Below are 52,211 nucleotides of genomic sequence, written 5' to 3' on the forward strand. Positions count from 1 at the left end.
GGGGCATTAACCATGTTCTTACGCACAATATAATTGTAATTTTTAATGGGCTGATTCATCAATGTCATGCTCATAACTGTGCCAGAACTGCAACAGGGAACTGCTTTTTTTATTTCCTAATCCTTACTATCGCCATTTTTTCCTCTACTTCTTATGTATGTTTGGAACACTCTTGTGACGCGCTATTCCCGGGGTGCCTTGACAGTTGAAGCAGACTTTGTGCTGTTGAAGCTAGAGAGGTGAGCAGAGTAAGCCTGATTCCCTGTTACAAGGGCTTCTCCGTTGACATCCACCCCTTCGCGCTCATATAACCTTATGTAGTTGTGAGAGCCGTAAAACCTCTACTAAAACAAAGGCATAAAAAATTTACTACCTGTATTAATACAGTTTTAAAAACAAAACAAAGCAAATAATAAAAGAAAAACCCAAATCACCTTTCCTTTGCAGTTTACATGGAAAAAAATGAAGCCAATCGGACTTGACAATTTGACGAAACTAAGGAAAATTTAAACTGCAAGGTGCGGAAATATGAAGCATGACAAAACGGGTGTCGAAGTTGAGTAATGCGTACTTCAAACTCAAACCTTGGCGCTCATATGACCTTATGCAGTTGCGAGCGCCGTAAAACCTCTACTAAAACTAAAACTAAACTCAAACCCACTTCAGAAATAAATCGAAATAAATTCTTGAATTACTTGAATCTAGAACTGGGGTCTTAGGAAGACGGGATGCTTCATGCTTCCTCGCCCCTCTTCATGAAGGTCCATTTCAGTGTGGGCAGGCTGATTGTCTCCTTCATCAGCTGGTTGTTGTAGCGTCTGATGGGGTCACGCAGCCTGCTCTTCCTACCTTCACCACGCTGCACTCCTTTTGCAATCACAACCTCCTTTGTGAAGGAGTTCTCGTCACGGCTGCTGGCTGGGTTTTCTCGGACAAGAGCTACTACTACAGTCGAAGGGTCAAGGGTAAGCACTCCTTCTATTCGTATGTTTGTGGAGTCTGCTAGCTTATCTCTGCTCTTTCATTTCCCTTGACTCCGGCTTGTCCTGGGCAAACAATCCACTGCAAGCGTCTGACTTTGCTGTCTTGGATTGTCTTAAACCAATCTGCATAGAGGCTGCCGGCCAAGATCTTATCCAGAGTTCTCCTTGAGTCTGTAACAAAGGTAGCCTGCTCGTATCCATTAGTGCAAAGCCATTTCAGAGCCTCAGTGATGGCATTGATCTCGATGTACATGCTTGAAATAAAGAATAAAATTGAATAAATGAATTACATATGGCAGAGGAGTAAAGTTATTTATTTTTACATAAAATGAAACAGACCCCCCCCCCCAACTTTTATAGGCAAGAAGAAAAAACACACGAAAAAATTCCTCTGGAGGTCCCTTCTTTTCCTTTCGGACTTATTCGCTTGGAATAGCCCAATGCGACTTTCATCTAAATTTGATTGGCGCTGTTACATTTGATTTTTTTTCCTTCCATGAAATTCTTAGGTCTCCCTACACACCACACATATATAAGTAAAAAGACATGAATAGTAAGAAAGAAAAATCAGACCCACTGATGCGTTATTTTATACCACAATAGCAACTAACCCCTACGCCCCTTCTCTCACACACAACACCGAAGCAGTGTTGAACAGTGAACGGTGCGCGGTGCGCCGCTCTTACCATTTATTTGTTTCGAGTTAATACTCAAGAAGAGCGCATAGTTTTTAGTGTTATCGAAACCGCTTGTAAGTATACTCTCTAACTCCTGTCAAATCTTGCTTCTATTCTTTAATTTTTACAAATTGAGCCATCAAATTTGTACTTAAATACTCTATATAACACATAATACTATACATATTAATTTGGTAAATCTAAAATAGATAAATACACTAGAAATATATCTCGGTTTGCCTCGCTATGGCGGCGCCAATCGTGTAACAACATCACGTGATCAACTTATTCTCTCTGTAACACACTAAAAATTCAGGTAGGTGAGACCTGACGAAATATTCTTTGTTCTAGGGTTTGTGAGTATTTTGTGATTTTCCGATTATTTATTTTTCGTAAATGTGTTCTCTAGTGATAACTTGTTTAACATAATAGATGTTAGTCCTTTTTTGGTTTCATTTGCCCTTGAATATTGATGTTGAAATTGGTGTTGTGAATAAGAGAACAAATTTGCGATGGAAAAATTCCAGCATGGCGTCACATGTTTGACTCAACTTGTCAGAGCACAGCAAACGTTTCCTGCGCGCAGCGAGCGCGTTCCGAAGAGTTCTAGATCTAGAGCATAGATTTTCATTTACAGTGAGCCCCAAAATAAAGTACGAATAAAGTGAACCGATTGTTGTGAAGGTGTACGAAAAGTTATTGAGTGATTGAAAAGGAATTGTAATTTTCAATATTTTGTAGGGTGGCTCGTTACCAAGGTCCGTCCGATGCAAGGCCGTTGTTGCAACACATGATATATTATTGTATTTTGTGAACTAAAAGAGCAAAAGCTCATGTATCTGTAGGTGCTGAAGAATGTGCAGCTGATACATTGGTTCTTCATTAAATTTTGTTCTGTCCTTTGATTTTGTTAAGGTATTCTAGATTAGGTCCTTGTCCAGATCTTCATTGAGAGAATGAATACTGTAATGCTACTGTCTAATTATCCAACTGCAATCTGTCACTGTCAAGTGTTCTATGCTGGGCTTCAGACTCTCATCAGACAGGGAAGGGTAAAGTAAAAAAAAAAGTATTTTTGTATGCATGTAATAGGAGGATCATACCATATGGAGATAGAATCTACAGATCACTACTTGAATTGGGTCAAGTCAAATGTAACATGCTACGCATGGAAGCCTGATCCTTGACCCTACAACAGCCTGGTTGATGAAACTACTGACTCAACTGACTCCGATATGTCCGCTAAATCCCTAGAATAATTAATCTTTTCTAGTAAATAATGGTAAATTGTGACAGAGTGACGCTGTGACAACTAATGCGGCGTTAATTGTGACAGAGTGAACACGGAGCTCTTTTTCGTTGATGATTAGAATCTAACATCATCTAGATCTACCATTTCCGCTTCACTTCCCAGCATTGGGTCCTAGTCGAATCTCAATCTCCGCCTGACAAGGAAGGCTTTCTAGATCTAGATCTAGTGCAGGCATTCAAATCTTACGACGAATTTGACAAAGCTTTTGCTAGTAAATTGAAAGATGAAAAATTTTTTTGCAATTAGGAAGAAATCATCTGAAACGGTTGAGAAGGCGAACTTAAAGTGTGTGGCAAAACTCCGCAAAGACTTTCTGTACTGTCGAGTTGACTTTATCTGTGGAAGGGCCTTATCTGTAGCCTACACATTTGATTATCTAGATCTGACCGGTGTTTATTTTTCTCGAGAACACTAGGAAACACCTGAAAACACTAGGAATCACTCGAAATCCCTTCAACAGAGATGCCAACCAGTACGATTTTACGTATTTTAGTACGATTTTTTGCCGAAAATACGCGAATACGACTTTTCATGAAAAAATACGCATCGTGGAATGCGAAAAATACGAGATTCAGCTTGGGCAAGTAAACCTAATTTAAACCTAAAGTCCCATCTTTTGTCAAAATAGTATCAGTAACGCAGAACTGGAATATTCGAAAACCAAGTCCGATAAGGTCAGTAAGTTCATTTTGCCGGTCGCGATCGTGATATTATATTCGTTCAGCTTTTCCCGGTCCGTACAGTACGTTTCACTTTCACGCGAATAGGCAGCTATGGCGGCAGGCGGAAGCGTATGTGACACCGAGGCTTAATCGGGAAAAATCAAGATCTGCTTTAGTTTCCACCAAGTAGTTTGCCAGCAGTTGTCTGATAACGCAACATTTGTGACCAGCAGGTTGTGCAGTATAAACGCAATGTCGCCGTGCAAATAAAATTTAACCAATGCTCGGACTCGCCTCTGTGCTGTCACGTGTGGAAAAAAAAGCGTCGTCCGATTTTTAGATTGTCTGGCTGGCCATCGTGACCGGTCAATGAACCTTCACATCATAAATAAATGCGGCATCGTGTGAGCAAAGATTGCTTTGGTGGGAGTAACGGTCTTGCCAAGTATAGGACCATGGAATAGGGGAGGAGATTATTGATTTTTTGGGGTTTAAGATACTATGGGGGAGGGTGTGAAGGCAACACCAGAGGACAAAAACTTGGAAGCGCATTTCAGAATTTTGATTAGAGCTTTCTGCAAAGCGCAAGTTGGTGCAAGCCGTGTGCAGAATTGGGACCCTTCATACTTTGCAAGTCTGTGTTATTGAAATAATGTGTTCTCGTTTCATTGGATGGGTGATAGTAAATTATACCTACAGTGTATATTGTAGCTTTCTGTTCAAGACTGGTAGATTTTCAGTGTCACTGCATCTTGCCATACCACAGTTGTTACAACTCTCACAGTGTACGGGCCTACGTGAGCCATTCAAGTTATTACTTTTCTCTGAGTTTGAGCGATGATTTGAGTCTGTCAGTTCATAATATGGATCATGATGATCATGACACCCAGACTGGTTCTTGATAGTCGAAATTTTTGTTTTAGGTCCTTCCAAACTTTCAAAGCAGGATTTATTTTTTACATTATAATGAGAGGAAAATATTACAGGTATAATAGACTGAAATATTTAAGTCAAACAAGACCCCAGTACGACACTGAACACTAACATGTTGTTGACTGGATACATGTATATTGTACGCATGTGTACTCCCTTTTTCGAGCTGGTGAGCTAGTAATTTTTTTCAGGAAATATTGCTGGACACCTTGAACATTTTACTATTACTAGTCGGTCGGTCGTGGGGAATACACATTTTCCCCTGAAAATACACATTTTCAAATTTCCCAATACTCATTTCGGTTTTCTGTGGTTGGCATCTCTGCTTCGATAATTTGTGAATTTGGCGAAGTGTCTTGTTATTATTGCTCGTGGGTGTCCCCTGTATCTCCGGGTACCCGCCCATCTCTCTCTGTCACGTCACGCCATTTGGAAATGCTATCCTCGACCGGTCCAGAAATACTGAGATTCTAGCATCAAAGTGTATACAGACCCGGTAACCGGGAACAAACTCTTTTGTGATTTTGGAAAGTTTCAGCACCCAGACCCGGTAGTGTGTGTGTGAGAGAGAGAGAGGTGTGCGAGCAAAATGTATATGACATGCCCCAGTTGGCAGGAGGGAACAAGAGAAAGATAGAGTGGGAAGGAAGTGGCTATCCTCACCCGGGATGAGAATAGAAATACGATCGACCTCTCACCCCGGGTGAGACTTGCCACCGTAGGCTATTCTCATCCGGTGTGAAACAAGACTTGTTTTTCCTAATTTCGAAATACTTTCTATCGATGTGGATGATCAAAAATGGATAAAGGCAAAGAAAAGATTACGTTATAGCACAAAAATAAGCTAATTTGATCGTCTACAAAGATGCTATGGCTATTTCACTTTTCGAATCGAGCCGAACTACGGGGTTCGCCATTTTGTTTTGCCCGGAAGTTCTCGCAAGATCTCCTCCCCTCTTCTCTCTCTCTCTGTCTCTTTCTGAATACTGTCTATCGGTGTGGACGATCAAATTGACCAAAACAAAGTTAAAAAATGATGTTAAAACACAAAAGTTAATTAATTTGGTCGTCTACAAAGATGCTACGGCTATTTAACTTTTCGAATCGAGCCGAAATAGGCGGGTCGCCATTTTGTTTTGCCCGGAAGTTCTCGCGCTACTCCTCTCTCTCTCTCTCTCCACTGCCCACAGACAAAATTGTACGCTTTTAGTAGGCTAACAGTAGTATTGGAGTATTTGTTCACAGCACAGAATTCTACAATTTTTCTGTTATCACAGTGTAGAATTCTGTGGTTTAGGGTGAAAGCAAAATTGGTTGGCCTAGATCTAGATCTAGGCTATAACAGTGAACGCACACCGGGTGAGAATAGCCAAAAGACTCGCCTGCGCTATTCTCACCCTGGGTGAGAATAGAGGTGGCCGAGTGGGAAAATAGGTGGGAAGAAAGAAAGACAGAGACAATGAAAAAGAGAAGGCGAGTGATACACAGAGGAGAGAGAGAGAGGGTGGGGTGACTGCTCGATTGAAATTATGACATTGTTATTTTCTTCAAATTGTGATTCCTCCAACTCCAAAACAGAGGAAAAACAATCGTTTATCGAAAAGACATCCGCAATCTTCATTTAGATCTAGATCTAGGCTAGCCTCGAAACTAGATCAATGATTTATGACTGTCTGTCTAGATCTAGATCTAGACCTAGGCCATAGATCTAGAAGAGCCTTGGTCTACCCTGAGCCAAGAGGGCGCTGAAACTTTCCAAAATCACAAAAGAGTTCCCCTACCGGGTCTGTATACTTTCTGACTTTGTTCCCGGTTACCGGATCTGTATACACTATACACTCCCTTCTACTTCTAGCATAGCCTAATCTTTGATTCTAGGCTGCCTTCTGATACTAAATTGATGATTTCATCCAAAGGTACGAAGGTGATTTCGGTTGATTCCTAGTGTTTTCGAGTGTTTTCGAGAACAATAAACACCCGATCTGACAGCGCAAATATTGAGGCAATAATATAATTATAATTAGATCTACAACAAAACATCAGCAGCTTACAACAGCAACAAAAACCACTAGGGGCAACAACAAGAAAAGAGCTGTGACTGTCTTTGTTTGTTAGTTTGGTTTGTGTGTGTGTTTCAGAGAGTGCGTGTGTTTTTGTTTTTGTTTTAACTTCTTTTTTGTCACAGACTCGCTCTGTCGGAATTAACGCCACATTAATTGTGACAGTCACTGTGTCGCAATTAACGCTACCTTAAATAATATGTAGATGGTCTGAATAGGATTAGGCCTAAATCTAAAATGATTTATTTCTAGATCTAGAATCTAGATTTAGATCAAAGTCTTATTTTTGGCTTGCCAGAATCTAACAAGACAAGGATTTTTTTGATATGCCCTAGCCTTTGACTGTTGATAGTTATTTCCTGAAATGCAAAATAGGTTACTGGCAAAGTCGAGCAGTCTTGTTTTCTTGCAGTAGATCTATCTTTAGAAAGTATTTTCAAATGAAGTGTAGTCCAGGAATGTTGCCCCAACCACAATTGAAGTATTTGAGTATTCAGACATCTAACCATCTCTAGCTCTAGAAATTGAATTCGATTTTTTAAAAAATGCTTCTTCCCAGTTCTTGCAGAATGAAAGATGACGCCGAACTCTGGCAAATAACCCAACAAATCTCGAGAACAGAAAGCGTTAGGAGAAATAGAGGTCAAGTTTATTTTCCCGAGCTTTCGGAGAAATAGTCACTTCAAATGAGTTCCCCTTTTTTTCTTTGCTTTTCAGAATTACTCTGTACATAATTTTGTACATAGGCACCCTGTGTTGTAAAGTATGAGTGGATCAGTTGGCACCATGCGTGCTGGCTCGAACAGACACACTGGACCAAAAGACAAGATGATTAAGAATGAAAGGAATAACTCACAACAGCAGCAGCAGCAACAACAAACTTTATCAAAGAATGAAGGACAATCAAACAAAATTCAGCCAACACAGGATCAGATTCGTTTGGCTCAAATGATGAGCACCAATCAGACAGATGCCAATCCTGATACTGTGAAAGAGGTAAGATCATCTTTGTGGTTTTTCATTTTGTAGCTATCTTTTCCGCTGGAAGAATTTATTTAAAGAAGACTTTTGTATCATATTTAGTCTTCACAACACAGGCCTGCCTTTTTCTTTTGCCCCTCTTTAAAGCAGAGATTCTCCCTCAGAATGCATTAACAAAGCAATTTTGTCCTTGGTTTTACTGTAGTAAGCTTCTTTTGGTTTTTGTGAGACAATTGATTTTAGTCTCTGACATATGGCTTGTGTTTGGTGTTCGGAAAAAAGAATAAGTTCCTTGTAATACTGTAAGGCATAAGGAAGATATTTTTTATAGCAAATAGCACTATTAAAATTTGGATTTCACTGTATCAGTTGATATTTATGATTTGAACAATTTTTCTCCATTCTCTTTTTGTGGATAATCAGATTTATTCATATGAATGACTTGAGAATTTAGAAATGCTTTATCCACAGTTGAAGCGACTTAATATTTATTGCTGTCTTCTTTTTCTCCAGTTGATGGCAATGACAGGAAAGAGTGAAGATGTGGTTGTCATTGCACTTCACGACGCAGAACATGATGCAGACAGAGCGGTCATGATGCTCCTGGAGGGAGGGGAAGAACAGGTAAGCTATGATCTGCTCATCTCGCAATTTTTAGTAACTGTTTTATTGATGATTAGTCTTTGGATTTGAAAGATGGAGAAGCCAAGTCATCGATTTCTTCTGCAATGTGAGATCTACACTTGGGGTGAGGGGGGGGGGGGGGGGGAGAGAGATAAATGACATTGACCTTAGTCTATTTTGATAACATATTGAACCAAGCCTTTGGTCCCAGTACTAGTTTGAAGCTCACAGTAATTTGATGAAACCTATTTTTTGTGAAATATTTTTGTACTGTATACCCTACAAACCCTTTGAAAATGTAATAAACCTTTAATATTAATGTTTTTTAAAACCTTGCTGTGGTGTTTGTTTCCCTCCCCCTTCTTTCAAACATTTTGTACTATCTTAAAGGGGGGCTGAGAAAAAAACCCATAGAAACTTTCACTCACATAACTTTACTACAAGATTGTCCTTAATAACATTAGGTCTGTTTGAAATAAATACAGTCGAACCTGCCCTGACGGCCACCTGTACAAACGGCCACTTTCTGATTCCCCCCTTGCGTTTTTTCCTATATAATTTAACCGTGTAAAACGGGCACCTGTCCGCCGCGGCCACCATACTTTAACACACAACCCCTATCTCACTAAGCAATAACACCTGTCTTAGACGGCCACCTTATTTCAACACACAACCCCTATCTCACTAAGCAATAACACCTGTCTTAGACGGCCACCTTATTTCAACACACAACCCCTATCTCACTAAGCAATAACACCTGTCTTAGACGGCCACCTTAGTGACTCCATTACGTTTTGTCATTAATTGTGCATTGACCCCTGGCGTTGTGGGCGAGCCGTCATAATTCAATCACCTGTCGTTGTTGGGTAGTCCCTCCAACCGATCATGTTGCGTAGGCCCCTCCCACTGTTGACCAATTGGTACCAATTTCCAGCTGCTGGTGAGGGAAGCGTGTGATCCCGCAAAACCCATAAGCCCCGCCTAGAACTCATACACAAATGTAAGTGAGATGAGTGGTCACTGTTTACCCAGTCGGTAACAAAGTAACAATGGACGTCAACATGGACTTGTGACAGAAGCGTCGCTCGTTCTTCGAGTAGTGGCGACCCATATGTTTGTTTTACCATAGTACTCGGTCCTCCTTGTCTGACACATTTAGTTTTATTGTCACCCTTGCACAAAGTCAGCAACAAAATAAAAATAACAAACAAAATACAAACCAACAACAAAAACAACAGTTATGCGGCTACTTTCGATTGGGAATGGGGTTTGTTTTCTTTATCTTGATCCAGTCCTGCCTAAGACGGCCACCTGTCTTATACGGCCAGTTTTCTCCTTGACAATGGGTGGCCATCTTATGCAGATTTGACTGTATATGCAGTCTTTGAGCTACACTTGCTGCATTTGTATTTCTTGTGTGGAAACAGATTAATTGAGGCTGGAAAATGTTTTGTGCTCCATCATGATTTTGATATCTAAGGCAGGCTGCTTCTACACTTGCTGAATGGGCTACAGCGTCTGCAGAAATACTCAATAAAATAAACCTTCCCTTGTGCCTTGAAGAATTCAAACTTTTTTGTGTGTGCAATGGGAAGAGCCTAACCATTCCACTGTAGGTGCTTGTATTTACATGGGGATGAAGATAAAAGTATGTATACCAATGTTTAAAATGATGCCTTTACAGTAGTCTAATTATCTTGGTACTGCTATGAGAAATCCTGATGCCCAGCTAGACAATATTGATTCTTGCCTTTCTTTGCAAGTTGGGCTTTTAATCCTTTGCATTTGATTTGGTTGCAGTTAATGTAGGATACCGGTGAACTCATTATTAATGTTACAAGGGGAAGTTGAGTCATCAATGACGTGGGATGCTGTTTCTTTTTCAGCAAGGGGAGTGGCGTGAGCAAGGTGGAAAGCGCAAGAAGAAGGCTGCGTCTCAGAAGGATGGGTCCAACCACCTTGGTGATGACCACTATGACAGCCGCAACAAAGACAGAGGAGACAGAGATGACCGAGACCGGGATGGGGGGAGTGATCGCCAAGATCTTCCCCCAAGGAGAGGTAGACGTAACGGAGGACCCCCTCCTCGTCTTGCTAGAGGTCGAGGAAGAGAGAGGGGCAATTTTGGTGATCGGGACAACAACAGAGATCGCAATAATGCCGAAGACTGGGACAACGATCGCGGTGATGACAAGAGAGATCGGAGTGGTGGTGACCGGGGAAGGTCAAGAGGAAGAGGAGGTCAGTTGTCTCCCAGTAAAAGTTTTGTTTTGCAATAATTCAGAGTGAAACTTTTTTTTTTTCCCCAGCTTTTAACTGAATAGTATTGACAGGTTAATAATTTTCTGACTGCGTTTGTTACTTTCTTGATTTAGATGGTTCATGGCAAAGCCAGGCTTAAAATATTCGACTTCTACTTAAATGTGTGTACAAATCTTTGTTTGCTTTATTCAGTTGTACCCCTCATTGTAGTCTTACTTCCAGTTAACTCAAGATGATTGAAAACTCTTTTGAAGGCTACTCTTAATTTTTTTTTTTTGGTAGTGTTATTGTCTTCAACAATAGAAATGTAGCAAATATTGTCCTTAGGTTTTGCTTTTTTTTGTGTTCGTAAGGACGTTTCTGTTCTGCAGCACTCTGGAAAAGTGGTGATTAGTAACATCAACATTTTTATTTTGTCTCACAGGTTTTGGTGGTCGCAGAACTGGTGGTGGGGGCCGTGGTGGACGCTTTAACAACAGTGGAGACAGAGATAACAGGTATATTTTTTGCCTTATACAGTCAGGATGGGTCTCTTTTAATTAATGTGCTAACGGGATGTTCTCAAAAGAGCAGGCAGTGACATCTATCACATGCTGTGGGCATTATTTGTGTGCTGTCCTGTACACAGAGGGTTAAAGCAAAAATAGTTCAGACAGAATTTGTAGTTAGAAAGCAACAAAATGCATTTGTCAGCAGCTAATGCGGCATACTAATTAATACATAGATTGATTGGAATGTTTCTAAGATAGTCAAACAAGTTGTAGTATACTTGTGTTCGATCACATTTTAAATAGAATGCTGTCTCTTTCACTTTCTAAATGACCCTTATAGCACAAATTTTGCTGCTTGATCTTTATTAAAATTATCACTTTGTGGTACTGGGAAGATAAAGGTGTTGTGGAGATCAGTCCAATAGAAAGCATTTAGTTTCTGAAATTGTTTTGTTTTCAGGATACATCAGTCTTTTTGCCCTTGAGCAAAGCAGTTTGCAATCAGTCTAGCTTATTCATAAGAAAATCATCTGGGTGTGGAAACCTTTTCATTAAGTGTACATTTTATTACTTGTGTATGTTTTTAATTCAAAGAATATAATATATAAGAACAAAATTGGTGACCTGAATTGGTTTTGCTATGCATGTGCCGGACTGTATATAGCTCCAGTGTGTGTTCATCATTAACAGTCTTTGTTGTGGGTAATTTTATCAACAAAAATGTGTGGCTTTTGTTGATTTGAAAATGATAAGAAAAACAAGCTTAGCCATCAAACAATGATTTTATGCTCATTGAGTATGAACGAATCTTTTTTTTATATAGGAGCTACAACCGTGTGCCTAGATTTGAGAAGATGAACAACAGTCAGCCTTTGGATGGACCTGAGATTGACACATGGACTAATGAAACTGCTGAAACAAACACGAGCAAAGATACTGGTATGTATTAAAATTTTATATTCAGTACTTCCTGTAGTAAACATGTTTTTTTTTTCCTGTTCAGCTTCTCTATTAAATGTATGCTAGCTACTTTCTTTAGGTGATGGGTTGGTTCCTGCAAGAAGAGAAATTGTCTTGTTATTTGTTATACGGGTCATATTGATCAAGAATTGTCTATTGAAGGTTGAAAAATAGTTCTGCAAATATAGTTTCAAGAAATGTGCTTTGTAGTTTTTACATATTCGTGAACATTTTTCTTTTGCAGACTGGGACAACTGGAACGAGTCTTGGGTGAATGAAGAGGACCAATGGACTGGAACGGTAAGTTGATTTGTAATATCTGCTTTTGTTTTTAGAGGTCTTGCTTAGAATCTGTACTTTGCTGTTTCGGTCTGATTCTGCCTTTTCTGTTTTTGTTTAGGTCAATGACGACATGAGTGATGGTGAAGAGTTAAATTTATCTTGAGATTAAATATGGTGGAATTTATCGGTATTCACTTTTAAAAAAAAATCTCCCATCAGAATGGCTGTCAGGGGGAAATGTACATGGACTCACCTGCCTTAGACTAATCTTAAATGAATTTCAGTATGTTGAGGACCTGAGGAGTAGTCCAGATTCGAATGGTGGCGTTTAACAATTTTTAAAAATGTGTGTAATATTTTGTTTTCTATACAGATTAAAAATTTTCTGATTTTAAAAAAGATTTTTTGGTGCTTTTTCAGCTGGAGGAGACAAAGGTGTTTACCCCGTCTCAAATGAAGATTGCAGAACCAGATCCTGTGATAAGTGAGCCCCCAAGCTCTCTCGGACAAAGGTGAGCAACTGAGAATCTGTCGTTTTTGTGCAAAATGTTTTTCTTGAACACTCTTTTTGCTGCAACACAGATAGGAATTTTTATGCAATTTTATTTTAAGTTATACCGATAGGATTGCATTTTTGTTTCAGTGCTTTTTTCCCCCATAAAAGTAATTTTGAGTTGAAGGTGGTCTTCTTTACATTCATAGGATTTCGCCTTTGTGTCGACTCTACAAGACTTTTTACGTGTCGACTCTACAAGACTTTTTACAATGTTGCATCTCAGTTAAGACCATTTCGATCATATTCATCTTGACTGAACAAATTCTTTTCCAGGCTGGATGTTGGAAGTCTCTTTAGTGAATCTGCAAAGTTTTCGAAGGCACCCGACTATAGCAAACCTAGTGGAGATGCTTACATCAACCAGTTCAAACAAGCTGCAACTGAGTCGATCAAGAACACCATTGGGGTGAGTTTCTTAATCTGTTGGAGATACAATCCTTCCAGAATATTTGAAGTTCAGATTCTTAGAACATGGCTGTCTTTTCTTGGGGATTTCTTGCAAGAAGCTCCACAATGTTTTGTTTTGTAGAAGAATCAGGTTAGGATTTCCTTTCTTTTAATCCCATTTTATATATCGCATGATTATTATTGCTGTCGAGATGCTGTTTGCAATAAGTTAAAAGTTTCCCGGCAGTTTAATGGTTTTCTTTGTGTCACCATTAGAAGTGGTCATTTAGGGTAGGCTGCTGGTTTACAGAATTGATAAGTTTGTTATGTTAAAGTGGGTGTTGTGTATGTGTAATGATTTTTTTTTTTGGGAGTGTTTGTTGTGTAAAGTGAATTATTACTGATACTCCACTTCTTTCCGTGTGTTGTTTTTTTTTCCATTTCAATTGATCAAGTTAATGACATTTGTTCATTCTTCTTCATATCCTCCTTGCAGATTGGAAGCTCATCCAGAACACCCCAGTCTATGAGTTCGATGGCCATGCCCCAGCAGTCTGCGACAAACTCGCTCGGTCTGTCATCTCTTACCCAAAGTTCGAGCCAGGTTCAGGACGGAGTGACCAGTGTCCTCTCCTCGCTATCTCAGCAACAGGGGCAGCAGGTGGCTTCCATGTCTCAGACAATGAGCCAGCTTTCCCAGTTCTCACAGTCTCAGATGGGCATGGGTTCAGGCCAGCAGAGCCAGGTCTCGGGAATGGCACCACAGCCAGCTCAGTTGCCTGGGCTTGGTGGTCAGCAGCAGGTTTGTTTTTTTTCCTGTCTTTGCAAGTGTTTTTAATTTAAGGTGCTTGTGAAAACAAGTCTTACAAGGTTTCTCGCCGTTAGTCCTAGATGATTCTGGTACTTAAGGCTAATAAAGCCTCTTTTGTCATTGCATTAGTGTTGAATACCTGAAGAAAGATTGTCCAACAAATTGGCATCAGTTTACCTCGATATGAATGTTTGGCTTCATGTTTATTTATAATACGCTAGTAGTTTTCATTTGTACAATGAAAATGTCTGTTCTATGTACACAGGCAAGTAGGGATCAAGCCCCACCATCTCAGTCCAGGATACCATCTGTTGTTCAACAACAACAACAACAGCAGCAGCAGCAGAATTTGGCGCAGTCCGGCTTGAATAACAATTTGCAGCAGCGTCCAAAACCCCAAAGATCAAAGCTGCCCCCTCCCTCAAAGGTAAAAACAAGCGTTATTGTGATTTCTCTGGCTGTTTTATATTGAAGTTTGAAATTTTTTGCGTTGAACTTCTAGAGTCAGTTTAGAAGTCACCCCGACAATTTTTTCATCTTATGTGAATTCATGTTGCTGAAGGTATTAGGTTCTTGTTTACTACAACATATTTTGAATCTGTTAATAAAGCAAGCATTGTCAAAGGAAATTCCTGTTTCCTCTTTTTGAACCCTGAGCCTAAAATGCCTGTTCATCTGGTTGGAGACTCCTCTAATTTTTAAAATTAAAACTCTTTTGAGGAGGGCTCTCGTGGCCTAGAGGTTAAGATGTTCGCCTCTCATTCAAAGGTCCCACGTTCAAATCCGGGTAGTGACCGTTCTCTAACATTGTCTCCTTTCATCTTTTTTCCTGCTCTCTAGCAATGTTCTGTCGTCTGCTTTCGTCTCCACTTTCTGCCCCTACCCCTTCACCCCCTTTGCTCCCTCCTCTGGGCTTCTGACTCTTTCTGCAGACTTTCTACTGCTACTTGTTGGCTCCTTTTTACTGCTATCTTCCAGCCACACCCCTGATCTTCTTGTAGGAAAGATCTACACTTAGCCTTTTAGGGCAAGAGTGAAAAATCTCGGAGGTCCTGTGTCCAAGTTGTGTCCCTTGGTTGTCTAAAATGATGAGAGTAGGCTTCGGCCACCACCCAGGCAAAATTCAAAATTTCCTACCAACTGAAATTGTTTATTGTGTCCCGCACGGTCATATATCATTATGCAGTTGCCAGCGCTGTAAAACACTTACCAAAAAAAAACCTGGCGTGGGTATGAAGGGGTAAAGGTAGTTCACATGGAGGCAGATGCTTACATCTGTAGGGATAAGAATTGTATAAAAGTTAAGCTATTTGTGAATTACGTTCTCGCCCAGACTTAAATGATATTCATGTTTGTTGTTTGTCAATTTCAACAGATTCCATCAACAGCTGTAGAAATGCCTGGTCATATTCCCCGAAACCCTCAATTCGATCTGCAATTTGGAATCGACTTTGGCTCAGAGTCAAATTCCACATTTGCCTTTGGAACTGGCAGTGGTGAGAGTACAACAGCCGCCAATACTTACTCTTCCACCTCAAATGGGTGAGCAAATTTTTTTTTTTTTTTAAATATTGTTTATTTTTAATCTAAAAGTACTGGGGCTGCTGCTTTGGTTAGCGAAACTGCTATGGCTACATTTTGCGGGCAGATTTTCTTCCTTTTTTGCCTTTTACTGTTACAAGATGTGGGAATATGACATTGGTCTGCAAGAAATGATTGATTTGTATGAAGTCCACTGTCATTTTAGCTGATTACTCTAAACAGAATGATGACATTGGTGTATGGAAATGCACGCTTATCTTTAGATAGGCAATCCCTGATGTGTTTTAGCTATTTTCAAGATGAGTTCTCAGTACATGTAGTAGAGGGGAGGTTTTACAGCATCCCATGCTCCTCCAGTTCTTCCACTTTGGTTACTAGAAAGGTGCCTCTCTTTAGTCTTTGCTCTGCTTTTGGGGCCAATCAATGAACTTATTCCAGCAGTAAGTTTGATCTTGCATGTTTTTAGGACATGTGTATACTGAAAGTGCGGCACAGTTAAGTCTGTTCATGCTCTAGTTTTCCTCTGGCCGAAATCTGAATTGGTTTTGTTAATGTTGAAAGAAAAATAGAAAGTAAAAACAGACTGAAATACAAAGTCTCACAAGACACAAGTATCCTATGAACATGTCATTGTCCGAAGTCTTACACCGACTGATAAAGTATTTAAAAGTAATAATGACAATTCAGTGTCTGGATATTTATTCTCATGTTATTTTTATGCTTTCAGATCTTCGTCTGTGATATCAAACCACTTGAACCAAGCCCACGTGAGCAATTCAAGTAGTGATACAAACTCCATGGTCTCCAGTATCATGGCGTCCCCCTCAGCGGGGTCAGCAAAGGTGCCATCCAACATGGAGCCGCAGCCGTCTGCTCGGCCGCCTGCTGTGTTCCATAACTCTGTTTACAACTCCTCTTCACCGAAGACAGAGTCCCAAAACATTGAAAGGGAACAGAACAAAGTATGTTTACCCAATTTTTACCCTTCTAACCCAGCTTTTTAAACTTTTTGGTACAGTGTTGCCATATCGTACCTGACGTAGTCTAACCATAGAAGTACCGATAAGTAAATTTTACAGGAGGGACAAAAAGGTTTACTATATTCAATGCTCTTCTTGCGGCGTGATTTTTGTGTCGGGGCAAAGTTTTAGCATCGCTCTAAATGTCACCTTGTGTAAGAGACATTTCTTTGCTTTTTAAACGAATAAAAAATGTTAGAGAAATTTGGTGCTTATACGGTAAGAGTATGACAGGGACAATATTGATTTTCTGCTCACAGCATCTTCAGTTTCAGTCAGCTATTTGTTCTGTATGTTTCTTTAGTATGCCTGCCCTTTGACAGACATAGTGCATTTTAAAGCGCACACCGGACCTCTAAGTTTTTTGTCCATGTTCAAGAAGAATAGGTTCTAGGATTGAGAGGTCGAACATGAATCAAACCAAGTACTTTGTTACAAGAAGTGACCATTTTGACATAGACAGTGGTGCAACTAGGCCAGTATGTAGTGAACCAAGTTGTCAAATCTTATTTGACCTATCAAATTCATTGAAAGTTAACCCAAATCGCCACATAAAGTTTCTTGAAGCCCTGCTACTTCCACCCCATACTTCATTCCCATAAAGTTCCCGATGTTATGAAATGGCAGACATGTGACAGTCGTAACACTGTTTGGACTATGGCTTATGATTTACGCTGGAGAGATCGAGTTGGTCATAAAATATTGATTTTTGTTTTAAAAATTTCAACTTTCTATATGGAAAAAATGTCGTGAACACATTGAAATGAGTCCCAATCCCGCAAAAGGAGTAGAGTGGATTAAAGAAGGCCATGACAGGCTAATGGTCTTCAATTTTCTGAACACTGACACTCATTTTTTTTTTCTCTCTTCATCTTCAGATTAGCGGTCCAGAGTCTATGCCTTTCCCTTCGGCTCAGCTTGAAAGGAAGTCCAGTCCTATGATGTCAACTCAGCGCCCTGGACAGACCAGTCAGAATCTCAATACAGGTAATGGCTTAAAGTGGTTTTCTTGAAGTGTTCGTCAGAATTCTAGCTCCTTGTGCACAACACTATTAGTCTGCAGAAGCAATGCCTTAGTATGTGGTTGATTTTCCATTTGAAACTGATTTTTGCTTATCATTAAGGCATTCACAGATGTTTTGGTCATATCCACAAAAAGTTCTTTGTGCATACTCTAGGCATGAGCCAGGACCTGAATTGGTGAATGTACTGTATATTAAATGCTACTAGTGAAAGAATTTTATGCAGCTCCAATGTTCTTGTTATTTGTTTATCCCTTAGTATTAATTTCTTTGTTGTATTTCTTTTTTGGCAGGGTCTTTACCCCCAAGCAAGAATGACACTTCATCAAACAACATTGGAAACAACTATTCGGCCTCAAATGGATATGCCTCTTCTTACCAAGGTCACCAAAAAGCCTCCAGCATCTCTCAGACACAGGCATACACACACACCACGAATTCACAGCCCCCGCAAGGCTCTTCATTCCCAGGGCAGTTCCCAGCTAGTCAGTCTGCCTACCCGTCCTCGGCTCAGACTCAGTTCCCTGCCCCTCCCAGTGCCAACCAGTTCCCCCCAACTGGCCAACCTCCCCAGTTTAACAACACACAGACACAGTACACGTCCAATCAGAATCAATTTGGGTCAGGAGGCTCCACAGGCCAGCACCCCTCCATGCCTCATGGAAACCACCAGTCTCAGTATTCATCAAATACCCAGAATGCCTATTCCTCGGCTGGACAGTCACAGTACTCTGGATACCAGAACAATGCCCCGTTCCCCTCCCACCCCCCGTCTCAGTCAAACTTTGCCTCGTCCAGTCAGACTGGTGGCCCGAGCAGTTCTCTGTATCCGACGTCGACTCAGTCGAGTGGTTCGTCCTACACGTCTCAGTCTAACACATACCAATCGCCCTCCGCGGGCTCATACCACTCCAGGGACAACCAGACGGGTGCTGCTGTCAGCACACAGTCTAGCAGTGGAGTAGCATTCCCGGCCACAGGCCAGACTTCTTCTCTGAAGCCTGCCACCTCTCAGACGAACTCCAGTTACAATTCGCAAAATTTCAACGCGTCACCGGCGCCTTTGCAGCCTTCGTCTCTGGCCAACAAACTTGGGGAGAGCCTCTCGAAAATGACGATGAAAGACACCACTACAGCTCTGGATGGTCATCAGTCAACACAGGTAGGTTCATTGCTAGCATTTTTTGGTCTGTTTAAAAAAAAATTGAAAGGACATGGAGGAGGGAAGAGTGGGATTGTTCTTACACCCAAAAGAACACCTATTATCTTTTTGTTTGATATGCTTACTAGTTTTAAATAACAACCCATGAACATTTCAGTGACATATATGTAGTTTAACAGTTAGGCTTTCCATGCTGCACACAGATGACTTTTAAATGCCCGTTGAGGAATTTATTTTATCAAGTATCTTCTTCTGTCTACTTGGCTATGTAGTTTTCCATTTAGCCCGGGGGTTGACCTATAGCAGGAGTTCTTTTCGTAATTCAGGTTAACTGAATATTTTTACGTGTAATCAGTTTTGACTTGTGTTCCATTTCCCTTCTTTATTGTCTTCTTCGGGCGGCCTCACACCTCCACCTACTTTATTTACTATGCTTTAATCATTTTCTGCTGCTTGGCCTCAAGGCTCTCTTTGGAAGCAAGTTCCACTGTTGCAAGTACAAGATGGAAAACACTATTTCTCTGATTTCTAGTAATTGTCCTCCCTGAAATACCAATGCAGAAGAAAAGTAATGAACTTTTTGACCAAATGAATAATAATGACACCCACAAATTAATTGTTGATGAGTCCTTTACCATACTGAGCATAAACTTATTGAATGCAGAAAAGTGTGTGAAGGGTTTAGGGGGGTTACTTGGGCGATGCCCACCATCTTTACCTGCCATGTGGGTAGAGACCTGTTTTTTTTATTTTGAAAAGTTGGCTGCTGAGGAATCCTGGTGTCAGACATTTCTCTTGTCTTGTCTATTATTTTGTCTTGTTTAAATTCTTTGTCAAATGACTCTAACCATGGAAAGATAATATACTTCTTCGTAGCTCGTAACTTTCTAAAAATATTAGATTAATTTTTAAATGGTCTAAATAAATATTGACTTCTGGGATTGGGCAGATTTGAGGACAAGTTGAACATGAGCATTTGTTAGTCGTTTCATTCTTTGGACGTGGGTGGTTGGCGCGTGCTCTGCTGTGGTTTGCTCCTTCTTTCCTATCAAACATCTGTCATCTTTTTCTCTTCTCCTTTTTTGTGTATGTTATTCTCTTGTAACACATAATCTATTCGGCCTATCTCCATTTTTTACTCACTCTTTGTTATGAACTGTTTTCACTGTTAAAAAAATGGAGATAGGACAAGAAAGCACTGAGGTAGCGATAGATGGGTCAAGAAGAAAGTTCACAGGGAAGCTTTCAGCTGTCATAGTAGCATTTGGTCTTTCTTTTTGGTAGGCCCTGAAAGATTTTCACTGACAAGAGCTGCTCCAGTCTACGAGCTGACATTGATATTTTTTCTCCTATTAATTCTTGTCACCCTGTCATTGTCATTTACATTATATAGTTCATTTGATAGTTTAGTTCATCCTGCCTATTTCATCTGCGCGGCACTTACATATTGTTTCTGGCATAAAATATAAAACAGGCAGTACAGTGCCATAGAAGTTTAATGAACGAGCTACTATGGAGAAGAGATTTGAGTACAGCAAATATGTTCAGTGGTGCATTTATCATGAACGTTCAAGGTTTCTTTGTCGGAAAGCTGTCTTCGCATTCATTTTGAAGTTTGAATCAAAGTTGTTACTGGCCCCATGCTTGGCAATGGTATGTGTTGTGCAGGTTTTATATAATTGCAGATTTGTCCCATGTTATCAGTATGTCTGAGAGGGAAAAGGGCGACTGTAATGAGGATATAGATAGACTAACTAGCTCTTTACCAATGCTGTGTATAAGGTCATGAGGTTGAACTATTGTCATTGTTTTTTTCAGTTTGAACATTCGAGCACCTCGTCAACAACTACTGTGTCTACCGCCTTGAGCCTGCCGTCCTCCACAAGCACAGCGTCACTCTCTACAGGTACCACTACCATCTCATCCACGTCAACTGCCACATCCATCACATCGACCTCACGGATAGCCTCAATGCCATCAACGAGTAAGTTATATCCCTGCACTTCTTTGTGGGCTGATCTAGATATGTTCCCTCCATTCATTTCATCTTTTTACGTAAGGATTAAAAGTTTTTCATCTTATCATCAGTAGCCTCATTTTATTCAGCGTGTCATGATTGACACATGCAATTAACTGCTTAGGTACCTGACCCAGTACGGCTTATGAGCAGTCAAGTGGTATTTCGTAGTGGTCTTGCACAAGTCACAAGTACAGTGGTCCAAACACTTCAGCTCTAAGGAGGGAAATTGAGCAAAATACTACTTGAGGATTATATTGTCTGTGTATCATAGGCACCTCGTAAGCAAAGGTGAAAAGATCAGCTTCAATAATTTAAATATCTGGAATGTGTGATTACATCTGATGCCTAATGTTCCTAGGAAATATATGAAGAATTGTAACAGCTAAAGACGTTTTCAATAAAATTAGCAGTCTGAAAAATAGGAACATCTCAATAAAAGTTCTAAAAGGCTGTGTGTGGCTTCTATATGGCTGTGAATACTGGAAATTACAAGACAGTGAAAATGAAATACAGAAGTAACAGAAATGGAGTTTCTTAGGAGACTTCAGATTTTTATGGAAGGAAAAAAACAATCAGGCAGTGCTGAAAGAAACCCATGTGGGCTGCTCACTAATAAAAACAATTAGGATGAGACAAATGGAAATAAAACATCCGAGCAAAGTCATGAACGGTAAACCATGATTACCAATATCTATTTTAGATCTGGCTTTTGATTATAATTATGATCATAAGGAAGTAAATGTGAAAAAAAAAAGTAATTTTAAAAAATCAATTTTTTTGGTTGTGATAGAGACAAGCTCAGTTGCAAGTGTTCATGACGATGGCGTCATTGTACCTTGATATAGAAGTCCTACCTGTAATTCAGTGTCTGGTCCTTCTTATTCTATGTTTGATCAGTGATCAATGTCTAACATAAGTAGAAGTAACAGACCAGGGCCGTCCTTCTGCAGGCAGACTAATTACTGTGGGGACCAGTACTGCTGTAAGCTGATGAAATGCTTTTTTTTCCTGCTTTTTTTCGTTTTGGCACAAAATTTATTTGCTAAATCGAAGGCCTGATCAGTAACCCTGCTTGTGTGCAAAAAATCATATTGAAACGGACTAGTTTTTGAATAAATTAGAATTAAAATTTCAGATACGCTGACAAAAAAACCTTTTTCTTGAAGCTGCTCTGAAGAAGAGAAAAAAGGCGTTTTGTATGCCTATGGCAGAGTAGTCCGCAAATTATTTGAATATTTCGATAAAATGGTCATTGTGACAGTTTTTCAGTTGAGGGTGGATACTTACTTCCACTCGTTTCATTTTTTTTTTAAAGAGGGTGGTACCTTTACCGTGTGCTCTATTTTGTTTCTGTGGATGGCCAAGGACTCTTACTGACAAATCATCTTTTATTGAACACAACTGGAAACAGATTGATCATTGGTATGTTTGTTTTCCTTCACTCCCCAGGTAAGGCACCACCAAATCTGCCTCCGGGTGTGCCTTTGATGGGTCAGTACATTATGGGACAGAGCACCATGCCCCCATTTTACGTGAGTATTCGATTTCAATCTGTGCGCTATTGTATTTTTTGCGACTTACGTTATCTTTCCTTATTTTGAATATAACCTCATTTGCAATTAAAGTTAATTTCAGGGTCTATTTTAATATTTTAAAATAATCTGAACCTGCAAATGTCTTTGCAGAGTTGCGTATGTGCTTTAATGCACAGATAATGTAACTTCCGTCATTCTGTTTATTTTGTATTGTAATTTCGCTATGTACAACAGTTTTGTTGCTTTTGGTGTGTGTAGTGGCACCTGCCTCCCATTATTATGTAGTTTCTTATCTGAAAGAACTTTCTCAGGACAGGAAGTGAATTACTGGATTGATAGCGTTTACAAAAATCTATGAGCAGTGTAATTGAGATAATCATTTTGCATCGTCATTTACTAAATTACAGAGTATGCAGCCCCCACTGTATGGATATGATGATGTTCAGCTCCTGCAGCAAAGAATGCCTCTGGTAAGTTTTTGTATTGTTTTTGTTTTTATGTGTGTGTGATGACATGTTCCAAGTAGTTGGTTAATTTTTGGCTAGATGTGGTGTTGAATTATGAGAATTACAAGTTTATAATAAGAGTATGATGACAGATGAATCTCACCAAAAACAAGTTTGGATAAAAGTAACCCTGAAAAGAATGGGCGGAAGAGATAGTTCTATAATGGACTTCTGTTGCCCTTCTAGTGTTTTGCCACTTTTTCATTGAATATGTAAACTTTTTCAAGTTGTGAAAAAATCCCTAAGATTCATAAGATAGGGTGCTAAGATATGAGGTTTGGCTGTTACAGTTTCTCTATGCACTTTGCAACTTTCAGTCCTCTTAATCTATTGGAAGTTGCAAAAGCCTCCAAGAGATCAGTGAAGGGGATCTGCCATAGTTTGTTCTTGAAAAGAAGCATGCTTTCTATCTCTTACAGCAAGCGGGCAGCTACTACGACATGAGTGCTTTCCCTGCCCCCGCCGGATCCACCTTACCAACAGGCAGAGACCAGCAGCCACCCATCCCCAGCGTTCCATTCTCTGGTAAATAAGAAACTGAAAACACACATTTCATGTATAGGGCGCTTGGTAAAACTCGTGGTGAGCAAGTGAATTCGGAAAAAAATCTTAACATTTTAATTTACGAAATGCGTGTTTGCTGTTTTAATATTTGGTTTTAATTGACCTTTTTACCTGTTTGATATGGATCTTCAGGGGGGGGGGTGTCCTGTCTTGAGTTCCAAATCTCTTCTTGTCCTACCGTTTTAAAATTTACGCCTGCAAAGCACAATATTTTTTATGCATTATGAACACATTTGTATTTCTGTGTATCAAAAACGTGCTTCATATATTAAGTGCTTCCACTCTTCCGTATTTTTACGGAAATCCGTACTTTCTGCCAGTTCCGTACTTGTCCCTCCATCATTATCAACTCCCTCCGTAAAAAAAACTGCGACAGTGCAGGACTGCCGAAATTCCGTACTCACCTTCGTATGGTCTTGTATAAGTTACGGATATTTACGGTAATTCTCTCGGCAACAAGTTAACGTTATAGAAACCTGCCAAATTGTGCATTTCCTGCAATCGGACATTATAACGCTATGTCCCAGTCCCATGTATTCATTGCGTGTTGGTCGGCAGTACATTTTTTACCTGCAGATGGATCAAAATCTGGCGAGCCTTTTGTGCCAACTTCCTCCTTTCTGTCATTCACTCATTCCTTCTGTCTATCTTCGGATTGTTGCCGCGGCTGGAAAATCTGCGCGTTGATCAAGACTGATTTTGATCTTAGACAGAAAGTTACTGTCGGAAAGAAACTTTTTTCGCAAATTTTATCTAGGTCTAGAGAAGTGATCAATTAGAAGATTCTACGGCACGTGAACGCAATATAAGGGCCGCGATGAAAGAAATATATGCTGATACACGGGCGTGCCCACTACGGATGGGATCGGCCGATTGCGCTGATCGCCCGACTCGGTCCAACAACCATGTTTGCTTTGAAACTGAAAACAAACACGTTTGTTTTTTGAGGCGATCGGCCGATCCCGTCCATAGTGAGCACCCCGTATAAAATCAAGAATAATTCGAAGTGGTGTTCCCAGGTTGTGACAGGCGACTTTCAGACATGAAAATTAAGAAAAAATGTGGGTATACGCTGCAAAACCGTATTTTGAAGGTACACCTATTCATTATTCCCAGGTTTGCCTGCTGTCAATGGTGCGACTACAAATTAATTGAATTATAGTAGCAATGAAAGGGGAACCTGCTTTTAAACATTTCCAGCATTGGAAAGATATGCTGGTGATGAAGTCAAACAAGACAAAATGTTGGTGAAAAAATAAATATTATGGGCTGTAGGCAATATCTTCAAACAGGCTCCCAAATGCCATTTTCTACCCTCTAAAAGCACTAAATTTCAATTTCTCCTGAACCCCCACCGGGACTCTGTCCCTGGAACCTGCTGGGGGCCTATGCGGCCCAGACCCCCTGCAGAAATTTTCCTTACTTTTCAGTTTCAGCTGGTGGAAACACTGATTAAAGTCACGTTTGAATGTATATAAAACCTTTTTTTTTGTGTGTGTGTGTGTGAATATCATAGCTGCCACTTTCCCGCTAAATAGCGGAAACTCCGCTTCATCTAGCTTTTGCCGCTACTTTCCTCCTTCCTCCGCTTGGACCGCTCTCGGTCGCAAATTGCAATACTTTTTTACTCGCGGAAAACACCGAACCGGGAGAGAGACGAAAACGCAGCTTGCGCATGTCCGCCCGTAGCTTTCTACTTCCGTTCTTCTAGGCCTAGCGCTAGTTTCACTTTGTTTATTGTGGAGCAACAAAGTGTCGATCGGGCATCGGGACGTTGGCGCGCCAAGTTGTCATTGAAAACGGCGGAAATTTGAGAGAAATTGATGCAGAATGCAAAAATAAAAGGAGCTCCCCTTGCTGCACTTTGCGTTTGGTGCGATAAAGAAATCGCGGCCCGCGGCACTCCTGTACAATTGCGATCCCGTTTGTTCACATGACGGCTATTGTGGCTGTTTAAGTGAATCTAGATATATCTAGATCTAGATCTAGATCATCTCTAGAATCTAGATATAATCAAGATTTACACATATTTAGATTTCTAGATCTAGATTAGATAGCCTAGGCTATAATTTTAATTCAGGTTAGGTCTACACACTACAGAGGGACTACTAAGTTAAGTGCAAACGGGGCCGCAGGTGTACAGGAGTGCTCAGTACAGCGGCAAAGGTGTTGCCTCCTTGATCCAATACTGCGCGCGCTCTACAACGATGTACAAGTTTAAAGTGAAAGAAATCTTTTTATAAGACACCAACTTGCAACAAACACTGGATTTGTAGTCACCAAGTCCAAACTGTGTCAAATTAACTCAAATGCTTGTTAGTCTACTTAGTGCCTTTGTTGGGTTTTTTTTTGTTTTGTTTTTTGTTGTTGTTTTTTTCAAATACATTTTAATTTAGTTGCCTATGGTTAACAAATATGACAGTTTTCCCTTCCAAAACCGTAGGCTAGATTTTCCTGTATATGTTGCCTTTGGATCTCACTGGTTTTACTCCGGCCTTCAGAGAGCGCGTGTCCGCCTTCGCATGAATTTCCTCCTTTTTTGAAATTCCTGAGTGGCAGCTATGGAATATGAGACCTTCCCATGATTATATGAGAAAATCTAACATGTTTAAAAAAATTCTTGTTCTATTTCCGACAAGGAATCCTAATGACTAATGAGCCCCCTCAATTCTTTCCTATGTAGGAACATCTGCCGATACATCCAAGATGCCACGTGTTGATGCACAGAGCCCAAATTCGGCTGCTCAACCCCAGAACCCCCACTCAACAGCACAGCCCTCTTTGATCAATTTCCACTATGGTTACTATTACCCATCTATGTTTCCAGCGGGAGCAGCGGGCCTTCAGTACCCCATGTTTCCGGTAAGTTTTTGGTCCAGTTAGCAGGCTTTCCAATTGCCCCGAATTTCCTGGGACATCCTGTTTTCGGCAATGGGGAATACGAGAGCCTTATCACATACACTGCACTTAAACCGGTCCCACTTGATGTAATTTTTTTGTTTGCTGCAATAACATTGGGTGTCCCTCATTAGGTTTTGCAAAATGTTGACATTTTTACTGAGAGAAGGAAGGTTCAAGTTATCAAATTGTGGACAAGTTGAAGTTTCTTTTGATATAAACAAATCTTAGTTGTGCCTAATTGATAATTAAGCTTGCTAAATTAGTATCTATATCATTGTTTTCCCTTGAATGTTCTCATCTTGAAAATACTGGTATTTTGATGTGACATGTTTCAGTTTAGATTGTTGCAGTTCAATGTAGCCGTCGTCAGAAAGGTTGTAGGTTGGACACAAACTAAAAATTGTTTTTTGTGTTTTTTAAACTGTAGCTTCATTTGCATTTTTTTCTCTCTATTTCTTCCCTGTAGATCCCCCCAGTAACAAACGCTGCTGCACATGCTGGTACCACGGCTACCACCCAGTTCCAAAAGTCTTATCCATCTCATGTCTACACAACCAAAGGTGAGCTTGCAACATTTTGAATTTACTGCTTTCCAAGCCAGTGATTTACATTCTTTGCATATTCTTTTGTTCCCCCTTAGCAGATACTGTAGAGCGTCTAGAATGCATTAAGTGCTTTTTGCTGCACTTGAAGGAAAGAATGGGTAAAGAGCATTTTTGTTTATTGAAGCTTCAAGCTGATTCCCACTTTTTTTGAAAAAAGTCTTTTTCCATGCCTCAGTACAGTCCAGTACATTTGGCTTTTCCATTATTCCTCTCTGCAGTAGTGTGGGTTAAAGACATTTTGTATATTGCTTGAAGCAGTGCACTGATGTTTATAATTTTTTTTAAAAAAGGTTGGACACGTTTTACCTTTGGTGAAAGTTCTGATGTGAGAATTTGCAACCCTTGGAGGGTGGAATACCCAGATGACAGCATTATTGTACATACTTCTCTTCTAGATATTGCCGCTGTATTTTTGCCAGAGAGTTCTTCAAGCCACATGCAACTCCTCTTTACATGGCATTTTCTTACCCCGTACTCTGTATTGTTCAAATAGCATGGTGCTTCTTCAGTTTTTGGTAGGGGTCAGTCCGGACTGTAGCTAGGGTAGGCCTGCTCTTCTTGTTCAATGTCAAGAGCCTCTCTTCCCTGTGCACATCAAGTTTTTCTTCCTTGTTCAAGAACCGGTGCTCAATTCCAGGGAAAGAGGAGATCAAGGGGAAAGCCCAAAGTGACTGTGCCTGCATGAACAGAGCCTGCAAGCAGGCATTTGGCAGGAGGCAAACACCATCCGTTTCAGTTAGCTAGTTAGTGCGGCTTATAATGTGTGGACGAAGATTGGCGTACCCGTTTGCTGTCTTTGAGTCGTATTGTGCAAAGCTGAGACTTGTACTCCGACTTGCTGTAAACACACCGTGGGTTGTCATTTTTTAAATATTTTTTTTTGGTGCTAAGCAAACAGATTTGGAATACCAAATACCCAATTTTTGTCCGTTCTGTTGTACATTTTATGTATAATTCATGTGTGAATAATTGACTGTTATGGTGTGGTTCATACTTTATTCCGCCTAACTTTTAAGGCCTTATTTGGTTTTATTTGTGGTGGGGGATTTCATGGATACTGTCTGATCCAGACATACTTTGTTTCAGTTTTTGGAGGTTTTTTGTAGAGGAAATTTTGTCCTTCCCCTTTTTTTTGACAAGCTCCTAATGATTGTATGATGGTAATGGGTTTGTTTTAAATGTCACCAGCTCAATTCCAACAACAGTACAGTTTTGTAGTATGTTCTTGTAGCCATTCTCTTTATTATTTTTTCCTAGACCTTTTCATATTAACCATATAACGCTTCAGTGCAAGGGACATACTATTTCTTTCTCTATGCATTAACTATGCTTTCTTGCAAAGAGATGACCACAATATTTGATTAGAAATAAGTTTACTAGTGCTTCCAATCTTCATTGTTTTTACAGAATTCCTAATCCTAAAACTTTTAGGCAGGTGTAAAGGAAGAAATCAGATGAAGCACCACAAACTCTTTGTGAAAAAATAGGTATTATGGGTTGTTGATAGTCTCTTGAAACAGGCTTTCAAATGCCACTTTCAACCCTCTGAAGGCACAAGATTTCAATTTGTAAGGAGCTTCGCCCTGTGAAGCCCCACCAGTATGCTGTCCTTGCACCTTGCTGTGGGCCTATAGGGCCCCCAGACCCCAAGCATAGAATTTTGTCAATTTTAAATTTCTACTTTGTCTGTTGGAAGCACTATTAGATTCCGAGTAAGCTTTTCATTTCATTGTCATAAGAACTTGACTCCAGCTTCGCTGTACTGCAATGCTATCAGCTGAGAGTATATCTTTCAGCTGGCAGTGTGTTGTGCTCCTAACTTACAAGCTGCACCAACAATATTCCATTTTACAATCTGCTGACTTTACTTTATGCAACTTCTCTAAATGTGTCTGAAATGAAACTTTGGCAGTGGTGATACAATACTATTTCTGTTTGTCAAAATACCAGAGTTCAGTGTCTTTGTGATCAGTGATTGGGCCTTTTCTTTTATGTCAAGTTCGTATGTCATGAACAGATGCAGAGCCTGGATAACATTAAAAAAAATAATGAATTCAAAATGAAATGCTTTGCGTGAAGTCCTCTAGGAGTGAAGTGAACTTTGAGGCCTAGTGTTGAATGTGTGCAAAAAGCATAGACCTGCTCTGACATAGTGATGGCATTATCTGTCAGGGTATGATGAGCTCAACCAGGCACAGGATTTCTCTAAGACTGGTTATGGCAGCTCTCCCAGTGCTGGCAAGACCTCGGGAACACGTATGTCGACCAGTCAGTCATCCCATATTTTACTAACTAAACACTGTGTAATGCAACGGTTTCAGTTATATTGTTTGTTTGGTTCTTTACAACCGTTTTTCTTATTTCACGCTTTACAAACATTGGTTCATAGATTTCCTTTTGTGTGCTTCGCTTGCCTTTTGTTGAACGATTACTTTCTGTTTGGGTTCCTTCCAGTGTGCCGAATGTTTTCCTCAGCTTTGTAAAGATGTAGATGTACAAGTAGCTCCCCTGCTTGTTTTTTTCTCCCCCTCATGCTCGTGTCTGACATTCTGAAAATGGCATGCAATTCTGTGGCTTTGATCGAGTTGTACCTGGAAGATTATTTTGCTTTTTTTCAAAATGTTGTTTTCTGTTTATTGGTAATCTAAATTGTTATAACTGAAAAAGAAAATATTGTGCCTTTGTCTTAAAATATTAGAATATTGTATGCACTGGTGTTGGGCCAATTTAACATATTGAGGTTGCTCACGTCATGGTATAATATTCATAGACTGCTTAACTAATACACTGGTAAAATGAGACTTCGCAGTCTACTAACCAAGCAGTGCTTTTTTTGTGTACAGTCCTATGTTTTCTTTAGAAATACCAAGTTCTAAGCAAGCAACTGCTGTTCCAACCCCTTGGCCACCGGAAGCTTTATTGATTCATTGTTTTAAATGTATGGACTCACCAGCTTATATCTCACACTCCAGCACTTCTGGCACCTCGACTGAAATACCTCCAGCCCATTTTCAGTCTTCCCCCTTTCACAACACTCTTTTTGTTTTACTGTTATGATTATGCCCTTTGGGTACATTTTGTGTTTCCTTTTTAAAAATTTTATTTAAAAATGCACTCCCGTTTTTCAATGACTGCTGTTGACACGAGGGATAGGTATAGCTGGTTATGTGCTTTTTGTCTCATTGTATTAGCAGGTGTATCTGTTATAGGCATAAGGGGGGTTGGGACATTTATATTCTGTCTTTGAAATTATTTTTACAGTTGTTATTGAACCTCTTTTTGCGCTCGCTATGTTGCTTTTATTTGTGTTCTATTTTGTTATTTGAATACCCTTTCACAACAAAGATCCTTGGTATTTTTGAGTATTTTGTGCTGTCTTACTCTGGTCAGGACACTGATATACAGTGGTCTGTCTTAAAAGCTTTTTCAAAGCGTATACTTCTTTTGTCAGTGTTGTCATATCTTTGTGTCTGTAATGTGTGATTTTGACCGGGCTAGGGGTATGGGGACTCTCTGGACGATCCTGATGAAAGGTTTACCTTGTTGGAAGATAAAGGGTTGTGTCATTTCAAAATTTTAATCAATTGACAAACTTTTGTGTACTGCGGTGTTTTAATCTTTTCTCTCCCACCGCATTGGACAGAAAATTTGTTTAGAGCTAGCCAAATGTTTCATAGCGTGTTATTGTTTCATTCCACATAAAATGTAAGAAGTAGAATTACCTTTGTTTAATGAATAATGCATCCCACTCCTCTTGTTATTGTGCATGGCATGTACCGTACTATATTCCTTTACTTTTTGAAGTGCTCCTCAAATTTAGTTAGGGTATAGCGTTCTGCTGGTTTTTCACCTGGATGCGGCGCTACAGTTTTGAGAAAACTGAATATTTTGATGTAATTTTCTTTTGCTTTGCTAGCAAATGTGCGTCCTTTAAGTCGAATTGTCAGTCCTGCAGCCTTTGAGTTTATGCTGTTCAGGCTGATGCTATGTTTTATTTTATTATTTTGTTAAACGAAAGTTTCAAATATTAGTATGGGATCTATCTGTCCCCTGGAATGATTTTATATTTTAGGGAGGAGAGAAAATATTGACCTACTGCTCACTTCTTATTCTCGCCCAATTTGTCACACCATAGTAGAGAAGAGGACATGGGGATCTGGTGTCTTCTGCGTTTTGTCATAAGTAACTATTTGGCACGTCTGTCAAACAAAGAAGTGTATTATTGTGTCTATATTGTATTTACATGAAATGGTTGGACGGGCCAGATATCGAGTAATTGACTTTAGAAAAAGTAGTTGATGCGAGTGGAAAAGAGCTTAAAAATAATCCTTTGAACTAATCAGTTGCAATATCACCTTCCCTAGAATCTTGACAGGGGGTGCTGAATTTGGGGCTTTTGGGGAAAAGTTTTGCTGCACTTCATTAATTGTAATTTTTCTTTGTTCACACTGCTTTCTAGAGGAAACCGTGTATTCTGGTAATGTTGAAGGGGCTTTTTGATGATAAACAGTAAAGTTTTTTTTTTTTCCAAAGGGCTTTGGGCTTTTAAGATTCTTACTAACTTAAGTTTTGAATTTCAGAGTAATGGTTTGGGATTGGTTCTTAAGACTTGTGGATTACAAGGTGGGTGATGGTTCAAATTTTAATCACAAATTTAGTGTTCGGGGGCTACACTTACAGTCAAAGAAGTCAAGTATCATCAGATGATGGAATTAATGCAAGCTTTGACATGCTTAGATTTATAAGCTCATGGTATCCAGGAAATGTCTGCAGAGTTATAAAAACTGCAAGAGAAAGCATGATCTTGGCATTTATTTACTACTTCAAATCAAGTTGTGCGTAGGAGTCATCTTGTGTTTAAGTTGTGGTTTCTTTTTATCTTCACAGGAGCTGCCACTACAGAGATGGCACCCAATGCCTACAAATCACACACGCAGGTATGAAAACTTTCTCCCAGCATGAAAACTCATCGTTGTGGTGAGGAAAAAAACTACTGCTCCCCTAAAAAGCTGATGTGGTTCAAAATTAGCTGGTGTGTCTGTCTTGTTGTGATTCAGAATTCTTGCTTGTACAACATGGCTGTTATTGTTTTGTAGGCTACATCTTGTTAAGCAAGAAAATTTGTACAGATGTTAGTCTTTCAGATGGTGGATTTTCTGCATTTGACTTCTTTTTTTTTTTCCGTAACTTACATTGTTTTGATAGTTGCATAGCCAAACACTGGTGCAATGGGTTACGAACATAAGTAACATGTTAAAGTTAAAGCTAGTGTCTTGGTGGACTTGGTTCTGGCTTTATATAATTCTTTGTGGAATAATTACCTAAGCCATTTCGATGCAGAACTTTGGAAAGTCAGCAGACAACCGAAGTTTAAGAATGCCTTGTTGGATGTTTACAACAAAGTCATGCTAACCATCGTCCAGGGTGGTACCAACTGAGTGCCATCTTATGTAGTACAATGTAACGATTTTATAACCTTTGAGAAATGTTATGATGGTCTATATTTATGATAGGTAGTGTTAATTGCGACAGTAACGCTGTGACAACTAACGCAGTGTTGATTGCGACAGAGTGAACACGGAGCTCTTTTTCGTTGATGATTAACATCATCTACCATTTCCTGAACAAATATTGCAACAAAACATTCAGCAGCGTACAACAGCAACAAAGACCACTAGGGGCAACAACAGCGACAACAAGAAGAAAGCTGCAACTGTCACTGTCTTTGTTTGTCTGTTAGTTTGGTGTGTGTGTGTTTAAGGATACACAAACGTGTGTGTGTCTGGGCACTCCTGTCCAATTGTGATCCCGTTTGTTTACATGACGGTCATTGTGGAAGTGAATCTAGATCTAGCTTGATTATAGCCTAGATTCCAAGATAATCTATCTCTAGATATATAATCTAGATCTAGATTAGATAATTTTAATTCAGTTTAGATCTAGGGCCTAAATAAGAAACACACTACAGGGGCACTTAGTGTGACTTATTAGTGCAAATGGACGTGTGTGTGTGTGAGAATGCTTTACAGACTCACTCTTTGGCAATTAACGCACATTAATTGCCACAGCGTCACTCTGTCGCTATTAACACTACCTTTATGATAAGTATGATGAGGTCTCTAAAGGACGTAGATCATTCTACAGATTCTTGTAAAATGCAGTAAAACTCTTAAAGCGCAAACTTCACAGGATGAGAGTTTCGTCATAAGCAGATTTTATGTTACGGGAAGTCTAAATTAGGTCTATAGTATATTTTTTATTTTTTCCTTTAGAATTTGGGGAGAATCGGTTTTTGCTTATTTTTCATCAAGCGAATGGCACCATATTGTTTCTTATGTTGTGTTGAACTTTTCACCGACACGATGCTATGTTCCCCAGGGGTTTGACAAGCAAGGTTTCCACGGAGGAACCCCACCACCGTTCAACCTTCCCCTAGCCACGGCCACCCAGGCGGGCCCCATGGGTGCCCCGACCACTCCGTACGGAGCTCCTTTTCTGCCAGTGATGGCCGCCCATCAGGCCCACTCTCAGATGATGCATCACCCCATGCAGCAGGTAAAGAGCATCCCTTGATGTTGTGGTTTTTTTTGTGTGTGAAAAATAGAGGTGTACACCAGCCCCCATTTCAAACTAGTGCTGAGTTGTGGGATCACAGTGAATGGGGTTGGTGTCGTGTTGTACAGAAACGGGAAACATCAGGCTCGGTTCTTCCATGCACATGAAAACATGGGAGATATTGCATTACTTTACACTTTAGATCGTATCAGATTCAGCCTAACCTGTGTCAAGGTTTTGTAATTTCCTTGAATTCCATTTTTCTTCAAAATATATAATTATCTTGTGCATGGTACTTGGCCACGTTACGCCATTCTCTACTTGTGCAGGAAAAGAGTATTTCTGTGGCATACCTATTTGGGTTGTTTTGTTTTATTTTTGTCCTTTTTTTTTGTGGTCCTCTTACTTTGATGATAGTTTTCAAGGTTTTGTTGTGCTAAGGTTATTTTCTCCCGAAATTGTCTTTCTGCAAGATCGTAGTTGTTTCTATATAACTAATGTGCCAGATCCGCTTTGATTATCTATTGGACAGTCATTATTAATTTTGATTCTTGAACAAGAGTTTGGTCTAAAAAAGTCTTGTAATGCTGATATTGTGAAGGCACAAAGTGACTAATTTTGTTACACACTGGCATCAGGTTGGAGTGATGAGAATCATGCATTGACTTTCGTTCTTCTGTATATGCGCTGAAGAATTTTATAATCTGACCAACTGACCTGCCAGAAATACTATTGTGGTCTTTGTAAATTGCTGTAGTGTTGAGGGCTGCTGTCCTATTGTGTTTAATTTCAGTTTTGGTATCGTTTTGTTGGTTCAGCAAAATAAATTGTCTAGTAATTGCTGGAGGGAGGCTCAGTTCAACAATGATGGTATATTGGTATTGGGGAAAAGGTTTGGCAACCGGCACAAAAATCAGTTATATATAGCAGGGATTACTAGTCGTGCCTTCTGTCCATCTGCCCACTAGCTAGGTTGTGTTCATGTGAACTTTTGAGGCTTCCCCTTTTTGTTGGAGAAGAGTGGTCTGGTTTTGTATTATGGTTGCATTTCTTTGGTTCCCTGCCATGGTCTTAGCCCATATCTCGATTGTGATTTTTAAAAAATATTTTGTAATGTAGTTTAAATTTCTTTCCGTTTGTCTTGATTATAGCTTGGGAATCAATACTATGGACGTTGATCAAACTGTGGCATTGGTTGGAATGATGAGAATCATACATTGACTTTCGTTCTTCTGTATTTTACGCTGAAGAATTTTTTTTTCCTGACCACCAAATGCCTTGCCATTATCAAAGATGACTCCTGGCAGTCTCTTTGAGTCGCCAGACAATCTACTTACTGTTGACTTGTCATCATCCAGAAAAACTATTGATGAGCTTGAAAGCTATTATAGATGTGGCAATAGAAATCATTTGTGTTCTGTTTGCTGCATTGTTGTTTTTAAAGTTTCTCTTTGGTGTCCCGACAATTGCACCAGACATGTGTCTTTTCTTTATACAGTGATCTTTGTTAAGAACTGTAAAATTCTAGTGTGCCTGAGAACCCACTTTTACTCTGCACGTTCTCAGTGTTATTTACATGGCTATGTACCTGATCTTAGAACTAAGAAAATCTGCCAAAAAACGTAACTGGGGGAAACAAACTTGTTCTGAAAGCATCTTGCGGTAGATTGATATTGTGCAAACGATATGCACTCTGCTAGGTTGCAAAGTTCTTTAAGACGTGATGGGAGGAGGAGGGAGCAAGGGAGTACGAAAGAGAAGACACTCGCACATCTTTCCTTCATGGACACCGCAAGAAGTGGTGCTATGTTGGGATTGTTGTTTGCTGTTTTTTATTGTAGGTTTAATACTGTAGACTTTTCTAAAACTGGCATTTGTTTGGAATGATGAAAATCATACATTGACTTTCGTTCTTCTGTACTTTACGCTGAAGAATTTTTTAGCCTGACCACCAAATGCCTTGCCATTATCAAAGATGACTCCTGGCAGTCTCTTTAAGTAGCCAGACAATCTACTTACTGTTGACTTGTCATCATCCAGAAAAACTATTGATAAGCTTGAAAGCTATTATAGATGTGGCAATAGAAATCATTTGTGTTCTGTTTGCTGCATTGTTGTTTTTAAAGTTTTTCTTTGGTGTCCCAACAATTGCACCAGACATGTGTCTTTTCTTTATACAGTGATTTTTGTTAAGAACTGTAAAATTCTAGTGTGCCTGTACGTTCTCAGTGTTATTTACATGGCTATGTACCTGATCTTAGAACTAACAAAATCTGCCAAAAAACGTAACTGGGGGAAACAAACTTGTTCTGAAAGCATCTTGCAGTAGATTGATATTGTGCAAACGATATGCACACTGCTAGGTTGCAAAGTTCTTTAAGACGTGATGGGAGGAGGAGGGAGCAAAGGAGTACGAAAGAAAAGACACTCGCACATCTTTCCTTCATGGACACCGCAAGAAGTGGTGCTATGTTGGGATTGTTGTTTGCTGGTTTTTATTGTAGGTTTAATACTGTAGACTGGCATTTGTTTGGAATGATGAAAATCATACATTGACTTTCGTTCTTCTGTACTTTACGCTGAAGAATTTTTTAGCCTGACCAACAAAAGCCATGTCATTGTCGGAACTTTTGTACTTTCGTGGGGAAGAGTGTTTAATATGATCGTTGTTGAAATGTAGTATTATAGAAGAATATAAAATTTGCTGGAGAATTCTTTTGTGGGGTGGGATTTTTATGTTTTTGTTCGCCAACATTGTTCTTTTTCAATTTTCATTTTTTTTAAATTGAAGAAACGTTTATAGGATGTGACTGCATTGGTATCTGTGGTGTAGCTGTAGCAAGGGGTTTTTTGTTGGCTCTCCGTTCTTTCATTTTGTTTTTAAGGCATTTCTGGTTATCATTGGGGCACTGGGCAACTAAAGGTATAATTTGGAGGTTTAGTTGCTACACCGTATGATTTTGGTAGTTGGAATGATGAAAATTCTTATTGACTTTCGTTCTTCTGTAGAATCTCTGAAGACATTCATAAACTGACCAACTACCATTTCTTAGTGAAGTTCCGAAGAAATGTAAATCTAGTTTTAGCCCTTTCAGATAGGTAAATTATACAGTGGAAACCTGATATAACAGCGATGGAAGGACCAGAGAAAAAGTCGTCATATCAGATCCCTGTTAAATCAGAAATGCAAGGGAAGCTGTATTTATTCTAGGGTAGTTTTACTTAACTTGCCACAAATACCCACGAACAGGGTTTTTGACATTGTGGCAAGCCTGTGCATGACACATTACGTGTGCTTGTAGTGTGTAGCTAGGCTTGCAGCTAGATCGAAGTCTGCTGCACACCGCAGCCCTCTCGCTTCACCCGCTGCGTGTGCTTGAGTGGTGTGTGGCTTTCATGGGCTTGCTCTATCACTGCATTACACACACACACACACTCTCACACTCTCTCTCCCTCCCTCTCTCCCTCTCTCCATCTCCCTCCCTCCCTCCCTCTCTCTCTCTCTCTCTCTCTCTCCCCACATTGTTAACAAGCCTTTGTCCCTGCTATAACCGATTGGGCTCCAATGAGGCCCTGTTATTGCTGATAACTTTTAATGTAGACAAAGTAGAAAAAAACTGGGATTTTTTTAATAACCAGATCCGTTATTACCTGGCCTGTTATATATGGTTTCCACTGTACCTGTTTGCTTCATGAAGCCCAGGGAGAACTAGCACTTTGTTGTACAGAGACAAGGTTTTAGTGCTACCCTAACAGATGTTTGACATTATGTACAGCAATTGGGGGGGGGGGCTTGTTCTGGACTAGTTCAAACATCTGTATTGGGTCTTCAAAAAGTTGAGTGAACGGTACAAACAAAACAAAATTAAAGACCAATTCTATTTCTCCCTTACTTTCAGGATTCAAGCAGCTCCAGCAGCCGTGGGCTAAACCAGAATACGAGCCAAGGCAAAACTGGAGCTTCTAAGTCATACGGCGGAGCCCCTCCCTACTGGAACAACTGAGTGGTGTGGAGCGAGGAGCCTCCCCCCCTCACCCCCTCTAGGTGGGCCAGGGAGCTGGTCTGTCTGTCTGTCTACTCTCCTGGCCCGGTCGAGGGGCCGCCACCACCTATTGCGCTGCTAGGGCCGCTGTGTTGGGATTTCTGATGTGGTTTTTTCAGCTGCACTTTTTTTGGTCAAGTGTGTAACATTCAACCTTTCCATGCCCTTGAAGGGATTTTTTTGGTTGTTTTTTTCCCCCCATCTCCATCATCCTTTGCATGAAATGGCAGTAACGATTCTCATGTTATTTTTGAGAAGTTTGTGCTGGGATATTTATTTTTAAAATCTGAAACACACCCATTCAAGGTCACGGAAGGTTGAGTTTCTTTATTTTTCTTTCCTCCATTATCTTCTCACTTGGAGTTATTTTTAAAGATTTTATTTTGTAGTGTTTGTATTGACAAGCTTTTTAAATTTTTTGTGTTGTGTATATTTTAGCTGTTACCTGTAAATACTGATTGTGGATTCACTGTTTACTAGAGTACCTGAACAGAGTCATCTATTCATGACACGATCAGTCAAATCACATTTTGAGAGATTTTTCTGGTGTTTAGGGATTATTTTTTTTCTGTTTTGTCTTCAGCACATCAGAGGTTGTCTATCAAAAATAGATCATAATGAATGTCCATCTTGTAGTTTCAGGTCCAGTAAATTATTTTATCATTTCTTTGAAGTACTGGAAAAATCAAACTGTATTTTGTATTTATCCCAATCATTGCCTTTGGATTACGTTAATTTTTCAGCTGATAGAATTGATAAAAATAACTCAAAATGTATTATCCAATTTAAGCCTGTTTTGTCACTTATGTTAATGCTTTTTTTTTTCTATCTCTTTGGTTTTGTTTTGTATATCATCAGAAAACTTGTTTTGTAAATAAGCTTAGTTTTGTCAGCTTTCAATTCTGTCATGTAGCTCATCATTATTCATTGCATCTTGTCATTTGATCATACATGTTGTTTCAAAGCCAGTCTGAAAGGACTTCAGTTTATTTGATGTACATAGTCAGTTGTACAGATTGTCTCTTGTTTCCCCCTTAAATTCTTTGTCCTAGGCCTCGAATCCCCCCCTTCCGACAGATTTCATTTCACATTCATTGATTGGCAAAAAATGTCAGGTAACTTGCATTGAATATTTTTTTTTTCCATCAAATTCAAGTACTGTAACTCTGGCATTATGTGAAAGTCTTAAACGTGTGAAAGATTTGTGTAATAAAAATACTGGCTATATATTTCAGATGAATGGGATTTGTTTTGTTCTTGCTTGTGTCTCGGTTTGTCATCTATCTGCCTTCCATTCGCTACTTCTTTTCAGTGCTGTGTTGTGATCATAATTAAGATCATCTGTTCCTGTCATCTTTCTGCCTTCAATTCGCTACTTTTTTTCAGTGCTGTGTTGTGATAATAATTAAGATCATCTTTTCCTGTCATCTATCTGCCTTCCATTCGCTACTTCTTTTCAGTGCTGTGTTGTGATCATAATTAAGCTCGTCCGTTCCTTTTGAAGTGTTCTCATTTCCTTCCCTTCTGTCAGTATCACTGCTTTATGCTTTATGTTTATAACATGAAGTACTTGGATGTTAAGATAACACTTGAGAGTTGCTGGCCATGAACAGATTGTCAAGTAGCTGATAAGGCACATTCAACAAGTAGATGTAATGCTTTAAAAATCCCTGTAGAGAAAACTTGAACTAACTACATTCATAGTGACACGTAATGTGTTCTGACTTATTTTGCTACATGTGAAACGTTCTGCTCTGAAATTGATGTTGTTGTTTTCAAATCCCTTTAGCTGCGAATATTTCGCTCTTGGCAGCACAATGCCTCCCTCAAGTAGCCACATGTCCTTGTCATCTGGTCAGCGCCAGAGTAGAGCAGGCCTTGTAAGTCTGTAGGTGTGTGTAGGAGCCTGCGTCGAAGAACTGCCAGGTTTGGGCAGTGGAGGAGATGTTCAACGGTCTCCTTGGTAGTCACAGTGTCTGCAAAGGGGTTCCCACATGGGGTTAATTCTATTTATGTGCTTGTTGGTGTGTAAATGTCCTGTGTGCGCTCTGAAGATCAAAGTCTGATCAGCTCTACATAAGAGATGCGATGGGTCTTTGGGGTTGGGTTTGTAGAGAGATCTTCCTGTTTCTGAGTCTGAAGTTGATAGATTGTAGCATTTTCATTACTTGTTGCCTTTCGTACTCTTACCCCTTCTTTCGCTGTATGGTATATTTATTTCCTTTCAGCATGCTGTCTTGCTCGGTGTGTGGTTGGCGGGTGCTCTGGTGTGATTTGCTTCTTCTTTCCTATCAAATATCTATCGTCTTGATCCCCCCTCCTTTTTTGTGTTTGTTACTCTCTTGTAACACCTCTCTTCTTCAGCACTTATATATGACCTTATTGAGTTGCAAGTGCCGTAAAACTCTTACTAAAACTAAAAGTGGGTGGTTGGCAGGTACCACTTGCAACTTTGTGTGTGGGTGGTTGGTGGGTGCTCTGGTCTGGTTTGCTTCTTCTTTCCTATCAAACATCTCTATAGTCCCTATCTCTTTTTTTGTGTTTGTTACTCTCTTGTAACACCTCTAATCTTCAGCACTTATGACCTTATCGTGTTGTAAGTGCTGTAAAACTCTTACTTAATTTAATCTAAAACAAGAGTTTAGGAGGGTTTCCTGCTGGCCTGATAGTTATCAGTTCTTAATACGGTCCATTCTAATTTTATATTTTTTCCATGACCGATAGCATACTACACCCAAACCTGTCCCAAGACGACCATCTGTTGTTGAGAAAAGTGATAATTATAATCTCAGGCAGGTCAGATAAAATTGAAGGGAGTGGGTGGTTGGTGGGTGCTCTTGTCTGGGTTGCTTCTTTCCTTTTAAAGTGTTTGTTCTTCTCTTGTAACACCTAATCTTCGGCACTTATGTGACCCTATTTATTGTGTTGCAAGTGCCGTAAAAAACACTAAAACCAAAAAATTGAAGGGGGGAAAAATGATTCTTTTCTGATGTCCCAACCAGATTGTTGAAGTTGAAGACTAAAGACTGTTGTACGGCCCATTATAAATTATAATGGGTTTTTCTTTTCTTTTGGAGGGAAGGAAAAAGGGTCTGGTGGTGAGAGATTTGAATGGTCTACCTGGACAGTTTTTTTGGGCTGTTCCTGTTAGTTGTTATACATGTATTATAGTAGTCACTTTCTGCATTGTGGGTGGTTGGCGGGTACTCTGGTTTGGTTTGCTCCTTTTTTTCCATCAAACATCCATCGCCCTTATCGCTCCTCCTCCTCCGTGGGTGGTTGGCGGGTGCTCTGATGTGGTTTGCTCCTTCTTTCCTATCAAACGTCTATTGTCCTGATCTCCCCTCCTTTTTTGTTTGTTACTCTCTTTTAACACCTCTATTCTTCTGCACTTATATGACCTTATTGTGTTGCAAGTGCCGTAAAACAGTTACTAAAACTAAACTGTCCGCATTGAACATGGATGTGGTGGTCTTGGACAGCAGCATTACAATATTAAGAAAAAGACAAGAGGTGGTGAGGTGGTCACGAAATTTGGTTTGACTAATTTTTAGCATTTTATAACTTCGATTTGTCTGTTCATTTGATGACACACCACTCTGTAGGTGATCTTATTATGAGGAAGGCCTTGGAGGGTCAGTTAACACAATAATGTAGTAGGCCTATTTAATTTAGATAATCTAAGAGGCAAGCTTAAATCCTGGCTGTCGGAGCCAACCTGGTTTGAGAGGGATACAACATTCCAGCAGAAAGACCGCGAGACTAGATAGTTGGAGTTGTGAATAAAAAAGCTGCAATGTACATCGCCTATGAACATCTATGAACAGCTTGAAGTTGAAGAGGTTTGTAACCAAACTGCTGAACATGGCAACATACCATGCAGAAATCAATACAAGAGACTCGCAATCTTGTATGAAAATTGTTGGTTCGATTCCACGGTGCACATCGAAATAATAAGCGGGTGGTTGGCAAGTGCTCTGGTGTGGTTTGCCCCTTTCCTATAAAAAATCTTATCATCTCTATCTCCCCTCCTTTTTTGTGTTTGTTACTCTCTTGTAACACCTCTAATCTTCGGCACTTATATGACCTTATTGTGTTGCAAGTGCCGTAAAACTCTTACTAAAACTAAAAAATTGATATAATAAGAGACCTCTCCATAAATATAATGAGATGAAGACAAAAAATGCAGTGGGAAGGACTAGACGAGGCAACAGCAACAGCAACAGCAGAGGAATGTTATACTGAGACCCAACAGACCAGGGCTTCTAGTCCGCTCCATAATTTTGATCTGTGGTTGCACTGTTGTTGGACTACAATTCACGACTCAATCTCTGTGGGCTGGAACCCTAACTAGTAACAGGGTGCTTTTGAACTTACTATGTTGAGCTTCCGTTGCTCTTCATCCACATTGCTCAGTCATACCGTTCGCCTGGAAAAATCAGGTCCCGCCACACACAACAAAAACCTATCAACTCAAAGTTGAAAAGGGCGTATTTCACACCACACCGTCTTCCACTAATTTACGAAGTGGTACATAATATATATATATATATTGTCTTTGGTAGAGATTTGTGAACAATATAATATGTGGGTAAGGAGCAGTGATAGGCTGCAATGTCATTCATGGGATTGTGATCGTGACTGGCAGATGAAGATTATAGAGGTATTGTGAAGTTGCCTGAGCTTTATCGTGGAGATAGGACCGAGGAACATATTGTTTTTCAGAATCAGTTATTCAGTCAGGCAAACAAGGAGAGGAGGAAAAGAGTTTATAATCACAAGCATAGACCAGAAATGCAATGGCATACATACAATGTACATGTACATAATCAGTCAAAAAGGAAGCACAACTCATTCCACACCATCTGATCATGAAGAGTAGCAGTATTGGTTTATTTAGTAACACATTACTGTGAACAAAGGCAGCGACCGGAATGACGACTCAAGACACATGAGGAGAATCACGAGACGATGAATTCAATGCAATAGGAACCTGATTCACTAGCACTAGTACTAATTGTAGCAGTTTTACATTACCTGAAAAACTTGAGAAAAAAATGTAACTAAAATTATGTATAAATAACACAAAAAAGCAATACAAAGCCCAAAACTAAGAGGTTTGAAAAACAAAAATAAAATCTAAAAAAATGCCCAACTCTTGAACTCTGGACCAGTTAAAGAAATAAGATATAAAGTAAGCACAAACACAATACCACTAATGGCAGACAACACTACAGGAAACTCAAGTTTCTATCAACAAAGTTCTATTAAAATCAAAGGATAAAGTTTGAGAAATCTCTTTGCAAAATGCAAGGCCTACCTTTTGCTCAATACAAAACAGTTATGAGGGTATGCCTAGAGGTCTATGTACATCATAATATAATGGGCTTGGGAAAAGATGAAATATAGATCTACATGCAACTCATTTCATCCAGCTGCCCATTCACAACCTGCGGCTAAGAAGTATCTTATTTATCACTTTCACTTGTATCTATATGAAAAATGTAGTCTACTCCAAGACGACTTCAACTTTATCACTACAACAAGAACTGTTGTAGATGTGGTCAATAGTAGCCTACATTCTGTAATTATTTATCTGCTAAACACTGTCAAATATAAACCTGCTACATGGTACAAGCATTAACTTTCTCTCAATGAGCATACGCCAGGATCATAGTTTAGACTAATAACCACAGCTTCCGTGATTTCTATTCTAATTCAACGTTATTTAGTCCTATGACTCTTCAAAATGTGGGCGTTCAGTACTTTAGTGGTGAAGACGGACTGTGAGCTCAAAGGTCCCTTGACTTGGTGGGAGAAGTGGTCCAATACAACTAATATATATATATAATTAACATTTTTGTCACACAATCAAAAACCTATAGAGCCTCAGAATTAAAAAATCTGGATGAATTTTATATGGCCCTCTTTCAGATCACGAAATGAAAAAGCCGTCTCTGTCGACCAAATTTTGAGAGACGCCCTATCCTACTGGAATTACACATCCAACAACTACTGCAACCTGAATGTGACAGAAAAGGCTACATCCATCAGCTCTAATGGAGATGAATCAAACGACAAATTATTTTTTGTGCATTACAAATGAAAGCTTGAGGTGGCCTATAGTATACACGCACCAACAGAATACAGGAGGCGAATGAAGGAAATAACATCTGGTACAAAAAAACAAAGCGGGTGTGATCAATAGGAATAGGCCTACTGTGCAAGATCAGCACACAGGTCAATTATCATACATTGGTCAATACAAAGGTACATGTTGAACGTTAATGTATTCAGTAATAACAAGGAGATAGAACAGCAAATACAAATGTGTAATAATATACTGCAGCTGAGAAAGATATGGAATGAATGGGTATGGAGCATGCTGTCAGAGGTGCCAACTAGCTACAAATCAACAAAAAAAAATCCTGCACTTTTTGGACCCCATGGTCATGCTGGGACTTCAAATTTACCAATTATATTGACTAATACATCTTGTGTCAAGACTATTTTTTAACGTAAAGTGCAGTATGAGATGAGGACAATTTCAGAAATCTGGATTACCCGGTTTATTTGAAAAATCGGCACCTCTGATATTGTGAAATGACGCTGCTATCCGCCAAGCTCTAAGACGGCACGATACAATTACATAACAGGTAGGTCGTTGACTTACTCTAATCCTCACTCACCTTTCTGAAACTGTTCCGTGAACAGAGGGAAGACCTGTAGGCCCTACAAATTTTCAACTCCTCTTCTGAACATAAAGCAGGATACCATCTCAATATACCCAATGGGCTTTAAAAAAATTCTGCCTTTCAGTTGAAGTTACAAAAGTAACAGTCGGATACAGACAACTCGAACATGTTGGGGACTGACAAATGTGTTGGAAACCGCATGGGGAAAAATTAAAGAGATATCAGTGCGGGAATGGCAAATTGTACAAACTATCAGTGATTTCGAGTTTTACGTGTTCAAGTTATCTGTGCATCACTATATATAAATATATATATATATAATTATAAACGACACATTTAACTTTTGCTGCAATTGCAACAATGAAAAAAATTGAAGATGTCTTCATTCAAGAATTGCTTAGATATGGATTAATATTCGAAAGAACAATCAGATTATCACATTAAAAAACATGTAAACAACTTTACGGATAATAAAATTCTAGTGTTGAGCGTACTGAAAAAAAAATATACTGTTTGAATGCCCAAATTGGTGACCTTTCCTTGCACATATCAACTGCAAAAATCCCCTGCATTCCTCTATGTTCTCAACTTGTCTTCACTGATACAGAGACGAAAGTACCTTATACTTTGTTGTATGTGATGCCATGATCATATCTGTGATGTAAGCCTCTAAAAACTTTTAAGGACCAGCGATACTTGCATTAAAGAATTCGTCTTGAAAATCACAACAACATTCTTTGCAAATTGAAAGCTCCTGAGACCCAAATGAACAGAAATTTATGGCAATCGGAATCGGAGATATATGATTTAAATGCATATCATTTTCATTTAGGCCAATATTCAAAAAAAGGAAATCTTAAACTGAAACTTGTAAAATGTACATTACATGAAACCTATCCTCTTCTGAGTATTATTAATGGTAGATGTCTTTCTATCTGTCACCTTTTGACCTCTGTGCTTGAACAATAAAATTCCTTTCTCCGGCACTATTGTCACACTTTCACACAAAAATTCTCCCTATTTTCTTTTCTGCCAAAAAAATTCTAGTGTGTTTTTTTTTCCCTCAGTGAGTGCATATATACCTTAAGTTTCAGATTCTATTCTTTGAGTTGTTTATTACTACCAAAACATTCTTGTCAGAGACCAAGTCTATACTTGTGGAAGAACTTACCAGAAAAAACAAACAGAACATGAACATAAGCACCAAAAGATAACGTTGACTAAAGCAGTGCAGGTAGGCACACAAAACTGTCCCTGGAGCACATCCAGTATTCCAGCACATTATAACGATGTATAGGTAGCAAAATGACAGTCAAAGGTTTACATATAAGCAGAGCATGCTATGAAGCTCTATCTCAAAGGAGAATTCTCATTTTAAAACACTAATGGTACACTTCATTACTTTGTTGAAGGCGCTATTGTTCACCATTGTCACATTTGGATGTACACAGCAAATGATTGGTCCTTTCAAATTGAACAACATATCTTTTTGTGCTGGTACTAACAAATTCCTTTCAGTGGAAAAAAAAGTGCAACATGTAAAGCTAGTAAAAATCATTACGAAACAACACAAATATTTAACATAAAAGAATTAACAAGAAACTACTGACCTGTGTTAGAGATCTCTAGTGTCAGTGTATGTGGAGTGGGTAGAATGATAATGTTCACAGATGACACATATCATACACCAAGCCCACAATTCATCTACTGAGCAAGGCCTTCAAAATGACAGTATTCATAGTGACAGTAACTGTCTTATAATTTAAGCCTCCATCGGCATGACTTATGATAGGAGGCATTCTCTGTGGGATATAGCGGACCTTCTCCACATGGGAAGTAAACGAATGTCGTCTGAGTGTAAGGTGAAGAAAGACTTACTACTAAAAAGACAGCAAATCAAACGTTTAAAAGACAAAAAGACCAGATCCCTACCAGACATTTCATTTAAAGTTGAATTCTATTGATTAATGCTCGAATAGCAAAAAACAAGAAAAGGCAACTGCTACACAGCCACAAGAAAACACCAAAGACAATCATCAGGAAGACTAATTAATCTTTGTTATGTATAGTCAAAGTAAAACTGGGCACCAAAAGAATGCAAAAACATCTGCAGAGATAGAAATGAAGAGAACAGTGGATGTGCATGCGCTATCATTATCAGAAATAAGATCAATCAACCAGTCCAAAAAATATTTTAAAAAATCTGGTTCATACAAGCCCAATAACTTTGCTGGCATTTTACACGGCACCAGAAGTGTAAGACATTCCTCACTCAGCTCTCACTCACACTTCTTTCACTACAACCAGCAACATGCACAATGTAAATCGTGGGGGTGGGGGGAGGGTTGGAGTGTGCATACATTCAGGAAATGATGGAAACGGTTATAATGCAAATTCCATTATTATCATAAGACATACAGTAAGACTACCAAAAGGTGTGATATGTACCACAGCTGGCCATGAAAGAATCTAGTGCACAAAAGTTACTTTGTGTCATGTAAGTACCGCCGTCAAGCTCAGCCAACTCAGATATTCAAACGCAAAAAAAGAAGGAAAACAAAAGGAGAGAGTACGGAGAGGCATAATATGGTGAAGCTGCAGGAGAGCAAAAAGATAAGCTATCCAAATAGACAGTCGTCTTCCTCTTACTCTCACTCTCCTTCCTTCCCTTCCCCTCCTCTCCCCCCAAAACATCATCACAACCTCAGCACTCAGCTTGCGGAATGATGCAAGAACCTTAAATTACTATAATCTACAGCTGAACAAAGGTCTTGTTGTAGGAATCCCCTCTTTGTCCCTGAACCACAGTAAGACATTACACTAGTGTGATGGCAATTGATACACAGGGTGTGATAACAACTCATTACAAAAAGGAAGAACTGAAAAAAAAAAAATCTTAAATAAGCTCAGAAATTTGACAACCAATTACCTTACAGAGAGGTGTGTTATGACCATATGGACGGTACATATTACAGATGGCAGTAAAGATATTTTAATTGATAAAGGAACCTTGTGTATATTCATAACGTAGTCTTTATATAATATATATATATATTCATTTATGTATATGTACGTATATAATAATAAAAGGGAAATGTAAACTATGAACATGTACAATAACAAAAACAACTAAAGGCACAACCAAATAAAGAGAATGATCATTCAGTCATAAAACAATTGAGCCACAACTCAGCATAAAATGGTCCACTAGCCACAGCACAACGGTCCTGAGTCAACCTCACAAAATGAGCCAAAGTTCATTGAAACTTTCACATTCACAACCATGTTCTATAAAAATAGAAAAAACAAACAAATGGAAAAACAAGTGTTTGGTGTAGAACTACCTTTCACACTAGCAACCTCCACGTCAATGATTTGATCTCCTGGACAGGTTGAGTGCACATCACACAAACTGTTGGCTGTGACTGCTCAGCCTCAAATGCTAGCCAACAAAGAAGTTCAATGGCAGAATGCCAATATCTAACAAACGAGGCACTGGCGTTGTACACTACACTGATGTCTCCTTCACACACAAAAGTGCCAAACCATAAACATGCATGAACTCTAATGTAACTCTGAAAAGAGTAATCCCACATTTTTCAGCTTAATTTTCTAAATGCAATAAACAATTGTACAAAAATTAAAAACTGTTGCATATACAAGTGCAGGTGAGTGAGAGAAAGGCATACATAAAGGGAAAGCAGACATAGTTTGAGTGAAGCTAAGCACTTGGAAACACATAGATAGCCTGACACGTTTGGTTTTATGGTTTTTATTTTACATCAAAGCAATAAATGATGATCCCATCAACAGTACACACATACAGAAACTTTCATAACAGAGATTGAACTCCACAGTCTTCCAGATCATAACATAACAAGCCACACTAAGCTAAAATCATCAGAGTACATTTTACAAGCATGGCATTTCAAAACCACACAGTCCGAACATAACAAATTCTCCCAAGCGCGTAAGCAACTCACTGCACACAAACATAATCACTCATGCATATTTTTGATGTGACATGGTTAAAGTAACTCGATATCCACGTCTGACATAGATTAAAAACTCCTATAAAAGAAAACTTAATACCAACTGGCCACATAATGGAAAAATATACCAATCATAGACCTCCGAATTGTACCAAGTCACTTTCCAAAGCAGTTCATCTTCTTTCCATGCTAGATCTCAAGGGTAATCAATAGGAGAATCATCAAACTGACTTTTTAAATGTATATGTAAGGGATATAAGCCAAGTATAACATTGGGTGATTTACTTTGAGGTATCTTTATACCATTTGTGGAGGTACTCATTCCCTATTTATACAGCAGTTTTTCAATTCCATGGATTCAGAATTCTGACCGCAAAACCATGTAAGCTGGCTTGTTCTCCATCGACCTTCACTAGGCTCCGACAACCGCAACCCATGAAACCTCTGAGATTATGGTCCTTACTCGAAAGAGTCATAGCTCGAGTCCACCTACCCCCTCCCCCCCCCCAGCTATTCACCGACCATGCCAGCACAAACCTAGTATCGAACAAGTGTTGGGCACATAAAAGGTATCTCAAAAGTAGGTTGGGTTTTTTTCCCCAAGCCTTTTCTCATTTCAGAACCTGCATACATACTTCTCGTCTATATAACTTTTATGTATGTTATTATACCATTTAGAAAATCCTTTGAAATGATACGCTCCAAGGAACAAAAATGTATTAAACAATCACAACTCAAAGAGAGTCCATACAGTGATGAAGCTATGAGAATCATTTCCTATTATAAAAGAATTTTACCATACAGCTAAAACACCAAGTGAAAACTTTTCATTCAGTCTCACACTGAAATATACTAAGCAAAGCTAAATCAGCTCATACATTTCATTTTATCAATCGATGCTTTGGTCAAAACTGGAAGGGTTAAAACAAACAATCTTATGCATTCTTTTCATTCCCCACACTATCAGATCGAATTGTTCATAAACTCCATCTAACGGGAACTGCTACGGCTTTAATCATTTCCTGCAGGACAGACATTTTGTGCTGAAAACTTGGTGCTTTGTCATCACACAGAACGGGAGATGAAAGCAGGGACAACAAATTTCCTTAAAAAAGATTTGAAAAGGGACTCAGGACTAGGGGTAAATTTACACAGAGAGGAACGGATACATTCCCATCATCAAATAGCATTTTGAAATGAAAACTGCGCCAGTCTTGGCAAACGTGTGTGTTTATTTCTTTCCGCCCTTGTAGGTGGGATTCTGGAATGTTGACTTTGGATCTTTGTAAATTGGATTTGCTCCCTGGAGACGAAAAAAAAATAATCAGATAAGCAACTTTTCAATTCTATAGATTCACATTGACAAATAAACAAAATATCCGTTAAAATATGAACAGTAACTTGAAGACCAAGATTTGACAGCTTACAAAAACAAAACAAAATTCTTGTACACACTTTCGGTAGAGATTAGCTCTTTCCACACAATTCACTGCACACTATGTCACCAATATATATATCATAAGTGATAATTAATTGGGCTTGGAAAGAGCTAAGTAATGAGGGGTGGATCATTTGTTTGTCAGAGTAAAGAGAGACACATCCACACAATAATGGTCATCTAGTGCTGGGGAAAAAGTAAGACCAACAGACAGAAACCACAGAGGGAAAGTAAAGAAGTTGGACCTACCAGTGGTGCCCTCCAACCTCCTGTGTGAGAGGTGGAGAATTATAAACAGACAGGACACGTTTTATGTTACTGTTGTATTTGCACTCAGAGCCTGTTTACTTTAATTGAGGTTGAGGGCTATATAAATGTCATTTATTACTATTATTATTATGGTTATTATTATTATTACAGCAAAGGGTATGAGAACAACAAGGAAAGTAGAAAGGGCTGAGTTCTAGATTGTGCTGCAATTTACGGTTTCAACAAGACAGATATATTTTTACTTTGAATACATTTGGACAATGGAAGAAACAAAAAAGAGAAGACCGCTCCAGTGCACTTACCCATCAGCAGTACATAAATACAATGGCAAGTTTGAAAAGAAAAGAAAAACAACTGTACTGGACCACCTGAAAAGCTGAAAATAAAAAACCCTAAAAATTTTTCTCCACAATTTGATCCATTACCGTCATCTTTTCTAATCAATTTTCCTGATTCCTGTAAATGGGTGTTGTTGTTTGTTTTTTGTTTTTTTATTTTCTTGAAGCATAACAATTACTTTTGTTTTGTGACACAATTCCTTCGCAACTTACATGTGATACCAATTCAGATCATAAGATGGGAAAAAAGCCCTACATTTATTATTTTTAAACAGCAATAGAACAAGAACAGAAGGTACAACCAATAAAATACAGAGAAACCTTGACACCACACAACAGCCCTTACTCTAACACAAACACAAGTGATGCAAACTTACAGAATCCCACTTGGCCTTTTCTCTTTCTTTCATGAAATCTGCAAACTCCTTCGCGTCGCGCCGATTGCGAATGAAGATGATGAGGCAAATGATGAGGAGTGGGATGAGCACCACAGCCGCTATGGTTCCACCAACAATGGCCTTCACAGGGGCGTCCTCCGGGCATTCTGCACCAGATAATAATAATAATAGATAGCATTTGTACAGCGCAAATTCCCGCTCAACAGCAAGCTCTATGCACTTCACAATTTATAATCATTACCCCAGCAGACCTGGTAGCATTTCGAAACAATCTCCACTTCCGGGGAAGCATACTGTGCAAGCTGTTTTTTCATAGGCGCTCAAATACTTAACATACTGACAAGATCCTTCTCTGTCTATGGTCGGGTATCCAATTCCCATTGGGGTGAAGTGATGAAAATTCATGTAAAGTGCTTTTCCTAAGGACACAACATCGGGCCTGAGATTTGAACCCCTGACTCTGTAACCTCACGATTATGATTCTTGTAGCCTAACCACTAGACTACTGAGATAAAACATTTATGATGCAATTATGACTTTAGTGTCATAGTCTCTACCTAAAACCTTGAAGCAAAATAGCTTAATGATTTTTGTCATTGCAAACTATCTTGGACTTTTTAATACTGAATTTAGACCCCAAAAATTTTCTTATCTGCTCTGTAAACCTTTTGTCTACTTTAAGAGACTTTTGCATATTGAAAAAGGCATCAAATATTTTCATAGTATGATTCGACCTCTAAAACACACACTGTGGTCCAAGCCAACTTCACTCTGAATAAAACAAAACATCTCCAACTACACAGGGCAGAACATGCAGCAGATGAAATGTTTCTGTGTCTCAATGACTCCAGGTGCTGTTCTCTTTGTATGAATAAAATGATTTTGTAATTATTTAATTGCCTTCAAAAAAGAAAAAAGAATAAAAATAACATATAAAGTTAAAGTAAAAGATTTACAGCAATTTCAACATAAATAGGCCATATAAGTGCCGAAAATTAGAGGTGTAATTAGAGAGTAACATACGCTGAAAACAAGGAGACATAAGGACAATAGAAATTTGAGAGCAAAGGAGAAAAAATACACCAGAGCACCCACCAATAACCCACACAGAAGGTTGAGTTTTCCAAACCATTCATTTCTTACTTTTGGTATTCTGCACCCTGATGATGACCTCGTTGTCTTTGGTGTATGTGTAGGTGAAGTAAAACGTGCAGCCGTCCACGTCCCGCCCGTCACAGTTACGGATGCCTTCTCCAGCTGAACAGAGTTTAGTTTTTTTTTAAGTTTTAGTAAGTAGAGTTTTTACAGTGCTCGTAACTGAATAAGGTCATATGAGCGCCAAGGGGTGGATGTCAACAGAGAAGTCCTTACAAGGAATCAGGCTTACTCTGCTCACCTTTCTAGCTTCAACAGCACAAAGTCTGCTTCGACTATCAAGGCACCCCGGATATAGAGGGTCACAAGAGAGTGACAAACATACAAAAGAAGTAGAGGAAAAATGACAATAGTAAGGATTAGGAAAGAAAAAGCAGTGGTTCCCCGCATGCAGTTCAGGCACAGTTATGAGCATGACATTGATGAATCAGATTAGAGTTAGAGGTGTTACAAGAGAGTAACAAACATAA

General features: G+C 39.3%; 2 protein-coding genes across 8 annotated transcripts in view; one reads left to right on the plus strand and one right to left on the minus strand.

The window, feature by feature from the left end:
- Positions 1 to 7,482: 7,482 nt before the first annotated feature.
- LOC101845532 (protein lingerer) lies at positions 7,483 to 38,691 on the plus strand (the record flags this gene model as incomplete). 4 transcript variants are annotated; one of them, XM_013080226.2, is given in 24 exon segments in its annotated part: positions 7,483 to 7,623; positions 8,122 to 8,232; positions 10,119 to 10,473; positions 10,919 to 10,991; positions 11,809 to 11,924; positions 12,190 to 12,245; positions 12,648 to 12,739; positions 13,057 to 13,189; positions 13,667 to 13,972; positions 14,247 to 14,408; positions 15,357 to 15,523; positions 16,251 to 16,485; positions 17,421 to 17,529; positions 17,858 to 18,726; positions 20,545 to 20,710; positions 22,196 to 22,278; positions 22,689 to 22,751; positions 23,207 to 23,312; positions 26,035 to 26,213; positions 26,719 to 26,812; positions 29,030 to 29,125; positions 31,745 to 31,794; positions 33,236 to 33,412; positions 37,312 to 38,691. In XM_013080226.2, coding segments are annotated over 24 exon segments (4,044 nt in total), but the record flags the coding sequence as incomplete, so codon positions are not given.
- A 3,630-nt stretch (positions 38,692 to 42,321) lies between these two features.
- Positions 42,322 to 52,211, minus strand: part of LOC101846338 (integrin beta pat-3) — a 37,080-nt gene continuing 27,190 nt past the window's right edge. For all 4 annotated transcript variants that reach the window (XM_035968730.1, XM_005094266.3, XM_035968729.1 and 1 more), the window contains exons 21-23: positions 51,730 to 51,843; positions 50,566 to 50,732; positions 42,322 to 49,445 (exon numbers count right to left, since the gene is read on the minus strand). In XM_035968730.1, coding sequence (XP_035824623.1) covers positions 49,374 to 49,445; positions 50,566 to 50,732; positions 51,730 to 51,843 — 353 coding nt within the window. In that variant the 3' untranslated portion in view covers positions 42,322 to 49,373. The remainder of the gene's footprint in view (positions 49,446 to 50,565; positions 50,733 to 51,729; positions 51,844 to 52,211) is intronic.

Source organism: Aplysia californica, unplaced genomic scaffold (assembly GCF_000002075.1).
Source record: "Aplysia californica isolate F4 #8 unplaced genomic scaffold, AplCal3.0 scaffold00079, whole genome shotgun sequence".
In the NCBI taxonomy this organism is placed as follows: Eukaryota; Metazoa; Mollusca; class Gastropoda; order Aplysiida; family Aplysiidae; genus Aplysia; species Aplysia californica.